General features: G+C 44.5%; 2 protein-coding genes across 2 annotated transcripts; both read left to right on the top strand.

The window, feature by feature from the left end:
* Positions 1–19243: 19243 nt before the first annotated feature.
* CASR (calcium sensing receptor) lies at positions 19244–61896 on the top strand (the record flags this gene model as incomplete). The annotated part of the gene is made up of 6 exons (XM_081996532.1): positions 19244–19443; positions 28314–28620; positions 31945–32826; positions 53701–53931; positions 57483–57606; positions 60446–61896. 6 exons carry the CDS (start codon positions 19244–19246, stop codon positions 61894–61896), a joined length of 3195 nt encoding a protein of 1064 aa, XP_081852658.1.
* Positions 61897–65360: 3464 nt separating this feature from the next.
* On the top strand, positions 65361–71285 carry LOC309413036 (cystatin-B-like; the record flags this gene model as incomplete). The annotated part of the gene is made up of 3 exons (XM_082010106.1): positions 65361–66044; positions 70316–70417; positions 71157–71285. Exons 1-3 carry the CDS (start codon positions 65979–65981, stop codon positions 71283–71285), a joined length of 297 nt encoding a protein of 98 aa, XP_081866232.1. The 5' UTR covers positions 65361–65978.
* Positions 71286–72089: the final 804 nt, after the last annotated feature.

Raw genomic sequence — 72089 nt, 5'->3', positions numbered from 1 at the left:
ACAAGCCTCTTCCAGTCATGCAGTGATTGCATGCCCCAAAGAAATACGTCTTATATTTTGAAGATGTTGTAAATCTATCAAATCTCTGGGTTTAAGTTTGTTATTTGCATCTCCCTGTGCAAGTCTAGGGAGATAAGAAGAGAAAACAGTGAATTAGCTGCACTTGGGATTCTCGCCAGTCTTCGTGGGATGGAAAATTCCTTCCTAATTCCATATCTGACTTTAAATTTGACCCTCAGCATGTGAGCAAGATAGACCAACACACGGACTTCAGAAAAAAAGTTCCTTTGTGTTCTAGCAGGACACTGGTGCAACTTTTCCAGGATCCCAGTCTAGCTGCTGCCAACCAGTGAAGTTTTGTCTTCCCTCAAGCATCCTAGAGCATGTGGGTAAATGGGGCATCAGAAGAAAACCCCTGTCCTCTTCCTCTTGCAGGCTATCAACAGAAGCCTTGAAACATGAGTTTTGGTTATAGAGTTCATCTCAGTGCAGAGCTGCCAGAAAGAGGAGCATGTTGAGCACAATACAGAAAAGCACTGGTCCGCAGGGGAGAGTTGTAGTTTTGTATATTCCAACATTGGTGATCATTTATACATTAAAACTATCTTCTTCACTGCTAGCTTTTGTATTCTTCTCAGTTTTTAACAAACACAGTTTCATTTTACTATCTAGAGGACTGATTAAAAAACATGGAATAGGTTCAGAATGAGATTGATCTCTGGGTGATATCTTTAGAAATTACTCCACTCGTTGATATAAACCCTTTAAGAAAACCTTTGAGATTTGTGCCTAAACTAGTTTTGAATCTCTCTATTAATTGCAATTTTAAAATTTATATGGTCATATGCCTTGGAGAAGTCCATGTTGTAGTCTATACAGTTGCTTTTATCAAGCCAGCTTCTCATAATAAGAACAGTGTTTCTTCTGACACGATGATTCACATTAATTGTATTTTATCCTTATTGATTTTTAGAAAATCTGCTGACTTAACTCAGTTCATTATTGTATCTAAATTGATATTGGGGTGCGGTGCCTGTAATTTCCTGGGCCTTCCTTCTTTAGTAGTTATTTAATACCTAGATACACTTGCAGTTCTCTGACCCTTTGGAATTTTCCCAGTTTTCCATGGGTTGTTCAGTATCAACACTAGTGGTTCGGAGAAGTCCTCATGGAGTTTATGTAAGACTCCAGGCCTGTTGATTTGAAAACATTTAATTTTAGCAGATCTCATCTCACATCTCCTTTTACTACCTACAGTGAATTTTGTTGTGCTGACGTAATATGGGATGATACATTCTCCAGCTTCATTCCAAGGACAAAACAATGTGCGAAGGACAAAATGTTTATTGGGTATTTCCGCCTTTTTTCAGTTGTCGTTTACAGTGTTATCACCCGCATCTAGCAATGGGCTCATGGCCAGTCTCAAGCTTTTTCTAATATTTATAAAAATATCTTTTTTGCCTCTTTAACTCTGTTAACTATTAGTGCTTCATTGATTTTATTAACTTTCCTCATAGGTTCCCTGCCTATTGTATCTTAGAAATCGTTATTCATTTTTACTTTCCCCTTTCTTCTATGCTGTGAATAGGTGATTTTTAGTATGGTTTATTGCCATCTTTTATCCCAGACAGTTTCTGGTTAGTATAAATATTTTTGTGCTTAGAAGTGCATTTTTGGCCTGTGATTGGATAGGCTTTACACTTTTTTTCACATTTCCCTTTCGATTTTATACTACCAGTCAATTGGGACTGACAGTTGTTCTGAACTTTCAAAGTTTGCCCTGTTTAGAACTCCAAAGGTTCCAAAAGGAACCTGTCCTCTGTTACTGATCGATGCCACGTTCTGCTTGCATATTGTAGCTGTAACCACGTCACCGCTGTTGGCACCTCGGCAAGTGCCAGCTCACGGCAAGCTCTTACAACTCCTGGTCCGTCAGAAACAAGCCGGTGGCTGAGCTGTTAGAGCTGCCACAGGGAAACTTCTACGTTACCACTAGAGCCCCAGGGAACTTAACCATCCCTGTGGTACTGGCCACTTGACAGGTACAGCACATACTCATCACAAGAGCACATCCCCCATGACGCAGTTTATTGCAAGTTAGGAAGGAAATTGTCATAAGAAGCAGGCAGGAAATGTGAGTAAAATGTCATTAGGAATGATTCCAGTGAGATTCCCAAAGGAAGCATGGGGGTTTGCCTGAAAATCCCTGGGTTTTTTTCCCTCCCGCTGGCTGCTCGTTCTTGCTCCATGCTGTTTGCCACCCCTGCTGTTGTGCTAGTAGAAATACTTACAGGGCTGTGTTGTAAATAAAAGCACCAAAAATCAATCAGATTTTTAAAATTCCACCAATGAAGATGTGCTCTGCTTTACAGCAGGGTTCTCTGGAAGTTGCATCAGCCAAATAACTATTCTTGGAAGTTGTAATACTAGACTGAATAAAGCACAGTACCAGTCCCCAGGGCAGAAGGGTAAAATGGATATAAGTTGTCCTTTACACAGTGGCAAGTATAGCTTTCAGGCTCGCTTGTGTTACTGCAGTGCTGTATGAGCAACCTTGGCTCCAGCTTAAGAAGGCTCCACTCTGAGATATTATAGGGCTTCCCAGGAGAAAAGTCAGTCTGTTAAATACCTGCTGGGGATGATGAAAGCCCATGAAAAAGGACCATCAGAAGGGGAGGCTGTCCTTTCCACTTTCCACTGTATAAAGTACACTTTGGGTTTATCTTTCGGTGAAGGGGAATCTGGTTCATCCACCAGTCTTGCAGTTGTGTCGTTGCTGGAGAACGGATCCCAAAATGAAGAGGCTCCTCACCTTTTGAAACTTAAAAATGGTCTGTCTTGACTCCCTCTGGCTTTTTTTCTGAGATTTCCCAAGAGCAGAGGTAGCATTTCCTTCTTTGGGGGCTTCACAGGCTGCCAGGAAAAATTACAGGAGTAGCTCAAGAGAGGGCAGGATGGTTTTCCTTTGGTAGGGAGCAAAATTCCTCCCAGGAGAGGGGAAAGTATATCTAAGAAATGGTGAATGAACATTTGGTTAATGGCACGAGCTGGCAAAGGGCTCCTTCCATTCCTGTGCCTGGAATAGTGACTCTTGTCACTCACCTTTCCTTGTTTCCCCTCCCACGTAGCCAAGGAAAGCACCCAGTAACTCTGCCCCTTGCCGAGAACCGTGTGGGGATGGAGTGAAGCCCTGTGTACGGGGTGCTGACTCCCATGGAAAACGTTACTGGAGGTGAAATGCGCATCCAAGTCTGGCCTTCTCCTGGCATTCATTTGCCACATGAATTCTGGCAGCAGCACAAGTCAGCATAATGCCCTGTTATAAAAAAAGATACACACGCAAATATCTAGTCAAGGTAGAAAATGTGGTGGGTTTGGGTTTTTTTCCTTTTCTATTCTTTTCTTTTCTTTTCTTTTTCCACTTGCTTAAATAAGCACAGCAGAGCTGTTTTTTATCACGCTCCTGCTCCTGCATTTTTCCAACCCAATTAGGCCATTACCAGGGCTAAATGAGGCATGGAGCCTCCAAAAGTCACACCGTCGTCCCGGAGATGAAGCGCGTATAGCTGCAGAATTGGCAGGCAGGCGAGGTGGCTGGGGCTCACCGGAGTGTGACCCTGGGTGTTTTTCTGTTCCAGAAAGATCACCTTCAGAAAGGGGGTGGGGGGAGAAATCAATTAAAAAATATTATTTAAATAAGCGCTGCGTTAACGAGGGGTTGCCACGTTGTGGTCAAATAACGCAGCTGTGTTTCTTTAGGGGTGCATGGAGGAGGTGGGTAGCCACAGTCTCTTCTGATTTCTGGACAGCTGGCAAAAAGGGCTGTGAAGACCATGAAAGCCTTCATGTATCTTCCAGTGGTTCTGACACTATTTTTTTGCTTGCTGGTCAAGAGCTCCCTGCTTGCCGCAGCCTACTCCAGGTCTCTAGTGCTCCTGGGTGATCCCGCTCCGCTGGAGGACAACTGGTGCTCCAGCAGCCAGGCTCCCTTTCCAGCTGAGGGCCTTCAAGTCATTCGTACCGTGCCAGCTTGTGCAATAAAGCAGGGCGCTCTTCAACTCTTTCCATGACACAAAACTCGTATTTGCTTCTGTTCCCAAGCTGCTGGGAACTCTTTGTGCTGGATATAGAAATGATGCAGAGGAAGGGGTCATCTGTCCTGCCCTGAAGCTCTGGTAGCCCTCACTCATGGTTCTTAAATTATGAACCGGAAAAAATTATGTTGTAAGTGTGCAAAACAAGGCGGGGGAAAGCTCCATTTAGAAAGACAAAGAATACAAAGCCTAGCAGCTAGACTCATCAAAGACGAGCCTGGGATCTACTGCTTTATCTCAGAGAGGAGCTCTACCAGAAAGGATGATAATTTTCTGTCATATACTGCTTTAAGCACATAAGTTTTGTATGCTGAAAGAAAATTAATATGGGCACTTTTGTGACTTCTATTTTGGTACAAAAATGAAAAGAATGGATGAAGTCCTTTACTCTGAATACAGATTATTTTAGAAGCTGAAATAGCTTTCCTTGTCCCTACCCTCACCTCAGTTCTGCTGCCTTTACTCACACTGAGCAATACCTTAGTTACCAGCTAAATCATATGAAACTTCTTGCAGAATATAGTAGTAGCCATACTGAATTCACCAGCTAAATACATCTGGAAGTGAGAAAGGTACGATTCCCAGCATTTTTCTGCTTTAAGAGAGTGATAATAGATCTGTTGAGATAAATGTAGTCAAAAGAAGCCCACACTTGAGCATTATTGGACATCTTCTGGATCTAGCTGCAGCAGTTTCAGGTGTTACTACATCTGCATGCTCTTCACCTGGGCAGTCTCCCCAGCAAGAACCGTGCTCCTGATCTGCTTCAGTGCCAAATCTAGCCAGTTTGGTTAATCTCATCTTCATAGCAGTTTGAGCTGACCTGTCAGAATTTGCAGGAGAAACCTAAGGTGAAGGCTCAAGATTTATTTTGATGACTCTGGATCTCCTGATGACCTCCAACAGTGGTGCAATAAAAAATCACAGGTGAGATTGGTATATCTTAGGTGGTTTTATCAACTGGGGAGAGTGACAAGGACTTTCCAGTAGGGGAGTATCAGTCAGGGATATATATTTTGTTCACAGGAATGTGTGTGTCTCAGTTGTGGAGAGAGATGAGCTTGAAAAAAAGTTAAGGTGTTGATTATTTTATTCTAGGGCTGACTTACAAGATTAGTGCTGTTTTTCACAAAACTATTTGCTTTGGACATTAACTGATTGCTAACTAGTGGAGCTAGAGATGTTCCTTGTAAGACACTAACGCTCTAAGTGTCTAGCACAACATTTTTGACACAGGTATCACTGTGTAGAGGCAGGCTCTTATACCATATGGACTGCTGATTTGAATCTGGATGGCAATTTCCATCATCCTCATACATTACGGGACAAAAAACCTGTCTCTGTGGGGTTCAAAATGAATCCTGTAAAGAATATATGTGGGACTATTGAAAAAAAGTTTACGTTTGTCCTCCCTGTTTTTACAAATAATTGTGGAAAGGTTGCTTCATACACACTTGTAAAGTATAGGGTGCATGCCTGAAGAGGGCAGGTGGAGCAACAGGAGAGAACTACACTGGGTCCTTGCACGTTGCTTGCTTTGATGCTGCTCCTTGCCAGTACCGGCCGTATGTGAGGGGTCTGCGGTACCATCTTACTGACATCCTCAGCAGGGGAGTGCAGCCCCACAGGCCCAGCCAGCATTTCTTAGGTGAAGAATATAAATAATCGTAACTGATAAACAAGTCCTTGCGTATCACATTGATCTACCAGTACGTTGCATAGGCAGATAAGGGTCACTGTTCCTATTCGGGGTCAGTGTATAGCGTACAGTATTGTATTGTGCTCCATCCCCCGTGAGAAGTCTGAGCACCAGCCAGCTCTGCAAGCAAGAGTCAGCAAAACCTGCTTTCTCTCCCCAAAGGACTAGAGTAGGACATATCCCTGCCCGTGCCAGTTACGCACCTCCCCTCACACCTGCATTTCTACCCTTGATTTTGTTCTCTGCCTTCCACTGGTCTATGCTTTGTGATGGTGTGGGTTCAGCAGAACTTCTGTCCCTGCTGGAGTCCAACATTTCTGACGAGCTTACTGAGACTTGCTTTATATTGAATCTATTTTCCTTTTCTGGGGACCCGATTCAGCCCTCCCTTCTTTAACAGGAGGAGGTTACCAATAGTAGACAGGCAAAAGAAATACAAAAATAGGAAAGAGTCTTCTGGTATTAGAATTAAAGGAGGAGAGAGAAGAAAGCTGGAGAAGGAACAATAAATATTCTGTTCAGAAAACTGTAAATAAGAGAACATAAGCAATGGAAAAATAAGGAAAAAAGACTTCCTGGGACAGCTGAGAACTAGAAATGTAAGAGAAAGGGTAGGAAAAAACACCACAAAAAATCTGTAAGGATATATTAATAAATCATGCTGGACTTAATGTAAAAATAAACCATCCAACACAAATAAAATATTTATTTGTTTTTAATAATAGTATAAATAAGGATGGAACAGCCAGCCAGGGGCTACTTTAGTCTCTGCTTCAGCAAACCACTGAAGTACATGCTAAGCTTTTAGAATCTACTAAATTTCATTAAAGTCCAGTCTCACTAAAGTTGAGCACATACTTAAGTGTTTTTTCTGAATTGAATTTATGTTGAAATTGGCTCGGAATTACAGTTGTCCTTATTGTTTGGTTCACTGAGGATTCTGCAGGGAAAAAATGGGAACAAATAGTGTTTTGCTTCAGACAGAGGTTTTTTTAAAAAGATCAAGTAAAATTAAAGGAAATTACTAAGCAAAATATGTTTTTCCCTTGTAAGCAACCTGACAATGTTGAATTGGAAAAAACGTTCAACTCTCAAATCTGTTTTTTGGGGGTTTTGGGTTTTGTTTTGGTTTTTTGCTAGAGAAAAGCCTGAATCAGCCTTGATTCAGATGATACTCAGTTTGACATCTGTTGACATGGATGAAGCATAGTTGTAATACATTTCTGGAATTATTTCTGGCCACTATTATGAGTTGGGAAGCCAAGTCCCAGACAAAGAAAGTGAGTGACACAAGGCTGCCCAGCCAGGCAGGAGAAAGAAGCAGGTATCCATCCCCACACCAGCTCTGAGAGAACATCACTTTCAACAAAACCATGCGAAGTTGTTATCAGAAATCTGTTATCCTAGTTTATTTAAAAGCTGCACTTCACAGACAGATTGGCTTTTCTAGTGGATTGTACCTAGTACCGATACATCACAGAAGGTCTTGGAAAGAAGCATTTTGCTGATGCAACCCAGATTATTCTTCTCCTGTTTGTTTACATGATCTGAGCTTATTTGCTCCTGCTATATTGTAAAAGAATGATGAAAAGCTGGTTGATTAGCTCAGAGAAATACAGAAAGATAATTATGCTTTTCCTTATTCTCGTGTTCTTTTTCTGTTATTTCATGTTCCCTGGCCTTTCGGCCTGCTAACCAGCAGATCTTACGCTGGCCAGAACGTGACATCTCTTTTGAATAACACTGCACTAAATTGTATAATTTTAACTACTTAAAAATGACTGACTATTTTGGCACCTCCCCCACCACTCCCCCGTCCTTTCCTGCCTCACAGTGTAGCACAAAGAAAACAGTTTAAAATGGCCTGATCCTGGTGACCAGTCCTTCTAACCTGTTATTTTCTAAACAGGAGAGAGACAAAAATTAAAGACAAATGTAGGGTACAGAGCAACCACGAGTTGATAACAAGGATAGTTCCTTCTTATTCATTCCACGACAGACTAGAGCAGCAATTTCATAAATTATGTTCTTGGATTGACATTTATTGGTATTCAAGAATTGAGCTGAAGCCTCTTTTCATTTGCTTGTAGCAAACTGCATCTTAAAAAAAAATGCCCTGATGCAAAGACCATATTGTTTTATGGGCATGCCTCGCAAGGAGGAAGGACTGTGTTAAGGGGATTGAGCCCTCTTGTCAGCCCCAGAGATGCTTCTTGTGAGAGAGGAAGAAGATAGACTAGGTGCTGGGAACGATGGAGAAACTTCCCAATTACCTATGCACTGTAGACCAGTGGTGGACTTGACTTCTGCAGGCTGTGAACACAGCACCCGTTGACACTTCTGTATCTTCTAAGGCCAGCCCCAGAAAAACTATTAATCCTGCAGATTAGGAACTAAGAGCAATTCAGTTGGGTGACACTTGCTGGCAAAGCCTCTGCATTAGATGTAGGAGGAAAGGCTTGCTTGAGATGCAGGAATGTATATATAATATGCAGGAATGTAAGGTACCTGAGAGGCACACAGGTTGAATGCCTGGCTGTTTCACCTGCAGGAAAGTCTGAACTAGTCAAATTTTGCAAGCAGCATCCCAGTGCCGTATGCACCATCCCACAAGGTTTTAGTGTCTTCATTCTGCAGAGCACCTCATGGGCTTTCTTTGTCCATCTGTGCAGGAGGGTCTAGTCACTTCCCAAAAATACAGGGTGGGGTAAAATAGCTGTCACTGGAATGCACGCTCGTTAGCATGGTTGGTGGGACTTTCTTTAGAAGCAAGGAAAGTTAGGGAAACCAATTTCATAAAAATTGCCTCCTATTTTATCGCAACTCTTAAGGGTCCTAATCCCCCCTGTACATGAAGATAAAAATCATTGAAACTACTGAGGAGCCTTAGGCTGTATTATATCTAAGGCATCTTCTCACCCACTTTAAACAACTTATAAGATGGTAGGCTTTTAACAGAAGGGATGGGAAACAACCAAGTTAGTAAACCATGACGCAGCAAGACAAGGTCAGAGTCTGGAACACAGAAAGGCAAAACAGGGTAGCTTTAAGATGTAAACCAGATAGATTCCCTGGTACCTACATTCTCTGAAGCTGAGAATGCTCGAGGGTCCAATGCAGCCCCCAACATAAATTAGGGTAGTCAATAACTGGTTGGTTCATGGCAACTTCCCAAAAGGCTGCAGATGGACTGCTGTGCTTCTGGAACTGCCTAGGACTTGGAAATCCCTCCAAGCCGTGCTGTTCTGCCATGGTTCCCATGTGGTGCTGTATCTCCTTAGCATTTCTTAGCAGTTCATTAAGCAATCTAATGAATTTGTCATATGTTGTTTCTTGCCTAGTCATTTCACAGTGAGTGCTGGAGAGGCAGCAGAATGCTTTGCTTGGTGAGATGCCTTGATAACCTCATGCTTTTCAGTACTCCTCTTTATGTATACCCACAGGCACTTTTGCTGCACTTGTACCGAAGAAGGCACAGGAGTAGAAAGACGAGAAGTTGCAGGATTGTCTTATTCCCTTCTGGCATTTGTTTCAGACATTTGTGATATGCCTTGTAGAAATGAGCTTTAGCTCTTATTGCAGAAAACTCTTACCCTTCAGAGGAATAAAACCAGTCATGCCTAAAAGGCCCCTAGAGCTTCTTCTCAGGCTAGCTTACAGCCATGGCTGTGTAGAAGTGGCTCCAAAGACATAGGTCACCCTCCACATAGATTTCTGCCAAGCACTCACTACTCAGAAACCACTTACAGCTCTGTGTCTGCTGACACATCCCGGGGTCTGCTAATGGTGTTCACTGAGTACGTTCAATGAGTCTCTAAGGTATTTTCTATTACCACTTCTGTTTCTGTTTGTTGCTTCCCACCATCAGCAAACACAGAATTACTTCCACAAAGGGATACCATTTCCCAAGACGCAGATCACACTGATGAGGGATTTTGAACATGATCGTGCTGCAAGTTACTTTAAAAGTGTTACGTGAATCCCAAAGCCAGGTACAGTCCTGATTGAAAGGTGGTTGCTATAAAGCCATGCGACCCCAGCTGCATGGCTTGGCATGTGATCGTGTGCCCTTTATGACCCAGTGCTGAAGTGGGAGGGAGATCAGAGGCCTCATAATCCCACATTAAATCCACACATAGTAAATGATGCCTCTGGGCAGGTTTGGATTTTTACCTGGTTGTGCAACAGCCAGGAGGTGATGCTCTTTTGAATGCTATTGCTACCACCAAATTTGTTTGAGATTCCTTGAAGCAAAGTGTTCTGGTTAATCCTGGCTCATTTGTCCATATCTGCCGTTCCCCAGAGGCTCAGACATCAGCATCTAACAGTTCAGGCTTGCTGTGTTGAGCAGAATATCAGTAGTGATACCCTAGGCATATTTCTGCCACTTGAGTATTTCGTCGTAGATAAACATGGATCAGGGTGTGACTCCATAGTCTTTCATAGTCAGCTCTTTATTATTTGGACATAAGTATATGATCTTAGGAATAATGAAAATTAGCTACATGAAAATAATGTTATAGGTACAAAAATTCTAGAAACTCAAATGGTAACTCACTGATGAACTTAACGTTGGGCATATCAGATGAAACAGAATTAAATGTGATACAATTGCCTGATTTACTATTTTTTTTTTTTTTATGTTTAGTTTATCATGGAGAATTGAGAATGTCGCTCTAAGACAAGTGCTTGGGTTTTTCATTGCAAACTTAAACACATTCTTAGGCCTACTTTTCCTTCGGTGGGCTGTTCCTCCCAGTGCTAAGAATGTGGCTTTCTTCATTTGAACTGGCTAGGTCTTGTTATTTACGAGCTTCAGCAGCTTCTTCAGTACCATGGCTGATTTGTATGGAGTATTTTTGGCCTCCTCTTAGCTTTTCCAATGCCAAGTGTGACTATAATGTATCTTTTTTTACCATACATTTTCTGTAGTGTCATAGGATATTAGCACCCAGATTCTTGCCAGCAAAATTCCATCTATAACAGATAACACCCCCTTAAGCTAATAGCACGGCATGGAAATACTGTCCTGGAGTTCCTGCGCTGATGGTCTTGATGATTTTGTAAAGCGTCATTCTCAGTAAAAGCTCTAGCATTCACGTTTTGTATTTAGTTCAAAAGCAAGTGTATGGATAGTGTTTTTAAAACAGTCTAGATTCTAGATCTGAATTGTCTAGAATCTGTCTCTGTACTCTCCAAACTTTTCTGAGGCTGAGATTCCATTTCCAAATCATGCTATTTGTCCAGACAAAAATCTCGCTATTTGGGGGACTGTGGTGTCTAAGAATTGTCTCTTTCCGCATTGGCAATAAGTGCTTTATAGTAACTTTCAGTTAACACTTGCCTTCTTTAAAGACGGAAGAGTTTAATTCCACCAAGTCCAAACACAGCTTTTCCATTTGAGCACGCTAGCAGTCTGGTTTTTATTGCATTCTTGATGCACTTGTCCCTCATTTTGACCAAAGAGGTGCAAGAAGACTGAGCTAATGCCTGCTCTGGTGACGTAAGTGAACAATTTACTTTTTTGCATATTGTCATGGTACCTCAGCAGTAGAAGTCTTGTCTCATCTCAGAGCTATGAAGACTTGTGTCCTGTGTCTATTGTCGACTTCACGGAAGTGCTCTTCTTTAGCTGTCTTGGGCAGTGAGGTTGGGCACAAAGTTGACCATATGTATCCTCTCTGGTTTCTGTTCTACCTGAACCTCTGCCTTGTCTGTTGAGGGCAAGTGTGTTGCTCATGGCTTCAACTTTACCATGATCTAACCGTATGCCTTGCATTAATAAGATAATTTCAAGGTACAGCAGGATACTTGCTGAGGAGTTTCTGTCACTTTAGCTAATTACAGCTATCTGTTAGAGTGAGGCTTAATGAATCCCAGGTTTAAAAGCCACAAAAACCCTAACGAAGTATTCTGGCACCTGCATTACACAAGGTATAGCTCTCCAGTCAGTAATTATTTTATCAGCTCCTGGCTGAGCTATGCTGGACCTTCTAGAAAGGTATAGAAACTTCGAAACTACAACAAGCAAAAGTTGAAGAGAGAGTGCTCGAGCATTTTCTGACAAAGCAGCATTTCATCAGAAAACAGTGATTTTTCAAAAGCAAGAAGCTCTGTGGAAGTCTCTTGATGAGGCAGTGGTTTGCTGAAATGCAACTGGAGTTCCCACAAGCTTTTGCATCATGCCTAACAGGCACCAAGGGGTGGATGAGCAGCTTGGCTCCTCCAAACCACCCAACATCACAGCTCCAGGGCAACCTCACCTGCAGACTGTGCTGGCCATGGGACATCCAGGCCTCCCAGAGGCAGGACAATCCTGCTGAATGAGCTGTGTGGGAGTCCGGGGTCTTTTGGGATCTGGGACAGCCGTGTTGCCATGGCCTGAATCAAGAATCTTCCTTGGCTCTCTGCTGTAAAAAGGTCCTGAAAGCCCGGGAGACTCAGCTGAGCTTGAGCATGCCAGTTCATTATTGGTATCCAGGCGGATCACATGAAGTTTAGCAGGTTCTACCTTTGGGCTGAATGCGAGGGAAAAGCTTTTGGAAGATGAGAATTTTCTGTGAGGTTTCATGGCCTTGAGGCTATAAACATGCTCAATTTTGCCTTCTGTTCAGCTGATGATCTACCATACGTTAATTATATCGTGCTGTTCCAAAAAAAGACAAGTGCCACGCTGAGAGGTATAAACAGGGCTGTAGCCTGCAAGACATACGAAGTGATCCTACCACTCTGCTCAGCACTGGTAAGGGCCCGACAAGGACTCTGTGTCCTGGGCACCGGTCTGCACTAAATGTGGTGACATGCTGGAGAGAGGCCAGGGGAATGAAACAAGAATAATCTGAGCTCGGGAAAGCATCTTTATGAAAAAAAGATTAACCTAATTTAGTTTGTTTGGTCTAAAAGAAGAGAGGAAGGGGAGGTGAACTCCAGTCCCAGTAAGGCAGTTAGGAGGAGGGAGGCACTGTACTGCATGCGATAGAGGGGAGGAGGCGACAGGCTTAAGTTGCCACAAAAAAAGGTCCAAGTTAGATGTGAGAAAACATTTGCCTCGGTAAGAGCAGAGAAGCATTGGAGTAGGCTGCCCTGGGCATTTGACATCTGACAGAGGACCTCTGACCTGAGGTCCTCCTCAAAAGGTTTTAGAGGAAATATGCTGGGAGCAGCACTACTGTAGCTGAGCCCTTCCTGGGCTAAGGGACAGGCTGCACGACCCCTTGAGATCCTTTCCACCCAGCTGCTATATGAACTTGAGCAGCTGCTGTTTAAAGTTGTGGTTAGTTAGCGTTTGATTAAGAAGCGCTTCATAAGTAGTATATGTCATGAGTGTGCCATTCAGCTTCTTTTCACCCAAAGAACAAAGATTTATTGGACATTTCTGGCTTTTCTGCATGATTTAATCTGACAACTAAAACATTCATTCAACTAGCAAAATGGTACTGATTGCTGCAGGCCATTCAAATACCCATGACTGTTCCCCAGGCACCTTCTGTCCCTCCTCAGGTACTGTTTCTGCCGTGACAATAGAGACCTGATGCCTCCCCATGTTCCTGGAACTACCTTAAGTTCCTCCACTGAAGTTTAGGTGAGATAGCTGCTACCTTACTTCCACTTCCAAGAGAGTTCAAAATCAAAATGTCTGATAGTTACAAAACGGAGTGGAAAAAAATATTAAAGAGTATTTTAAAAAAGGAGAGGAGGATTAAAAATAGGGCTGTGTCAAAAAAATGGAAATGAAAATTTTTTTATATTTTTCTGGCAAAAGAAGTCTTATGGAATTGTATTTGCTGAATATATGCACAGGGAATTGGTGTTCTGCATTGAAGAGCTTATAATGAAAGAATTTATCTTCTAATACTAAATAATGTTTTAAATTTAAAAATATTTGCAAAGAAAAAAAAAGCAATGGATTCCAAGCTTCCTTCTTAATTCAGTTGCTTATTAATTTAATCTTCTCCATTTATTAGCTGAAAACTGCAGGACCACAGTAATTTGCTATATTAATAGTACAATTTCCACCTATATTTTGCTAAGTTCTATGTCTTCAGGCACGTGTTGGCCGGTAATTCAATCTTTGGCTGCATAATGCTTTTCTTTAATAAGGAAGAGGTTCATAATCTTAACCCAATTAAAGAAAAGAGAACTGAAGGAAGATTTGCCACAACAGAAGATGATACTAGAGGATATTAGCTTGGGGTACTGGCAGCAAGCTAATAACTGCTCATCAGGAAATCAGTATCTTCAAATATTTTCAACTTCAGGCGTGGAGACCACTCGAAAGCAGCTGGGAGACCTATGTCGCCTATTAAATGAATTTGAGACGCTTGGTTTCCCAAGTATCAAGCTGTAGTTGATATTTAAGTATGGGGAGTTGTAAATTTTGACACTGAGATTTACAAGGAGCTGGGCATACACTTATTTTTGCTTTTTCTGGATATGATTTCATGTCAGTGCATCTTTGGACATCTATCCCTCAGTTTGCTTCCTCAGGGATGTGTTTTTTATATATCTCTCTCTCTCTCTCTTATTTACAGACAGTACCTCTGATATTATTCCATTTCTCTGTCCTGTCCCTGAGAACAGCTTGTTCCAAATTATTTAGGAGGATACCAAGTAGTACCCTATCCCATGAATGAGTAACTTTGTTTTCATTGTCTCATCCCTTGTCATGCTCTTGAATGACATCTTGGAGTACTGAGTGCTGTAAATGCTGTTTTAAAATGAACCTTATTTTACCAGTTTATATCTTCCAACTTTGCTGACTGTGAGGAAAGAGAAATAAGAATGTGAATTTACTTTTTTCTACATTTAATACTCCAGCCACATACTGTCTGGTGGCAAAGAGTGGTTCCTAAATATTCAGTAGCATCAGTTCAAACCCCTCCGTAGTATCCCAGCAAACTAAATTACATTGTCTATCTCTTCCTGATGAAAACGGTTTCCTTTTTCATAAGCAAAGAACCCTGAAGGTAAAAGAAAGCCTTATTAGAGGAAAAGCAGGAAAACAGTAATAAATCAGCAGGCTGTGGTCTCGAGCTCGCCCTCTCCCCACAGCAGATGGGGAAGTCACTGATCCCATCCTACCTTGTCTAAGTCCTACACACAGCTCCTTGCCCAGGCTCAGGGGACCCCGTTGCTGGGGTCCCCCCTCCACCTCTGCCCCTGAAGGAGCATGTAGTCCTCCAGGTCTCTGCCAGCGGGGAGCAAGGCAGGGGAGGGGATGCCCTGGGCTAAATAGCAGTAGTCAGATCATCCCATCTCTTTTGCGGACGCTCTTCAGAAATCACTGCTCCCTGCTTCAAACGTCTGCAAGTCATCTCAGTACACTGTATCAGCTTTTTCCCTTCTTTTTTTTTTTTTTACTACTGAAGAAATGAAAATTCAGACCCCTCTTCCTCTTGTTTCCCTCTCCTAGGACTCCCCCCTGTTCTCCTGGAAGGCTACATTGCTGGTTGGGGTGGTGACTCAGCCCCGCGGTGACCCCCCAGCTCTTGGTCTGGGCACAGCATGTTTTGTCCATGCCTTACCAGATGTCATTAGCAGCATTTTATTCTTACTACCCTCAAACCTGGCAGTATCTGAACAAGAATGTTCCGCCCTAGCACGAGTGCTGTGCCAGTGACGCCAGCTCTGATGGACACCCTCACTCTAGCAGATGCGGGCAGGGGGCTCCCCACAGAAAGTGGCCACTGGCCAAAGCTCCAGGTTGCTCTTCTTTCCCTTTGCCTACAAGCCTCAGCCATGGCCTCTTGCCTGTCACATCAGGCTCCATGTACCATTTATCATTTCAGATCTTTTCTTCTCTTTCTTCTCCTTTGTATCCTTTCTTAAATTAAACAGTGCCAACCTTTATAACCGTGAAATCTCTCCTGGACACAACTTTTTTCGCTGGCTTTCTGAGCTGCTTTCATATGTGCTACATGCTACGCTGGAACAGGGGTATCTAAGCAAACACTATCTGCAAGCATATTTAAATTCAGTTTAATAATACTGCTGCATTACTTCCCATTTTTAAACTCAGTTTGCAACGCAGGAGAGCATTTTACTTACTTTTTGGTTGTGATTTCTTACAGAACAAAGGTCCCTATTGAATTGTCCAAAAGAGGACCCAATTTTGGCTTGTTGTTACTGATTTTCTTGTGACTGCTCATTCTGGAACATGCACAAAAGCTAATCAAAATCAGTGTAAAAATATTTTCTTCAACTCATAGTTGCTTCTAAGAACAGAAGCTCCCAACATATCTTTCCATGCCTGTGCCACACCGAAGTGATGCTTAAGCAGGAGGTGTATCTACAGATAGATAAATGAAGTAGGCAAGGAGGAAAGTGCAATCAGCTGCACCAAAGGCACCCAGCTCCACTGGGATGTGTCGCTCACACTGGGACTGGCTGGACCAGAGCTCATGTGATGGACCTCACTTGTCAGCCTCAGTGTCCCACAGACCACCTGCAGGCTGCAGAGCATTCATGAGGGCCCTACCCACTCTTGGAGGTGGTTGAAGAGCAGACTGCAAAACAGGTGAAGTGGCTCAGCTGGGGAGAAGACCACTCTTTTTCTCAGGGACCCCATGCTATCAACTCACCCAGTGTCGGGAGGGTGCCCTTGGAAAGATGGCAGCAAGGGACAGGCTGACGATAGTAGGGCAGTTTGACTACGTGTCTCTTTGCTGCCTGATCTGAGCAGTTCTTGGGAAGAAGGGCAGGCAGAGTAGCAGCAAGGATGCTCTGGCCACGGTTCTCCATGTAGGTGGAAACTTCCCTAAGCAGCCCTCTCACTTGGGCAGGGAGTGGGCTGTGAGCAGATGTAGAGAGCGTGCATGCTATGCTTGACCTCCCTATCTGCAATAAACTTGATGCACTCCTGGAGCACTGAGCTTGCTGCACATTCACCAGCTGTCTGGCTGTATGCGCAGGAAGGCGTGCTACGTGTCAAGGCAATGGGTCCTGGTGTAAAGTCCTCTTCTGCAGCAGGCAGACCACATGTCTTTCTTCCTGCCACAAGACCAGACACATACTCTGTAGATGATTCTAGATATTTCCATGGGTCATCAGATAGCAGGAGGGCTTTGTGAACCAGGATGGAATGGAAAGAGTCTGCAGCTGAGTGCAATGATTGTTTGCCTTTCAGTAGTTCATCCCATAACACCTGGCAGACTAGCCTCAGCCAGGAAGAGAGAACATCAGCCTAGAAAATGTCTGATACGCTTTTTCATATCTTTTCTGAATCCATAAGTGGTGGGAGGAAGATGACCTTTCCTGCCCTGAAACGTGGCAAACTGTTTCCTTCCTTGTTGGGCACCAAAGAAGCAGCAGCCACTGTCCATCTGCCAGGGGAAATGCAAACCCAAAAGCTCAGGGACAGTTTTCCAGACACTCATTTGTTGCACTGCTCTGTCACCTGCTAGTCCTGGCTCTGATTAAAGTTCTGGCATCCTGCTGTCAAAGGGCCACATGCCAATACCAGAGGCTTGTCAGTAAAAGGTACCAGTCAGATGTTAAGACAACCCTCTCGCAAGCAATAGCCGATATCGTATCCTGGCTCGAGCAGTGTGACATAACTCCACTTGCTTGCCAGAGGAACGTCCCAAAGTGTTTTCTGACTGCCAGCATCAGCAGCAGCTGGACATTTCATGTCCATGTTTCAGATTTTGAGGATAGTGTTGAAATCCCCAGTCAGCAGTAGGGATCTAGCAGGCAAGTTTGTCAAAATGGGAGTTTCTGACTTTGGATTGAGTCATTTGGACACTGTGAACATGAAATACCTATTTTTTCATATGAAAACCAGTATGTTACTACGAAATCTTTCAGTGTGATTTTGCATTTCCTGGTACAGAATTGTTTGCCTAGACATATTTTGATCTCTAGCCAAAGATTTGATTGCCCTTGCCAATAAAAATGTGCTTTTGTTCAATCCAGGACCAAAGAATAGTTTAGAGCAGACCCACCACAGAGAAGTGCAGCGTATGCCCAGCTGTCTAAGTGTATTGAGCGCAGAGGCATGAGAATGATGTGAGATTTGTCTCTCTCCTCCCATTGACTGCTGTGTCTGGACCTTCATTTTAACAAAAATGTGTGAAATATTTCCAAATGATTGGTGGTCATACAGCATGCATAATTATTAGGGCTGGCTATTAGAAGAAACCCCAGGATCACAGTGTTTCCCTGCAGTAGCTCCTTTTTTGACCTAATCTGTCTAGGTACATTTACTTCATAATAAGTCATCCTCAAAAAAGGGTTCTCAGCACTTGAAAACTCTTGATGACTTCAGAAATTAACTGTCCTCAGGATTAGCAATGTATGCCTAGCTTCTGTTCTGAATTTTACTAACTTCAGATTTTTACTACTAGCTTTTACACCTATTCCAAATAGGCTTAAAGAGACATTTATTACAATGTTTTTGTGCTACCTCCTCCCCCACAGCCATAGCCATTTTCATATGCCATAATTAAGTTAGTTCTTCATTTGGCAGGCCTGTAGACATGCTGCAGGGAAAGTATATTGAGCACAAAGAAGCTGCAATATTTCTCAACCCCAGGATGCAGGCTTCAAAGCTCGACAGCTAAGCTTGCAATGACATGATCACTGAACCTTTCAAGCCATCATGATTCATTATGGAGAACTTTTTTGGTTTCAAATGCTTCCCTGGAAGTCATCCTCACTTTGAATGTCAAAGTCTTTCTTGTGACCTTGTTTCATTTTTAGCAAGGGTAATTTCAAGCTCGTAGAGAGTTACGAACAATCAATGGAAAGGAGGGGATGGACCAACACCAAAAGATTGTCATAGTTCTGTTCTCAAGAGAAAGGTTTGATTCTTACTGCATTTGATGCTTCCTTACTCCCCACTTGCCCATCCAAGTCTCTCACTGTATGCTCTGTTCATGGAGGTCTGATCACAAGTTTTACAGGATCTCCTGTGGCCAGAGTCATGTAGAACCATAGGAAGATGGTGGGAAGACACCCACCTCACACGTGTGATAGAGAATATAGGCATCCAATAGAATCCAAGACACTTGTTTGAGGAGGTGTGGCTGGCATCACTGGGGTGTCTGACTTACTCCATCAAAGTTGATGTGTGTCCTGCATGTGTTGTTGAGTGGGGGTGGCCATGGGGGCATACTAAGAAGTTGATGGGACAATGCAGAACCACTGTAGCAGCATGGGGTCCTGGTGTGTAGCTGGGGTCACTTTTCATGTCTGTCTTTTGCAGTTCTCAGAGATGGGCTCTCCATAATGCTTTGGTTATGAAGAAAGAAGGACTGCTGAATTGTTCTTTTGCAATGGAGAAGACAGAGGGTGAAACACCAGCACTGTGGCTCCCACCCTGTTGCTTATCTCCCTGCAGACATGTGTCCCAAATCCTCTCTGTGCTGTATTAAGGAAAGGAAAATCTTAGCTATTGCAACGTCTGCTTTCTTACATCACCTTTTCCAATTTTGCATCCTATAACCACCTGATGAAAAGAGGAACAATGACTTTATATAGCTGCTGCTTGATTCTTTTGCTATTTACCTGGAACACAGCTGCCTATGGGCCAAACCAGCGGGCACAGAAGAAAGGAGACATTATTCTCGGAGGATTGTTCCCCATTCATTTTGGAGTGGCTGCTAAAGACCAGGATCTAAAATCAAGACCAGAATCAGTGGAGTGTATAAGGTAAGCCACAAAGAGAGAAATAAGAAGTTTTGGTGAGGGAGCCTTGCCCTTCCTCGTCTACAGGTGACATGCTATACACTGTGTAAGTACAGTCTGTAATCTGATGCCTGTAGAGGCAATGGGAAAGTATGGTGTAAATAACAGAATAAAACAGGCGTGTAAAACCAGGAAGTGCATATGTTATACAGTAACATAAATAATATTTGGACAGTGAAAGAGGGCAACCCTTGTATTACCCAAAGCTGCCAAAACATGAACCTATCTGGCCATTCACAGTGGACATTTGAATAGTATCTGAAAATTAGCTTTCCTAGCAGAAGTATGGAAACTATCCCATAGTGCCCTTAAGCTCATTACAGTCATGCATAGCAAAATAGCTTAGAAATTAAATTTGGGGTTTTTTTATTCAGTTCTGCCTCTCATCTTCTACGAGTTTACAAACTGTTTAGTTGTCTAAGCAAGTGAATAGGTGAAAGTGAGATAGGTCACTGCTTTTGAAAAATCCCACTGAACACATAGATGTCTCTTTGGGACCATAACAGACCTTTACAAAGTCACAGACTTGAACTCCTTACCCAGGCTTTCCTCACCCAATGTCTTTTTCTTCTGTGTAAACAGTGCATATAGGTTTTGTCTTAAATCTTTGGCAGTTAACCCTGGAGGGAGAAATGCACATGAAAGATGAGGAATTTTTAACCTTCCAACCCTGCACATAATACACATAAAGCGTGACAGAAACTGATTGCATCTGAAATGTCATATAAACAAAACATAAGAAATTGATGTGGAATTTTGTCCTGACCATGCCTGGGAAAACGCTTCAGTGTTATAGGACCTCTTCTGTAATCATATGTGAAAAAATGTGTATCTGGAATTATTTGGACCTCTCATCCTAGACTGGGGATCTAGTACAGTTTTGTTGCAGATGGTAATGAAGAATGGCTGACAGCATTCCTGGTATGCTTACATGTTCCAGGTGCGGTGTCCCGCTGAAACACTGAGCAGGACACATCCGTCTAGGTTATGAGATCATCCCCAGACAGTCTCATAGTGAGCACACAGAAAGAAGTGTAATTAAGCTGGGTTTCTTTTGGCTGCTTCTCTGCATGCACAGGAAAGTCATGAACTAAATGTATGTGAAATGTCCTCTTCATGGAGCAAGAGGCTCTGCCAGATTTCCAGCATATTTTTCTCTCCCAGATGTGGCATTTTAAAAGTGGAACACTGAAAAGCGATGAATGTTTTCAGATCTGTGGTCGTCTTCACCTGCTCCAGGTGGCAGGCAGGACAGTGCAGATATTGGCAAACTGAATGTAGCTTTAATTTCTGCCAGTGCTGGGTCAGCATTGGTGACTCCCTTGACATGGTCACATTATTAGAACAGGTCACAGGAGAACGTTCCCCTAGTACCACAAGTGTGTGGCTGACCGAAGGGTTGTTAATGAGTTAGCACTGCCAACAACAGGCAAATCCTGAAAAGCCAGACCAGCCATTTTAAGGACACAATGGGAGATCCTTTTTGGGTGCCATTTGATCTGCTAAAAGGTTTCCTCCACTTGAAATTTGCCTGGGTGAAATCTGTGTTCCTCTTACCCCTGCACCAAGAAGTTGCAGGTGGAAAACAGAGGAGCTCACTGAAGAGGCATTTGTGCCACTTTGCCTCACTCCTTCAAGGAGCTGGATAAATTGTGAGTTGATAGTATAGTGCAAATGGGGAGAGAATACTTAATGAAAGGCAGAGATCTAGCTGCAGAGGTAGTAGCAACTACAATAGGAGGAACAAGGGGGTGCTTGGACCTAAGATGACTGGAAGCTCCTTCACTGCACGGCTTTACCAGAAAATGTCCAATTCCAGGAAAAGTTTAATTCAAAAGGGATTTGGTTGGGAAGACTTTTTGAGACTGATCATGGGATTTTCTTGATGAAGATAATTAATCCATGGGACAGTTTCTGTGCTATGGTGGTTTCCTCATTATTGGTACATATTAAATTGAGAGCAGATATTTTTACTGAAATTATTTCTCTATTTTAAGCATAATTTAAGTCAGAAAATTCCTCTGACTGGAGTTGTACAGAGATCTCACAGCACAACCATAGTGGTCCTTTTTGGTTTTGGACTCCATGATTAGGTAGTAGGTTGGGGCAGGGTTGTGCATGCTGACTAAGAGCCCAATATCTTCTTCAAGTCATGAGACAAAGTCTTTCATATCACATTTGAATTTCCTCAGTTCTGGGCAGGTGGCTAGTCTGGTATGAGTGAACTCTGGGGAGTATTTTCTGGGAAGAAGATTAAAATAGAAAAAGATAGGCTCTAGTTTCCGAAGTATGATCTTTCCAAAGTAAAATCTTTACAAATTAAAATCTCCCCAATCTTGTAGTGTCAAAAACTTTTATAGAGTGGGAAATCCACTAGAGGATCATAAGCATGGCTGTACCTGGTCAAACCAAAGGTGCTAAATCTGTTCCATGCCTTTGCCCCTGTTGACTTTTTCTGAGACTTGTCAGTGCTGCTGTATCTTTTCAAAGCTGAGGCAAATCAGTTTTATACCCTTGTTAGATGGCTGCATACAGCTTTTAATCTCTTTATTACATAGGAAAATGTGTGTCATATCACATAAGAAAATTAGACCCAGGTTACTCTAGGAGTATGTGGGCATCCTCTCTTTTTCCTCATACTTCTCCATTAGGTGGCAACAGCAACAAATCATCAGACGATGGGAAAAGCTCTTTGCTTTGGGGCCAAGAAAAGGCCTAAGGGTCCCACTGAAACCCTGTGGGTGGTTTGCCCCTGTATCTTCTGGAGTTCAGTATTAAACCATTTAAGATAACGTGGCTTTCCTTTCTTTTGAGGACTGTTGAACCCGATCTGTGCTGTTTGGACGTCTTCCCACACAGTTTAGCTTTGTTCCATGCCGTACCTATGGTCCCAAACAAGGTTTCTCAAAATGGATAGGACAGTTTTCTCTCCACTTTTTCAGCTTTCACACTCTTCATACTCCTGTGGCACAGCACCTTTCTCCCCAGCTCAGCATACGTGCTGGCCTGAACCTACTGTGCATACCTTGCATACGATTATTTGGAAAACTATATACATGACTCAGCAGCGAAAGGTAAAGGGAGCAGTAACAATCTGTTCTCCATTCGCTTTGGGCCAATTCTACTGAAAATTCATCTTCATGCTTTAAGCACTGAGTTTTAGAGTCCAAAGTGAAAACTTACTCATGATTTTGCCACATCAAATGTCAGCTAGGAGCACGGAAAGTGAGAGCGATTTTGTTTCCTGTGTTTCGGAAATACTTACATGGCTTATTGGTTAAGCAATCAAGTATCCCGCATTTGATATAAATAGTCCTTCTGTCTTTGTAAGCCTCAGGTGCTGTTGCAGCAACTTTCCTTGTAGCATTTGCTGATGCATATCGGATGCGTGCAGTGGAGGCAGAGGCTGAGCACGGCACAAGCAGTCCCTGACCCCCATTCCCTGTCAGCACCCACAGAGGCCTATTCATAACCTGATTTCACCGTCCTTTCTTGATTTCAGGTAGATTAGCAGTAGTGATGGTGGTGGCATCGTTAGTACTATTGCTAGCATGATTGCACAGATGGGTGGTACCCATGGATTCCTCTCACCATAATGAACTGTTTGCAGTGAGGACATACCTCTACTGAGCTGCGATACAGTGTTGTCAATATGGTGTCACTAGGTCATAATTTTTAATGCATGTTCCCTGTATTCTGATCAGTAATCTAGCCAAGGCCCCACGCTCTGACACATAGCTTCCAGGCTGTGAAACTGGTGAGACATCGTCCCCATGTCATAGTGCAGGACTTCACAGAGCCCGGCTCAGGGACACTTAGCTCACCAAGTCTGTCTGTCTGTCTGAGAGAGCAGAGAATTTTAATTCTTCCCCTTGTGGCTGTATTTGCTAACCCTACTGCAGGACTGAATGCATAATGTGGTATTTAGAACTTCCTCCCTGAGACCAAATTGGTTTTTTTTCCTCTTTCTCTTCCACTCATCTTCTGATTTTTTTTTTTTATTTTCTTTGATCTGCATAATTCCCCGTACCCATAGCCCTAACTTCTGAGGGTAGCAAGCAACTTGTTATACCCACTGACTACAGGAACCCAACAAATGACTGAAGATCTCCCCGTTGCATAGCTTAGTAATAGCAGTGGTAGCAGGAGCAATAACATGTAATTAATGTACTGGAAATCTAGAGAGGACAGAGAAATTAGTATGTGCATACAACAACTAGAGAAAGAGGAGTACTGGTGTGAGCCGAGAGGCATGCTTTGCCACCATTCTGGAACAAAATACCTGTTCGATATGGGAGGGTAAATGACAGCTGCATTTCCAGCTTTCACATTACTTTCTCCTCCTTTTCCTTAATATTCTATTCATATACTAAACTTTTAGTTTAGTACCTTGCAAGTTTTGATAAATGAAGGTCATGGATTCATATGAGGCTGTGAATTACTACTTTATGGAGACCAACAGGGATCAGGACTAATTTCCCTGCTGGATCACAATGAGGGTGGTGAAACCCTGACACAGGTTGCCCAGAGAGGTGGTAAATGCCCCATCCCTGGAAACATTCCAGGTCAGGTTGGACGGGGCTCTGAGCAACCTGGTCTAGTTGAAGATGTCCCTGCTCACTGCAGTGGAGTTGGTCTAGATGGCCTTTAAAGACCACTTCCAACCCAAACTGTTCTATGATTCTATGATCCAGACAGTATGAGCTCTTCAAACCAAACCAGACAAACAATCAAACAGAGGATGGAGCCATGGGAAGCTAAAACTATGCAGTGAGCTCATGTCCCTTAATTTACATACCCTTGCTTTGTAACATTGACTGAGACATTTAAGCCAACCTGGGCACCCCTTGACAGACACATTTATACCAACTAGAAAGAAACCTGTGGGATTCAGAGAGATGTTTTTAGTTTTCTCCCTAGCAAACTGGGCAGCTGCAAAGATAATATGTCCCCTGCAGATGTGACAATTAAGGTGAGGGTTTGTGGAGGACTTGTTTCTGATTTCTCTTTCCCTGTTTGTGTTCCTGCCTGGGAACTGAAGGATCAGTGGGTTGCACACTCTTGACAGTTGGAAGGACAGGCATCAGAGGAGAAACAGCTAAAGGACTGAGTGTAAATAAAAATTCCTATCTACACCTTTGGGTGCTGAATTACTTACATTAGCTCTCGTTTAGAGCTTACTGACCACTTGTCATAGCACCACATCTCAGAAATGTTAAAATACAAGACTCTGCCAATGTACCTGTAAAGTAACATGGCAGAAAACAAGTTTTGGGGGCTGCTTATTTTCCACCAAGAAAATATCAGTGGCTATTTAAACCTTCTGGAAATCTAATGAGAAGTTTGCTTCTGTCAACAAATCCTTTGCAGTTTCTTCCTGGAAATTACTGGTCAAACTTCTGCATGGTTGACAGAACATTACAGTAACTAGTCATGTTAGTCACAGCAGCAGCATAGCACAGGAGGTCAGCTGGATCGGTGTAACCTGCTGCCAGGTGCAAAGGCTGCTCTTACCCATCACTTCTGTACACACCAAGCCAAGAGGAACCTATCTGCAGCCCCTTGCTGGGGTCTTACAGAACAGTGGGAGAGAATTTATCCACACAATTTCCATTCACCAGGACTGCAGGAATCATGAAATCTTGCTTTAGTGGCACTGCCTTCATCTGAGCATGTCTGTGTTACAGTACTGGTACAACACAGTGTCAGTTAACAAAATGAGACCTTTTCTGAAGCTCTATCAGGTATTAGAGGAGACAGAGCAAGGTGTGTTTGTCTCCATCCCATCTGGTCCTCTTCTCCTGATCTGATGATGCTGCTATCAGCAGAGGTGCAACTGAAGAGAACTGCAGGTCTCCCGCACAGACTAGTTTGAGGTAAATTATCAAAAACATTTCAAAGACATTTTGGAGTCTATCTCCCAGAAAACACCCCCTGCCTTCCTTTCCCCTTTAGACTAGATATTAGGAAAAATTTCTTTACGGAGAGAGTGGTCAAGCATTGGAACAGGCTGCCCCGGGAGGTGGTGCAGTCACCATCACTGGAAGTGTTCAAAAAACGTGTAGACGTGGCACTTCGGGACATGGTTTAGTGGGCATGGTGGTGTTGGGTTGACGGTTGGACTTGATGATCTTAAAGGTCTTTTCCAACCTTAATGATCCTGTGATTCTGTGAAAACAAAACCAATCCAAACTCAATTACCTGAACTACAGGCCTTATGCTGTAAATAAACATTCATCCGGAGCATATGTCAGAATGGGAAATAAAAGCAATTGTACATCATGGGCCTTCGTTTGCATCTACTGAATGAAATGGCAAACACTTTCTCTGAAGTCAAGAGGGAGACAGGCCAGTTCTCACTGCTTTTGAAGATACCACCTTGCTGCATTTAAAAAAAATGTAGCCAAATTGCTGTCAAGCAGGCAAAATCATTCCGTGTCATACTCCACATGCATTATTTAAGCAGGCTTAAATTTACTTTTACACATACTTGAATGTGTGAAGCTTTCCAAAGTGGTATAGTGGTACCTTTAAACTTCCCAGCTTCTCAGCAGTCTTCCCTTTAAATATAGAAGATGCTTTCAGATTTTTCTCTTTTACGTGAGGAGCCTGAATATAGCTTCTTGCTTCAAATCCTATTTTCATTTTAATTAAAAATATCTGTAAATACATTTAGCTTTTTAAAAAGAAGTGTCACAAAACCCCTCCGTGCTGCCGTTCATCCCAGTGAGCATTACTGACCACGTGAAGCAACGTGGTGTGCCCGGCACATCTTTTTTCTGTACACAACACTCACTGCCTATTTCACTCTGAGACTTGTCCTTTCATTTCAGTGCTCTCCCATTGCATCTCGCTCCTTAATGGTTTGGAACTAGAGCAAAAAATATTCTAAATGAGCAAATTACTTCTAACTGTAACACATGCTCACTTGTTCTAAAGGGTGTCCATTTTCTTAAGGGTGATCTTAAAATAGCTAGCTATCCCTTTGGTCATAAATTATAGCTAAGAATTTTAATTGGCCTCAAACTTTTTGACTTGAAGAGATTTGTACGGAAACTATACTGTCTGGTCTTTGAGGTACAACCTCAGAGCAGAACTTCATTTAGAAATCAGCCAAAGATGTCTGGAGCAGGTGAAATGAAGTTGAATAAATGAAGTTTTTAAGACTTGAAGATAAACCCTAGATGTCATACCTTTAGAACTTCTGATCCCAGATAAATCATATAAAACTCGTAGAATGGAAGTAACGTGGCTATGTTCATTCAGCTTTAAATAAGTCAGACATAGCTAACATCAACTTTGGAAGCAATTTATCTCAGAGATTGGAAGTTCATGATTTCATGAAGCTTATCTTTAGAAATCTTCACCTTGGTAATGGAAACTTCTCTCAAAGCATTTCAAAATGGCACTCATGTGAAACCTAAAATTTACCATTCTGTATAGAATCTGTTCTTGGTCAGGCTATTTCCACAGGCTCTTCCAGTTCTGGGGCCTGTCAGTTTTCCCAGTGGATCTCAAGCATAACAGCTTTGACACTTTCCTGTTTCCAGCAGCAACTCAACACAAAACTGCAAACTAAGTGCTATCCTGACCCATAGTGCATTACAAGGCAGGGCAGATTTCAGTTCATGAAAGGTTCTGCCATTTCAGCTGAATTACCCTAACACACGGCAGCTTCACAGGCGTAGAGCCAGTTGCTTTTGCAGCTTTACAGGAGAAAACACAGTAGTAAAACCTGAGAATAACACGTATCGAAGCAACTTTCTCCCTTCTGCTTTCCATGAAAAAGCGTCTCTTTTTTTCGATAAGTAGTCGCTCACCCTGCATCAACTTCTTTCACTGCCAGCCCATGCGATGGTCTAAACAGGGACTCCCAGGTCCTGCAGCACACCCCTGCCACCGCGCCCCAGCTGCGGGTCAGCCGGTGCACAGGTAGCAGATAGCCAGGAAACTCAGCTGCTCCATTTTAGAGAACGGAGGCGGCTTCGAAAAACAGAGTTTCAGTGTCACAGGCCAGCTATGATGGCATCTTCTGAGCTCATGCCTGAAGCAAATGTATGAGGGCACTACAATAAAGAGAAAAGTGATTCCTTTAATGAAAACACTGAAGTATCTCAATAACAAGTTAGGAAGCTAGGATTTACATTTATGGCACGTCTCTCTTCTTGGGTATAAACAGGTTGACTGTGCCCTCTCTCGCGGCGTCAAGCGTGGGATGCGAGGCCAGCTCTCCCTGCGCGGGGCTACCAGGCACCGTGGCGTCCGGGGCCGCGGCAGCGCAGTGCCTCAGCGCACCCCGCCTGCCCGGCGCCGCCAGAAGCTGACGCGCTGGGTATCCCCGAGCCCAAGTCCCTGGCAGCATCGCGCGCGGCGCAGGCTTTGCAGACACTGCCATCTGCATTCAGAAACGTGTCAGAGGAGCCTGGAAGGAAACCTGGTGGGTGTAGCTTTGTGTCAGGGCATTTGCTCAGGAATCACCAGGTTTAGGGTACTGAGCAGAAGGGACAGGCCACAGCCAACACCCCGGGCATGCTCTCTTCCAACTTTTTCCAACTTTAGAGGACTTAGAAAAGTTCACCTCATCCTCCTGACCTCTGAAGTGGGCTCCCAAACCGAAGAGCTGAAAACCAGAACAAAACCTTGTAGCATATGCCCGCCTCTTTGTAACCACTGAACACAAAAGCGAAACTTCCCAAATTTAGTAGGAGGCAAGAAATTGCATAAGTTGCTTTTGCTTTTTGTATCTGGAACTCTTCACTCTGTCTCAGTCCTCCTCTCCTCTCCTCTGTTTCCCTCCTTCTCACTCTGTTTTATTTTTATTTTTGCTCCCCCAGGTATAATTTCCGAGGCTTCCGCTGGCTTCAGGCTATGATCTTTGCCATAGAAGAAATAAACAGTAGCCCAACCCTCCTTCCCAACATGACCCTAGGATACAGGATATTTGATACTTGCAATACGGTCTCTAAAGCCCTTGAGGCCACACTGAGTTTTGTGGCCCAAAACAAGATAGACTCCTTGAACCTGGATGAATTCTGCAACTGCTCGGAACATATCCCTTCCACCATTGCAGTCGTGGGCGCAACCGGCTCTGGCATCTCTACTGCTGTGGCCAATCTGCTGGGACTCTTTTATATACCTCAGGTATGCTTCCACTTCTCTTGTTTACGTGCAGCTGGGGGTATTGGTGTTTGGAGGGGATCTTTTAGTACATTCGAGAACTAGGACAGGGAACTGCACTGCTGCTTTACATGCTCCATCTCTGTTTCAAACAAAGAAGGGCTGAGAAGTGCAACGGCCCAGCTGTGTGAATACATCTTTGGAGGGCTGAGGGCAGCACAATGATGAGAAGTGCTGGCTTTTGAAGAGGGACAACAGTTTATGTAAAAGCAAGCAGTCTACTTCCCTCCAAACTTATTATGACAAATCAAACCAAATATTTTTTTTTTAGTCAGTAATACAACTCTTCAGGATCACATTTGCCAGAAATGTATTTGGACCAGTACAGGTATGTGCAGTGGCTGTGCCAGCTTCTCCATCCCCCTCTCTGCCAATGTGTCCTAAGTGCACACCAGAAGGTCTCAGAGGGAGCTCAGCCTCCATGGCTTATTTCATCTTTGCCATTTCCAATAGAATCTCAAGGAGAGAAACAATACAAAATGTGGGGGTCTTCTTACGGTACAAATATGTCTTGCTAGCAGTTTGCAATCCCCAAACACAAAGGTTACCAAGCAGCCAGTAACAACAGTGAGCCAACAGCAGCTTAGTCTAGCAGGTCTAGAGTCCTCTAGAGTGGTTTAATCTGTGAACACGGGTAATTTAGGTCAGTCATTGGCAGTTGCCAGCCTTGACAGGTTACTTGTGATGTTATTTCACTATGGTCACTGCCTCGTCATGCCCAACTCCCATAGAGCCCACTTAAGGCAAAGTTCAGTCATTGCCAGCTACTCTTAGGTCTCTCAGCATCTCTGATCATTCAAGTAGGTGATGTTTAAAGTTGTTGCTTCTACTGATCAGGTGCTACAACGGTTTTTTCTGGGCTGACCTGTCTGTCTTTTGCCCTAGGGCCTCCAAACCAGGGTTTGTGAGAGCATGTGGATATGCCCCACCTTGCCCTGAGGCCATCTGTGTGGTGATGTAGTTGTGCCAGCTCCTGTGTTGCAGGATCCTTCTTGCTGTCTGCTGACTCTACCAGAGCCAGTGCCAGCAACCATGGTCCCATCCTTTTGTTTAACAAACTTACTGCTCTTCCAAGACCCTAAGAAAAATAAGAAGCTGGCATATCATAGCTTAATGTTGTTGCTCTTGATTTTAGATTTCCACACTGAAGACAACTTTGGAAAAAGTGCTTGGCCTAATCCATTTATGTGTTGCCTTGTATAGCCTAACATATCCATTCCTCTTCTAAAATGAATACAAGTGCTCACAGGAGCCCTTGTAACAAGACTGTGTCACACTGCACTCTCAGTCTGTCCTCAGAGGATATATCTTTATTTCAGCGAGGGCTCCAATTGCCATCTGCACCACAAATGAAGAAGGAAGGATCCTTGTCTGCCTGGTGCACAGTAATATATCTTTTCTATTTAATGTTATCAGTCTGACTCTCTCACAGGAGTCTGAAAAAATGGACGTTTGGTCTCTGAGCAGGGCAGGAACAGTTTAAGCTAAGATATATGTTATCTAGGTATTGCCCAGGGTAGCACTGGAACGCGGTGTGTAATAAACACCATGATGGCATTTGAAGGCATACTGTTAATTTACACATCGCTAATATTCACATTACCAGTTGAACAACGGCAGCTGACAAGGGTTGGTGGGTTGAGACTGAACGTAAGAGATGCTTGCAGTTCTCAGACTTTCCCTTTGAACAGGGAACGGCATTTGTGCTACGAGGCGGTAGTCTTCCTCAGAAGTTGCTGCAATGGGTAGACGTCAAGAGGTTCAGTTCTGGAACAAAATCTCAGCTAGGTGATTGAAGTATGGCAACTGAAAGCAGGCTTTTAAACTGGGAGTTGTTGGGCAGCATTAGAATACGCATTATCGCTGCCATTTGTAGTAAGGCCATTAGAAAATCCATGCTTAATAGACCCTGCATGTCAGTACAAGTTGGAAGTGTATTTTACAATTAATGTAAGGTTCATTACTCATTCCGTTGACATAGAAACGGAAAACGTTACGACTCCGGTTCTGTTTCTCAGTATCTCACCTAGCTGTACCCTTACAGTACATGCAGGAGTGGGGTACCATGCCTTGTACCCCATAGCACTAGGTTTTAGGAGATGAGAGTAGCACTGGGCAGGAGCCTGTCCAGGCGAAAGTATAGCTCTATGAAAGGAGGATTTGCTCCTGTGGCCCTTGAAACTGCACTAGGAGACCGCTTTTTCTTTCTTCTTGCAGAAACATTAAATGCCAGAGTTTAAGGACGAGTTAAGGTTTTCTGTAAATTTCCACTTTGGACAAAATGAGCTGTTTATAGAAGGTTTTTTCAAAGTGAGAGTCAGTCTGAAAGAGTTCAGATACCAATCTCAAAATGTAAAGATAAGTGAGTTTTTAAAGTTCTCCAGATCTTTAAACTATTCTCTTCTGGGTTTTATGGTTTTCTTCTTACTTGTAGAAAATCCAAATTACATCTGAAGAGCATATGGCACTTGTTCTGATTAGGAAAAAAAGAATTTCTTGATAGCTTTAGAAAAAGAGATAAAATCCCATTTTAACTGTAAAACACAGTGGCTCATACCTACTGGCTGCTTTGCTCATTCTGGCCAGCAGTCAGGAAATACTGCTAAGGTAGTATTGACCAGCATTACCTTAATGCTCTGCAGGGTCAAGGCGACTGATATACATCACATTATTCTTACTTCAGCCAGCAGAGATTGTATATAACATGCATACGGTGCCTGATCGAGCCTGTTTAAGAATGGGGACGGAGGTGAGAGGCAAGGGGAGACAGACAGTGCTCTTCAGAGTAGGTCTGGGATGGCAATATCAGCCTGCTGTTTCATGTCTGGTTCAGGACAGAGGAAGCCTGCATTTTGTCTGAATTACATGCATTGCCCTCGTTTATCTAAAAGATACATTCCTCTTGTTTCTGGATTTGGCAGGAAGTGCAGTGAGGTGCATGTAGGCTACCCGTGGCTCACCTCTTTTCCATTCCTCCAAGCTAGTGTCGGTGTCTCTCTCTCTCAGATCCTTGACCTTACAGGTGGACACGAGCTTGCTCCAGTCTCTCAGGTCCGAGCAGCTGCTCCTGTATGTGAGATAGTCACAGCTACAAGAGCACACAGACTCTCAGAGTGGATCATGTGCAGCCACAGGCTAAGAGTACGTGGTTGCCAGTGGGGTGCTCAGCTCCCTCTTCATCCCATCTGAGGTTACACAGGTTGACAGTGATGCTAGATAAATGTAGGCAATTTATTCCCAGGCAGTTCTCTTCAGGGTGTGTTTTGCTTGTTCACTGTGCTCTCACAGGTCAGCTATGCCTCATCCAGTCGTCTCTTGAGCAACAAGAATCAGTTCAAGTCCTTCCTCCGCACAATCCCCAATGATGAGCATCAGGCTACGGCGATGGCAGACATCATCGAGTACTTTCGCTGGAACTGGGTGGGAACAATTGCAGCCGACGATGACTATGGCCGGCCAGGGATTGAAAAGTTTCGGGAGGAGGCAGAGGAAAGAGACATCTGCATTGATTTTAGCGAGCTCATCTCCCAGTACTCAGACGAAGAGGAAATCCAGCAGGTGGTGGAGGTCATCCAGAACTCCACAGCAAGGGTGATCGTTGTTTTCTCCAGTGGCCCGGATCTGGAGCCCCTCATCAAAGAGATTGTCAGGCGAAACATCACGGGCAAGATCTGGCTGGCAAGCGAGGCCTGGGCCAGCTCTTCCCTGATAGCCATGCCGGAGTTCTTCCGTGTCATCGGCAGCACCATTGGGTTTGCACTGAAGGCAGGACAGATCCCAGGCTTTCGTGAGTTCCTGCAGAAGGTGCATCCCAAGAAGTCTACCAACAATGGCTTTGCCAAGGAGTTTTGGGAGGAGACATTTAACTGCTATCTCCCCGATGGGTCCAAAAATTCTCCAGCTTCAACTTCCTTCCACAAGGGCCATGAAGACGGACTGGGAGCTGGAAATGGAACGGCTGCCTTCCGTCCTCCGTGCACCGGGGATGAGAACATCACCAGTGTGGAGACACCGTACATGGACTACACGCACTTGCGGATATCCTATAATGTGTATTTGGCAGTATATTCTATTGCCCATGCCTTGCAGGATATATATACCTGTACCCCTGGGAAAGGACTCTTCACTAATGGATCCTGTGCAGACATTAAGAAGGTTGAGGCATGGCAGGTAAGTGTGCTGTGTGCCTGTGCAATGTACTTGCAGAAAAAAGGCAAGCTCTCCCGGAGCTTTTAGGGTGCTTTCCATGATCCTGGGTCTCAGACACAGCATAAGGTTCCTGGGACCTAGCATATCACTGCGTGCAAGTTCAGTGCACGCTCCCACCCCACAGGGAATGTAAGGTAAGTTGTGTTAGGTTTGCCTGCAGTGAAAGGGGCTTAAACCAAGTTACATTTTCTTGCATTTGCTACGGGCCAAAAGTGCACACACAGACAATTACCACAGCCTGGCTGACGCAAGGTAACTTGATCATATATCGAGCCCTTACATAAACAAGAGGGCCTGGAGAGAGCACATGAACAAGGAAAACAGTTTTTAGAGTTCATTTTCTTTGGCAAAGCTCTATGTCTTTTGCAATCCCACAGCAATTTTCCATACAGGCCATATTTTCTTTCCACAGTTTTAAGCTTATATAGAATCACACTAAAGCAGGTTGAGTAATGAAGGAAAATAACGTGTGGGTGTTGGGCAAGTAGTAGATAGCTGCTTTGATTTGGCAGTGATATTTGTGAACTGATAAAATTATACTACTAACTTAGTCATGTTTACCCATTCATTTGGGTAAATGTGCCCACAGGCGTATGGATGGTATTCTGGCATTTTGTCTTCCGATGCTTTATGAATACTCTATACCTTACCATATGTTTGATTGTGCTAGCTGATGTGATATTCAGTGTGTGTTCTTAATATCTACTGCATTCTTAAATAACAGAATTAGCTTGTAAGGCTATCAAATGAAGATATGCCAAATAGGAAGATATGCAAATTCTGTCTGCCCCGTTCTGCTCATCACAGAAAACTTGGGCCCAAACATGCCTGCAATCAGAACCACACAGATGAATATAAGGAGGATCACATTCCCGTTTGCATGTGTAATTTCCTCTATTCAGGATAGTCTAACCAAAATAAAAGCTACCCATGACACAAGCTTTGCAGATGTTGGGCCAGCATTCGCATGTTCCTGTCTAGTCTCAGTCAACTCAAAAGCCTTGGCGCTATCAAAGTAAAAGGCTTTGTCTTGGCATTTGTGGGAAACCTGCATTGCTCTAGGTACCTGATTTGGGTTTATCAAAACCACTTTTTGCAGAGTTGATGAGTGCAGGGTTTGACCCTGGTTTAGGGGTATCCTGCGATTGCTGGCTGTCTCTGAGGTTTCTGTCTTTCAAAGCTTTTCTGCTTTTCAGGAGCACACTGGCAGAAGTGGGCAAGTCACAGACAGATTTAACTTTCACTGTCTCAGTAAAAATGACCCAGAATAAATATATTTTTAAGTCATTCCCTTATGCCTTGTCAACTTGGAAAGTAAAGTAGGATATTCATACCATAGCTAAATAAAATAATGTGGTGTTTGTTGAGGATTCCACAATCAGGAAAAATGTTCTCTCTCTTCTGTGTTGCTTGTCTGGTGCTGGAGGATGTCTATCAAAATGTAAAGCATCCTGCTGATCTAGGCTTATGGGTATCAGCATCAAGAAAGAGGGATAGCAGGACTGGGTAGGAATTGGGGCACTACAGAGGAGCAGGTTATATTTGAAATTATCACCATTATGTGGTGTTAGTTGTCAAGCATATTTGATATTTGTGCATTTTTTCACTTCATTTAAAAATCAAACACATGAATAGCAGGTTAATGCCAAATTTGTGTGCACACCTACTTCACATCAGGCATTGCGGCTCATTACCCTTGGGAAGCTTTCCTCAGCCCCAAGGGTAATGAGTTCACCTCAGAATCACAGAATCATTAAGGTTGGAAAAAACCTTCAAGATCATCAAGTCCAACCGTCAACCCAACACCACCATGCCCCCTAAACGATGTCCCGAAGTGCCATGTCTACGAGTTTTTAGAACGCTTCCAGTGATGGTGACTCCACCACCTCCCTGGGCAGCCTGTTCCAATGTTTGACCACTCGCTCCGTAAATAAATTTTTCCTAATATCTAGTCTAAACCTCTCCTGGCGCAACTTGAGGCCATTTCCTCTCCCTCTCATCCTATCACTAGTTACTTGGGAGAAGAGACCAACACCTTCGTCACCACAACCCCCTTTCAGGTAGTTGTAGGGAGCGATAAGGTCTCCCCTCAGCCTCCTCTTCTCCAGACTGAACATCCCCAGTTCCCTCAGCCACTCCTCATAAGACTTGTGCTCCAGACCCCTCACCAGCTTCGTTGCCCTTCTCTGGACACGCTCAAGCACGTCAACATCCTTTTTGTAGTGAGGGGCCCAAAAACATGGGCCAAAACCTCACAAACATACATCCTCCAGCATCTCCAGAGAGTGGTTTTCCGACAACCAGACAGAAGACGACCTTTCTACTGAAATCAATCATTTCATTTGCAGCAGTACTTCTGCTGGTGGTCAGTGCCTGCTCCCTCTTCCCACAACTGACTCAAGGGTTTCTTGATAGGAAGCAACTTGAGAGAGCGAGGACGGTGTCGGGAAGCCTCCATGGCTGAGACAGGAGGCAGCAGCCTCTAACGGTGTCTGCAATCGCTGACCAGGTGGTGTGTGGGACAGATAAGGCAAACCTGGGGAACTCGTAGCTCCGTTAGCCTGAGCTCCTGTCCAGAGCAGTCCTTGCCAGTGGGGTCGGTGGATGGGGAGGATATATGGTGTGTTCCATAATTTAATGATGTACTATTTAATTTTGCTGCCTTTCAATGGTGTTATCCCATTAACACGTATTATTTATGTGTTGTCTGCTAATTGTTAACTTCATGTACTCAAAATATAAACAAACCTTTTTGGAGGAACTGGTTTATATAATTTGTGGAGGGTGCTTGTGTGGGTCTGTGTATAAAAATAACATTTTACCTCAGTGATCAGTTTGTTTGAACTGGACAGCAGGAAGCCTAGCACAGAATTACTGTGAGTTGGTTAAATTGGGTGCAGTTCTCCTATTAAGAATTTACCACCTGCTGTTTAAGAAAGCTCTTAAGTATGTTTCAGCATGGCGAGTGCAAGATTTTTCTGTGTCTCCCAAGCTGAAATATCAAACACTAACAACTTTCTTCTCTACTCATTTATAGCTACTTGCTTAAGAAGCTGCTTGCTTATTTTCACCACCTGGGTCGATGGTCTGTGACAGGCGCTATCCATAAACCCCTTCTCGCTTCCTTGCTTCTTTCCTTCCAATGCCTCTGATGCTGGCAGTGGGCACCTCCGCCGGAGACGGGGCTGGTCAGCCCGAGCTGGCAGGCTGCCGCGGCGCTCGCGGAGACGCGGGTGCAGGCAGAGCTGGCAGCTCCCAGGCAGGGGCTGTGCCGCTCACTCCACAGGCGGAGCTGCCGGCAGGGTTCGGAGTCCTCTCTCTGAAAATGGGAAAACTTGCACTTCTGTACTCTACAGAAAATGGCAGACTTCGACAGGAAATCTGTGGTGCCTTTACTGCAGGGCAGAAGATAATCCAGGTGCACACCTTTGCAAGATGCCTGCAAAGAGCAGATGGTATTCTCTGCATGAGCCGTTGTTGTGTCCTGCACAATAGTGGTGAAGATCAGATAATTACTTCTTTTTCCAGTGTTTTGTTCAGGTAACAAAAAGGTGCAGAGCAATCCAGAACAAAATGTATAAGCAGTTGCTGTTACTTTTGGAAAAGGCAAAATTTTACACAAAGCACTAAGGATTAAAGTGCATGACTGCAAATAGTACCACAGAAAGAATCCTCTTAAAGGACTCCGTCACTTCTGATTATCGGATGCCCATTCTCCTTCACTGGTGGGCTGTGATCTTTTTAGGAGACTCTACTGAGTAGGTCTAATTCTGTGTGTTGCTCTGGTTCATGGACTGGCCTCCCCCAGTAAGGAGGCTTTCCTATACGGTTCTCCTATAGGCTCTCCTATAAGCTGTAAAACAGCAGTGGGAAGGTATGGCAAGAGGTGGGATATGGGCTCAGGACTCCTGTACTGATGCGCTGCTATGTCAAAATTCCCCGCATCTTTGTCCTGTTTCTCCATAGCAGCTCAAACAGTCCCTTGAAGCCCTTTTTTCTTAATATCTTCCTTGATAAGATTTCCCAGGCCTCTCAAGTTCCTTCATTTTCTTGGTCTCTGCTTTTGTGGCTATTCCCATGGTCAATTCTAACAGCAAGTCCATCTGTTCTTTTTTCAACTCCCTTCTGAGCAAAGATTTATAACCCTTTTTGGCATCTACAGGAGCCTCTCTGGTGTCTCTCTCATTTCAAACACTGGGTGGTCCTGCAAAAAAATAAGATGAAAACCAGTGAGGGATCCTAATCTGTCCTTCAGAGCAAATATTTATTATTTCATATTCTTTCTGGGTGAGGAGCACCCTGTCTTTTCCTTAGATATAGTTCACTATGTGTTTTTGCCCATTCATCTGGCTTCTTAATGACTGCCAACAAGGAGCTGATGGGCCTCTCTGTCTTACAGCAAAAGCATTGCAGTTAAAGGGGGAAGATAGGCTCCTGTGGATTTCAGAAGGCAAAGGAGTGTGGTCACAGCGTCATGGAGCAGAGCATCCTTAGGTGGACTCCCAGACAGTCTTCAGGTTGTGGTTACACTGGAGGCTGTGAACTTTGGCAGGTTCCTGAGTGAAAGATGAGATAGCGCTTTTAGACATCAAGGCAAAGCATGCTGCACAGGCTGAAAAATGTGCTGTCCTAAAGATTAGCAGGTTAAGGATGCGCTCATGTAAATTATTCTATGCCTAGAAATCTGATTGACTTCAGACTTAGTGAAAAGCTGCCATATGCTGTTCCACAAAATAAAAGCAAATACAAATTGGCTTCACCTAGCAACGTGTGAAGTCTTTTATTACACCTGTGCACCTCCCAGACAACAGTTCCTTCCTCTGGGCTGGTGATACACATTATGAAGAGGTAAAAATGGATTGGTGCCTTCTCCAACTTTACATTTAGGTATGGCTGGCTGACTGGAAATTGATTCTACAAGGCTCTGAAGAAGTGAATTATGCCTTAGATGGCATATGTCTCTCCAGACCTTTGAGCCTAAGGGCTTATCTAATCAGTTTTGTGTCTGTTAAACTATATAGGCCTGTCTGAACAATTAAAATGGTGTATGGAAAACAGCTGCTTTGTGGTACAGAGAATGAAACAGTATCAGAACAGGTATTAACCAAAGCTGGTGTGAAAATTAAGTCATCCAGGAAGAATTGCAAAGAAGACAGAGGAAGGTGCTGAATATCAGGCAACATCAAAACCTCACCTAGTCAGCATTACAGATGCACTGGAGATACATCTGTTGTGAACAGAAAGCAAGCATTTCACCAGTGGGCCTTTGTTAAGGGAGACTGAATTGAGAGGCAGACAGTCCGAGCCACACATTGGAACTGTGTGGGTCAATAGAGCAAACACAGCTACTTCCCCACATGGGCAATAACAGATGGTTGCTTATTCATCAGTTTGGAGATAACAGCTTGCCATCAGCTGAGAACATCGCGTGTCAGCTCTTGAACTAAGCAGACAATCAACTGACTATTATTTAGATGTCTCTGCAACTAAAAGGAGAAAGACTTAACTGGACCTTACTAAAGGCGAGGGGGGTCAGGCCTGTAATGTCACCAGTAGAAAATGCACAGGGAAGTCATCATCCCGACCGGGTTGGTAGAAGAAGGGTGAATGAACTGCATGCAGCAAATACACAACCTATATGTTGTAAAGTACGGAGTTGTGGTTATTAATTACTTGGTAGAGAATGGCTGATACTCTTCTGAATCAGCGTAGTACACACTGCCTGATGACAAAAAACACAGTATCCCTGCCCACCCGCAAATGCGTTACAACAAAAGCTATATTTGAAGAGAAGTGTTTTCTAATATTTATGAAGCCCATTTGTACCTTTGTCACTTGGGGAAGTCATTTTTTCAGCCTGTATTGGACCTGGGACTTTTAGGAAAGGCTCCATGGGATGGTGAATGACATACAATGTGTTTGTAGCTACTTCAGATAATAATTACCCCTTGAATGTCCTTTTACTAGGACACAGCATGTCTTTGTTACACAAAGCCATGTAGGGCTGACCTTTCCTGACGCTACTCGCAAATGGAGCTGGTGGCAAAGGGCACCTTGAGAACCCCCTAAAGGCACTCAGAAAGTGAGGTGAGGGAACAAGTGGACTTACCAAAAATTCAGTTTCATGTTATAATCATCCTCTGACTTGGGTGATTTCCATTTATCCCAAGGTACGGTTGAAGCTAACTTCAAAGGCATGATAATCATAGCATAGTTTATTATTTCTTTTCTTTCTGGGTGGTCAGCCATCTTCACAGATGCTTTACTAACCAGCCACCTAGTTTTATCCCCAAAGTGAACTTTCATGCACTGTGAAGGATTGGTGTTGCTCCACACGGTGGGTGAGGTTTGGAGGAAGGAGAAGAAATTACCTTTTATGACATATAAAGGGCCCTTTTGCCTTGTAGAATTGAAAGCGTGATTTCCCCACTAGAGCAGAAGCGATACTTTGCTCAGAAAGGACTTTTACTTGTGTTTCTGGAAGGAATTAACGTGAAGGTTATTTAGGAACTGTAGAAATCAAAGTCTTGTCAAGAGATTTCTTTGTTGGCTGAGACTTATATTGGTAAAGGAAATGGAAAAAACAGTTTTAGGCTAGTAACCAAGTGGAACACGTGCCCAAACACAGTTACAGTGAATCAGCTGGGACTTTAGTTGGCTGTTGATGGGACCTGTGACCGTGCTTGCAACAGATGCCCATTCTAAAATGTCAGAAATGTTTATGTGAGTTCAGTCAACTCAGTGTGACTACCAGAAATGTTAGGACTATTTTTTTTTCTTTGTTTTAAATGGACAGTAGTTCTTGAATAGATTATAAATAACCATAGAACTCAAGTCTGATGAATGACCATTATTTTGTTAAAAGAAATGACACCAAGTGTGCACTATCAGTTGGCTGTCATTCTAACAGAGAGAGGTGACTTACTCAAACATTGAAGTAATTAATCCTATAGTTCCAAGTAAGAAAGAATTTACAGTGGAAAGCCATGAATTTCTCCTGGCCTAGAGACAGGCACGGTTCTTCAAATCAATATCATCAGTGTTCTGTGCAGGATGCAGTTTCAGACCTTGTTGGAACTTTGAAGAGACTGATCCATAAACGTCTGTTACAAGAAAGTGACAGCAAATGGGAGAGTCACATAGACAGACTTGTTCTCTGCACAGCTGGGTAGAAACAGAGGTAAACACCTCCCAGAAAAGACATTTCAATCAGATTTTGATTATGCTAGTGTGTGAAATACACTACTTGAAAACACTGAGCTTGTAGGATAACCATTGGCTCTATTATTCACTTTAATAATTGGACAATTTGTTATATATTATTTAGTATTAAATTTAGACTTAAATTAATAAAAAGAACCCTATCTTAGGCTTTTAGATACTTGACCATATCAGTTACTGTGCAGTGCGATGCCATTCCAAGAACACGAAAACAGGACTCAGTCAGGACTTCTGCCAATAGATTCTTCACTGTTAGTATGCACAGCACCCTGGGCCATTGTACCCAATGGATTTCTTCATATTGTATTTGTTACAAGTGAAAAAAAAAAGCAACTATGGCATCAAGTCTAGACTAGGTGGCCATGATGGCTCGTTCATATCATGGCTCTAGGTAAAGACAGCAGCATACAGAGTACAGTACAAAATGCCAACTAACAGTACTGACAGTTAGCTCTCACTGTACCTGTACTGTTACCTCTGTCTGTCCAGAGACCACCTCTCTCCACAAAGCCTTAACTGGAACCTCAGAAGTGTTCAAATGGAGTCACTTTCCAAAGGATCATGCAGTTTGATATCCTTTGCATAATAAACTATGTAGATATGCGCCATGGTCAGGAAAGTAATCTTGAGCCATCTAAGGGATGCTTCACACTGGGTGTAAAGCCTAGGTATTTCACTTCTGAGTGGCTGTGTTTGCCAGTCAACCTTGTGTTTAGCAAGATTTATTTTCCCCAAAGACATGCTGACTAGCAGACCTTTTTTTTATTAGTATGATCCATGGAAGGTCACATCTCTTGTCACAGATCATGTCTTATTTCTAGTTGGGATTTAACTGACCTTTAGTTTAATTGGTCCTTACTTGGCCTTGCTCTATTAGATTTAAAAATCCAGATGAAGTACTCATCATTTTTCTCAATATGGTATTTATGCACATTGATCAGATTATTCCTTGGTCTTATCTTGATAATTTGAACAGAGTGGTGTTTATTCATAAGATTTGTTTTCTACTTTATTTCTGTATCTTGTCCATTTACTCATCCTTCTTTTTGGCATATATTCAGTATTGCGCTAACAGCCTCAGCACAGCCAGACAGTGAAAAAAATCCCACATTTACATACTTTTATTACCTCCCCATTTATATGTGCACAAGTTACATTAGCTGCCCTTGCCACAACATGTAATGGAAAGGTCGCATTAAGTTGCCAGTAATACTTTGCAGGATGTGGTACCCTTTCTGTGCCTGTGGTTGGAATTTGTTATGCCTTGATGCATAAGTCTGAATTTCACTGTATTAAACACAGATGTGAGAGCACTATCTGGTGGAATGCTTTGTCATGATTATTATTTACCATTACATCAATCCATGCATTTTCTGTAAATTTTCCCAGCAGCACTGTTGTATTTGCTGCCAGAGTATTGCTGAACATATTGGGTAACAGTGAGTTGTTTGCTGAGGCTGGAGGAATTCCCCATGAACCAATGATCTGTCTCTGTTGATATCTGTTTTTACAAATATGTTGGGCAATTCTTGATCCATGAGTGGATGCTTTACATTAAATGTAAAGCTCAGCTATTTCACTTCTAAAGAGGTGCGTTTGTCAACCAAACTTGGATTTAAGAAGATCTGTATTCCTCAAAGCCTTATTGGCTGGCAGCAATTATGTTTCTGTCCTATAATTTTGTATTAATTGATCCCTGACCCAAAACTTCTGTTTTCCCATTGTTTTTCCTGTGATTGATGTCAGGCTAACCAGCCTTTCATTACAGAAGACATTCCTCTGCCTCTGACGATACTGTCTTTGCTTGGCAGCTTATTGCAGCCCATCAAAGGCTGACTCTGGAGCAGCCCACTGAGCAAAAATACAAGCCCCTGTAAGAGGGGTTATCTCTGATTCATGCCCTGCACAGACTGACACGTAGGGAAACTTCAGGGACGCTGTGGGGAGTGCATTACACGTGTATGTGTACCAGAAAGGTGGATTGGGATTGCTGTGGAATAATATTAGATAGTATATTGACTTCTTTGTCATTCAAAGCCAGTGGCATTTTTATGCGTATATCATAAACTTACTGTATTAGCACTCTTTTTATTGCTTGTGGAGTGCCGTGATGAACTGTCTGGTTCTGCCAACCTTTTAGATCCAATTTAAATTGTTCAGGCTGTTCTCTAATCTCTTTTTAAGGACCTCCTACCTCCATTAATGTCACATTGTGGCTCCAAAACTAGTGCCCTTGCAATAAGAATGTCCAGGGTTTTTTTCTGATAGCAAGGGCAATAACATAGCATGCATTTATTTTCCTGCTCCCCCTTAGCTGTCTCTTCAGCTTCCCATCCTCTTTAGCTGTCTCTTACAGCCTTATGTCATGAAGATCTGGCATATACAACACCTTTCAATTTTAATATGTTCAAGAAATTTCTTACTATGTTGCCTGGTGATTTTTTCCTCTTTGTTCTCCAGGTTTTTTTATGTTCTACTTTCTGTTAATATAATACTTGTGTTTCACAGCCTTGTTTGGGTAGTCTGTGTTGGATTAGTACTTTTAGAGCACACCATAATAAATACTGTTGTTTGAGCTTTATTTGTATGATGAGGATGGCAACATATCATTACCCCTTAATTAATGAGCTTTTATTTTAATGAACACAGCCAAAAATTCTGAACTATTTGATAATGAGTTTATCATGCATGAGGTACAGTCATTCAATCCTTTGCTCTAGCTTGTCCATGGATTTTCCTCATTCTGTTGGGTACAGAGACCTCCGTCATCAGTGGCCTATGCTTGTACATCACTGGGGCAGAGACTAGTCAGAAGCCTGCTTCGTTTTGTATAGCATTATATTCCACGTCTAAGGATTCTCCACAGACATTATTTTTCATTTCACAACCATGATTTCTGTCCTGATTACTAGGAACCGCATTAATGCTCACAGTATTTGTAAGGAGGGCAGAGATGCTGTCATTCCAGGCATTTTTCTCCAGAAGGAATCTACTGCAGTCAGTGGATCAGATTAAGTCTGTATGGGATAGCACTGAACTGGGACGAAGGCCATTCCAGATGCCTTAACTCCTGAAGTTAACTTGTAGGAAGGATTCTTTTGGGCTCTAGGGAACTAACAGTACAATATTATGCTTTGAGCTATACAAATATATTGGGGTACCATCATACAGCTAGATCTTAATTTAAAACAGAAAAAGGAGAAAACATTAGAGGAAAAAGCTCTTTTGTTGTCTCTCTTCTGCCCTGGAGTTAGTTAAACTCACTGATTGCAGTTAATTGAAACAACACTGTCCAAGCAAGCACTTTGACAGACTCAAAATTGTTTCCCCTTTTTCCCATTAAAAAAGTATTTACAATTAAAAATGGAACTGTGACTCAAAGGTCACATCTTTAAGTTTGACTTTAAAAAACATATTTGCACTGAATTTCAGTTGACTGGATTTCACATGATGTTTTCCTATGTAAATCTTTGTTTTCAGAAAATCCTGTAGTCAAAGTATATGCAGACGATGTTCCCACTCTGTTTATTTCCTCATGTATCATGTGAATCCAGTCAAGGCCACACACATGAAAACTTTCTTGCTATATTTTCCAGTCATGTCACACTTAGCAAAATTATTATCCTTTATCATAGCATGCTTAAGCAATGTGGTGTTAGCAGTACGAGCTCAGGACTTGCATTCTATAGACAGCAGTGTGCACATGGCCAGCATGAGTTTTGAAGGATCTTCAGGAAACAAAATATCCTGATCCCATCCTTACTGTGTCCTGTGACCTCCTAACTGATAGTTAAATCAATCTGCAAAACCAGCTATGCGATGCCAAAATACTGTAAGGTCATTTCTTGATTCCATTGGGAACCTCTGTGACTCAGCACACAGGTCTTTCTGAAGCATTTTAGACCCAGTTTTGTGATGGCATTCGGCCATCTGCAGATACCAGTAAATACCTAATGGGATTTTCTAAAGTATCTCCGTTAGACCTGACTTGTGCAGCCTCTGTTGTGAAATCCACTGGGCTTGTGTTTTTGAGTTTTTTCTGGACATCCTTGTAAATATAGTACTGTAGTAAATATGACCCTAAATCAGATGAGTCCCATTTTACACCAAAAGTCCCATTTTGAAATGCATGCCTTTGACATTTTTGGTTTAAGTGACTTGCTCCTACTGTTGTAGCTGCTATTAATGTTACTTCTGTCAAGAAAGCACCTAAGCTGCTGCAGTTTTGAATCAGTAAAGCAGCGTCCCTTGATTGCTGGCTAGAAAACCACACAAGCTAACCCATCAAGCCCAATTACAGGCGGTCCAACCGGTCCTTGTTGTAGGATGCTCTAGGCTTCATCAGTTTCCAAGCAGACTGAGCACTCACAGCATAACATGAGACAAAGGAAGCACCAAGCACCTTCCACTGAGCAGCAAGTGAGGTGTTTCCAACACAGTCCATCTGAGTTCCTCCCTCTCCCAAATTCTGCAAGTTTCTGTTGGAGGATCTGCTTCTCTCTCACGAAGAAAAACCAAAATGTATGCACGGGTGCCCATGTCAGCACCACTGGTGCCCCTCCTCGAGCAGAGGGCACGAGTCAATAGAAGAGCAGGAGAGATCCATCTCTCAGCTGCCTAGGGATCTCATATCCATGATGGAAGCAGAACCAAACCAATTATCAGTTAAAATATGCCAGTCAGCACATCTGTCATGGCAGCTTGATGTCCTGTACTTCTCTGGAGATGTGAATAAAGTCAGTCAGCTTTCCTGGGGTCTCTGCTTCTGTGACAATATGTTACCTCTTTTCCACAAATCACTACATGTGTCATAAACAATTAAATAATCCCTCACTTTCATTTCTGTTCACATGGAAGTCAGACTGGCTGTCTGAGAGCTGTCATCACCACCTCTGGGCCTCTCTAATCTTCCTTTAATTTTATTCTTGTTTTCTGATCAAGTGACTAGAACTAACTGCATTTTCCAGGGGAAACTGTACTATTGATGTGCATATTGGCACCATATTTTCAGTGTCATTTTCTTTCTTACTTTCATATCCTAATATTTTGCTTGCTCTTTCATCTGCATAATGCAGAATGTCTTTACTGACCTGCCTACAATAATGAATGTGTCTTTCTCTTGAATGGTTAGTTAATTTAGTTTCCAATAAAGATTAGGAATAGCTTAAATTACTACTTCTAACATATGGCACATGGTATTTGTCATACACATTTAGCCTTCAGTCATGCTGTCCATTGACCTACCTAGCTTTACAAGGATGTCATTCAATTCTTATCCAAGCAAAACAACTTTGAATGTTCTTCAGTCTTGAATTGAACTCTTTCATCCTGTTTTTCAAGCCACTGGCAGATGTAGCATTTCACCAGAGCTGGGATGTCCACCCCATCTTGCCAGAATTCCTTAGCAGTATTGTCAGTGAATCTCTGGCTGACTATCAATGTTCTCTCTCTTCAACTCTTTCAGACCAGCCCTTCTTCCAGAGTTTATCTCCCTTTGTTCATCTGCACTGTTACCAACCTGACAGTTTCAATCCTGGAGTACAGCCCAGTCCTTGTAGAGTAGGTGATGATACGTCTTCATTATTTTAGCATGAAGCACCCAGTGTCCCAACTGCAGACCAGGCACTCCTTGTTCATGTGGCTGGACACATGTAACAGAAAGACATCCCATTTCGTTGTGAGCTGTTTACAGTGAGAATCCCAGCTCTGTTCCTGGGTCCTCTCCATTTGGATTACCCTTACACAGATAAACAGTATTAACAGTCACTTCTTAGAGCAGAAAACCAATGGAAACCAGCTTAGGTGGAACGTTGCATGTGGTGCACAGTAATGAATCACATCCTCCACTGTCTGAAGAACTGTCATCTTCTGAATGGCCCTCAGAAAAAGAGGTGGTGTTGGCATATCCTGGCACCTTGGTTAAAAAAAAAACCCAAACACACACATCAGCACTACATGTTGTCTCCATCAGTGTACAATGGGCAGTAGGGAGAGGAGGAGACATTATAGGGTAGAAGGAGAGTTCAGCTCCTGCTGGCAAGAAGAATGCTTTGGGCAGAAAAGCTGGGTGGAATTTATCTTTCCCAGCCTCAGGCTTCTGGAAACGGGCATTACTGTCTCAAGCGGTTAGGGCCAGCACCTTCCTGCCTGCTAGGTCCTTTAGCAGAACTGGTTGATATTGTGATGACAGCACTGCCTTTGGGAGACCCCAAGAGTCAGTCCTTACTGTCTGTAAAAAAACAGTAAGAAGAAAATAATCCAAAGTAGAGAATGCAGCGGGAATTAAACATTGATGTAGACAGCAAACATTAGATCTTTGCTAGCATGTAAATAAAGACCGATACATGGATACATGGAAACGAAAGGAGGAAAGAAAAAAAAAAAACCTACTGCTTCAGGGAACAATTTTATAAGTATTTTACAAGTGGCTCTTTCAGAAGTAGCATGGGCATATTTCCTCCTGATACTTGACCACTGGCAGAAACCAAATCCTGTATGCCATGACCACTGGACTGGTGTGATAGCTGAGCTCTCAAGTCCTTAAGCCTATTACAGGATTATGAAAATATCTTCTCCAGGTGCTTGACTAGGAATCTGAAACAATAGGGGAAAATGGATCCTCGGCAATTCAGAGTGAAAGCGAGAACTTGCCATCTTCAGTACAGTCACCAGCTTTTCATCTTCACATTGAGCCATAAAGTGGAATTGTTTGCCGCCCTCAGGATGGGCACCCTACCAAAGCAAAGAGAAAAACATTTGATACCCCTTGGTGCAGAACTGTTTTACAGGCCTGGATATAGCTAGGTAGACAGAAATTAAAACTCACTGTGAGAAAATGTATGTTAACTGTCAAGACAGGATTCCTTGCAACTTGCATGTTAGGAGGGAGAACCGTTTGTCCTTTGTGGGACAGGCACTTGTAACATGCCCAGGTTCAGCTCCCTTGCAGGACCATTTGACCTAATGAGGAAAGTGTTAGAAAGAAAGTGCAGAAGGAAGCCAAGGATATTATATCCTTGCTGGTATATGGAGACTAGTTAAGGACCTGTCACAGTTGAGAGAGAGTAAAGGACAACCCATAGAAGATCTGGATACTGATGTTTGTTTAAGAATTAACAAGACTAGAGCTTTTAACCTGCTTAGAATCTTGCTCGCTTTCCCCACTTTGGTTTAGTTCAGCTACTATCAAAATGTACAACCAGTACATACTGCTTGCAGCTAGCAAGTAGCAGGCTCATGCTCCAGAATGCAAAAGTTCAGTTTTGGACATTCATGCACATACACAATTATCTGCTGCCTGACAGCATTCACCATTTAAGTGGGTTTTCTTGCTTGCCACCAGCTCTACTAGTGACACAAAGTAAGCATCTACTGCAGATCAAGAAAAGGTGGGAAAGGGTAAGGAAGCTGGGAAGGCAAAACAAAGGTATTAAATAGTATTTATTAAAAACAAGACAGCATCCTTCAAATAGCTGAGTTAGTTATATACAATGAGAAAAATGGAAGGATCATAAACCCTGGCAGGTTAAATGCAAAAATAAAATACAGGCAGGCCAAAATCAGAATGAGGAACAGGCTGTAAATGGGGTAAAAGCTCATAAACCCTTTTTTAAACACTTCAGCCATAGGAGTGTCTGTTGAGCCACAGATTATCACTTCAAAAGACAAGGTAAGGCAATGTCAGAAGAAAAGTGTGCTCTTTATGGACAAACTTGAGAAGGTTCCTGACTTTATTTATTTATGAGGGACTTGCAGCAGATCTGTCTGATATGGAAGTGACTGTAGAAGAAACTATGGGACACAAGAGTGAAACAAACCTTAATACTTTGGTGGGAGTGAATGATGTCCACAGATGAAGTAGCTAAAGTGCTGGCTACAGTTACCAGCCCCTCACTTAAAATAGTCTTGGGCCCTGATGCCTAGAAAGTTGAGAGATACAATATCAATTTTCTAAAAGGGTTCTAGAGGAGATCCAAGGAACTAGCTAGGCCTGACAGAGCCCATTATTAGAAACTGTAGTGAAAAAAAAATAAAGAGGGAAAACCAGAATATACTGAGGAGGAGACACCATGACTTCTGTAAAGAGAAGCCCTACCTCAAAAACCTTCTGAAGTTTTTTGAAGGCATTGGGATGTATGTGGATAAGGGAGCTCCTATTCATAGACAGACCATTTCCTCTCGTCCTATCACTAGTTACTTGGGACAAGAGACCAACACCCTCGTTGCCACAACCCCCTTTCAGGTAGTTGTAGAGAGCGATGAGGTCTCCCCTCAGCCTCCTCTTCTCCAGACTAAACAACCCCAGTTCCCTCAGCCACTCCTCATAAGACTTGTGCTCCAGACCCCTCACCAGCTACTTTGCCCTTCTTTGGACACGCTCAAGCACCTCCATGTCCTTCTTCTAGTGAGGGGCCCAAAAGTGAGCACAGTATTTGAGGTGCAGCCTCACCAGTGCCGAGTACAGGGGCACAATCACTTCCCTGGTCCTGCTGGCCACACTATTGCTGATACAGACCAGGATGCTATTGGCCTTCTTGGCCACCTGGGCACACTGCTGGCTCATGTTCAGCTGGCGGTTGACCAGCACCCCCAGGTCCCTTTCCTCCGGGCAGCTCTCCAGCCACTCTTCCCCAAGCCTGTAGTGTTGCATGGGGTTGTTGTGACCCAAGTGCAGGACCCGGCACTTGGCCTTATTAAACCTCATACAGTTGACCTCTGCCCATCGATCCAGCCTGTCCAGATCCCTCTGCAGAGCCCTCCTACCCTCCAGCAGATCAATACTCCTGCCCAACTTGCTGTCGTCTGCAAACTTACTGAGGGAGCACTTGATCCCCTCATCCAGATCATCAATAAAGATATTGAACAAGACTGGCCCCAGAACCGAGTCCTGGGGAACACCGCTTGTGACCGGCTGCCAGCCGGATTTAACGCCGTTCACCACAACTCTCTGAGCTCGGCCATCCAGCCAGTTCTTCACCCAGTGAAGAGTAAACTTGTCTAAGGCACGAGCCGCCAGTTTCTCCAGGAGAATGCTGTGGGAGATGCTGTCAAAGGCTTTACTAAAGTCCAGGTAGACAACATCCACAGCCTTTCCCTCATTCACTAGGCAGGTCACCTGGTCATAGAAGGAGATCAGGTTGGTCAAGCAGGACCTGCCCTTCATGAAACCATGCTGGCTGTGCCTCATCCCTTGGTTGTCCTGCACATGGCCTGTGAGCACCCTCAAGATGAACCTCTCCATAATCTTTCCTGGTTCTGGTAGTCTGTCACCAAATTCAGTCCTTGCATGGATGAACAGTTGGTTTAAAGATAGTCAGCAGAGGATAAAAATAAATGGTCAGTCCTGACTAATCACAGATGAAATCTTCAAGCCTGAACAGGTCCTCAGGTGGATCCATCAGCTGTGGCTGATTCGTAGTCAAAGAAGCAAATGCACCGTTAGGAATAGCCACACTGGAGAAAGGGACAGAGAGGGAAACAGAGTGCCCTGGGGGCACTTCATTTAACCCTCGGAGCAACCCTTGGTGCATCTCACTTCAGTATCACGTGCCAGTCTCAGAACTGAGGAAGAAGACTGGGAAAGTTTGTGGAAGGGTCAATGGAACAGCTTGTGTACAAGAAGCAGCAAAGCCAAATAGACTGATCAGCCTGGGAAAGAGGTAGCTGAAGAGAGATCTGACAAAGGTTTTTAAAATCCTGAGAGGCATGGAAAAGGTGACTAGCAAATGACAGTTTACCACTTCCAACATAAGCACAAATAGCGTAAAAAGAGATTAGTAGCTGCTCTGTTCCAACAGGCAAGAAGAGGTGCTTTTCTCATAAAATGTAGATCTCCTTGCTGTAGGAGACTGTGGATGTGAAAAGTCTGCAACGTCATGGAAGAAAAATCCACTGCAGGTTATCAAGTACAAAGACCTTTGGCCCAGGAAGTCACTGAGCTGCAAAATGTGTGAAAGTATTCTGGGAAAGTATCACATCCCCTTCTACTCCTGTGTAAACTGTTAACCACGGTCAGAAACAGGTCCTGGGGAGATGGGCTGCTGGTCTGATCTAATACAACTGTATTAATGTTATGTTTTTGTGATCCTTCCTTAAGTGTGGAAACCACATTGCCCGGAATATCTAGCCTGGATAAAGCATGAGATGCTATGTGGCTGGGAATGGCCTTACCAGGAATAATGGGAGGGTGAAGTAGAGGGCAGCTTGCAAGTCCTTTCTGATAATACATGTTTTAATTAAAAGGCATTGTGATTCAATGTGGAGCCTATGACAGAGGAAAAGTAACAGAAAGAAATACCCGAAGACAGCTTGCACAATGCCCTCCCCACAGGCTTCCACCAGCTGCTGATGGTATATTCAAGCCATGAGGTCAACGCTTCTTTCATAAACTCTTCGTGCCAGGATATCATACACGCACCCCTGACACATGCTTTTGCCCTCACAGAAGCAGGGTCTTTTAGGTCTTTGTGGATTGAGTCCTGAGTATTTATGTTTCTATCTTTAGTTACAAAACATAGTGACACATTTTTAACTGTACAGCTTTTAGGTAATCATTGATAGACCGGTGCCTGTAAAAGAGTGCTGTAGTTCTTCAGAGTCTACAACTTCCTCTTTTAAAGTTTAATGCTTATATAGTCCTTGTCTGTTTAAACTGTATTTTCATCCTATAGAGCGCAAAACTTGTTGTGTGCTATACAGATACCATACTGGGATTTTCTTACCATCTACACAGGAACATGTCCTCACAGTCATTCAGTTACCATTTCACAAAGCTGCTCCTCAGAAATTTAGACTTGAAGGCAAATTTTGGTATCTGCTGGAAAGAGAAAACAGGTGTTGTTACTCCTGTTGTTCCTGTTTCCACTCGATTTGGGATTTTAAATAGGGCATGTGTCTTTCCTGCTCGAATTGATACACCTGAGCTCTCCTGCTCCCCAGCTATGGCTGCATAGCTGAAGCTGCTATTCTGTGCTTGGGGAAAGACAACATTAAGCGCGGCTCAGTGGTTTTATATGAATATTTACCTGCCAGACAGAGATATTGGCTCACACACAAAATGGTTTATAACCTGAATCTGCAGGTGTGTCATGTGTGTGACAAAGAGAAACAGCTGCTAAACTAATCCTACAAAAACCCACCAGTAGCCAGGTGTATGTATTACTTTTTAAGAAGCCTAATGTCAAGAGGTAAGGCAAAGGAATAGACTAATTGAGATGAAAGTTATGAAGTTAAACAAAAAAAATTGCATCCAGGGTATCCAGAGGTTTCTCCACCATTCATCTCGCTGACTCTAAGGCCAGCCAGCCTCCTGCAGCTGCAGCTGGCCAGGAGAGGCAGGACTTGAACTGAAGAATCTTCAATATGTCTCTTGAAAGATTGTCTCCTAATGTGTGTAGTAACTGTAATCAAAAGAAGTGCAAGGTTGGCACCTCCTGTCTATACAGATAACGGTCAACCCGGCAGTGATACCCAGTCAGGACATCCTACTGTTCTTCAACGGAGTGCTGCAGTGCTGCACGAGAGTGCGATATTGAGTTGGAGCGAGGAGAAACATGGCATTCAGCTCAACGACTCAAATCTGATCTGGACATCAAAGCTGCAGGTGTCACCCTGTGGTAGGTGCTAGAGCCTGCAGAAGAACATGGGTTCCCTGCATGGGACCTACACTGCTGCTGGAGAAGGTTCCTGTTAACACGTCCAAGATTGCAGCCCCACTGCAGACAAGGCCTAATTGATTAGATGCAGTACAGACACCACTGGATCTGCAGACCCTGTGTCACCCGTTCTCACCTCAGAGCTGCCTTTGCCCTGTTCTCACTCTGCTCCCTGCTGGAGCCGGGCAAGTAGCATCTTCTTGGGTGTCCCTCAGGGATGAAGGGGAGAAGGGAGCAGTCTCCTCTTTTCTTCCACAGAGCAGGCAATGCCCCAGCTCTCCACAGCAAAGTGCCAGAGCAGAGCACCTTCTTTTGCCATGTCTGTCAGAAGGCGAGGTCTTCTAGGGACCAGGTCCTGGTTCTTTAGTGAGATCATTGCAGCTGCACAACTTATGCGGGAGCTGGTCTACAGAGGAGGGCAGTCGGGGATGAGAAAGACTGAAAAAAATCCTGCCTCCGCCATCTCACCCATTATTCAAAGACTGAATACTGTGGCAATATTTTGACGTACTTCCATCAACATCACCCAGCCACATCTTATGTAGTACTACTATGATTCTTTCAGACTCTCTCAGGCTGGCATTGATATAGGCAGTGAGAGGAGGGTATCTCTGTAGCTCTGGGAATTTTTAGCTTGAGATAGGAGCATCCCAAAGGGAAACAGAAAAATGAGACAATTTTGAGAAACTGATGGGAATTAATGAAGTGATTCTGTTTCCCTATCCCTGTGTTTCCAGGTAAAAAGGCTTTATCAAAACAATATTGTCTGATCTATGTCTATGGGGTGAGGAGGACTCCGCCTGCCCAGACAAATTGATTTAATTTTGGTTTTTCTTACATTTTGCCATCCAGGGCTGTGTGTTTGGGCACTTGCAGGTGAGAGAGAGAGGACTGGGCTTACAAGCTGTCGCTGGCACTAGAACCACAGCAGCAATGATACCGCAGTGGTCCCGGGGCAGCTGACAGCCAGGTGCCCTCAGAGACACCTCAGCTTTCCGTAGATGAGCTCTACAGAGAAAGAAACTGAGAGCATCCATTAAATGGGAGGGGGGGGAGGAAGTCCATAAATCCATAAACCAGCAACTAACTTTTGAAGAAAAATATAATGTGGATTAATTGTATCACAGCTGCAGTATCATCTTTCTTTCATGCTGCAGTTTCTTTGGTCTACCTGTCAGGCCATCCAGATTGTAAATTTTGCAGCTGCAGTTGTCCCTGGGATTAACTGGTCTTGCCCGCAGCACATGACAGTTTAAGGCATGAAGCAAAAATTACAGGAGTCAACACACCGGGACAGGCAGAATGTGATTACTTGAAACCATGCAACCAGGAGACAGGAGCCAAAAACAAGTGGTATGAATTCTGCAAGCCTGTCATGTGGTGAATGAGCTTGATTTGTTGTTTTTTACAGAATTGCATTGGGCTTAGGGTTTTTCAATCAAAAGTCAAATTTGAATTGTTTCTCAAGCATTCCTGTTTCTGAGTGATTGATCATTCAGAGATGAGCGATGCCAACTCAGAGCATCTATGCAGAGTGGTTGCAAGAGCAGGGCGAGAGGGATGCATGGGTGACTGAGACACTCCAGCGGCTGCTGCCAATTCTCTGCCCCTGGAGGAGAGCTGTGGGCTTGCAGAGGTGGCTGCAAGGGACTGAAAAGGAATGCTAAAAGGCTGATGGGGTAGCAGCTGGTAAGCAAAGTGTTCCAGATGGGTGCTGCCCACCCTGAGGGCCATGACACCTTGTGCTGTCTTCCAGGTTTATACAGGCTTTGTGTGTGTGCGTGTGATGTCTATGAGAGAAAGCCTGCTACTACTGTGATTAAGTGATTTTTGAGAGATTAAGGACTGTAGTAAAGTGATTATTTCCAGTTTTGTCACCACAGCAGATGTGTGCTGCGCTAGGGTTGTGACACACAGGCATTCATGTGATATCTCTCCCTCTCTCTCGCTCTCTCTCTAGGTTCTCAAGCATCTGCGCCACTTAAATTTCACCAATAACATGGGGGAGCAAGTGGATTTTGATGAGTTTGGGGACCTGGTAGGGAATTACTCGATAATCAACTGGCATCTCTCTCCGGAGGATGGCTCAGTTGTCTTTGAGGAGGTTGGGCACTACAACGTTTATGCCAAGAAGGGGGAGAGGCTCTTTATCAATGAAAACAAGATCCTGTGGAGTGGATTCTCTAAGGAGGTAAGTACTTAAATCCTCACAGCAGTGTTTCCCAAGTTTACACAAGCTGAAATTTGAACCAGCCCTGCGCAATCCCGTATTACGGCTCCATGTGTCATTAAAAGACACATTCATCTTACTGTATACACGGTCTCCACCGTAGTCTTTCACACCCTCATTACACACTTCTGGAAATAACAGGCAGCTGCTTCTCCCCTCCTCTATGTTTGATGAGTCTTGGGTATTAATGGTTTAAATAATGCCTTTTTTCTGGGCTAAGTAGATAGCTTGGAATTTTGCAATGCTGTTTCCACAAGGATGATAAATTTACTACCCAAGTCTGTTTGTTGACTAAGTCAAGTTTCCCTGAGCTCAGTAGTTTCACTGCTGAAAACAGCCGTCTCTTCCCAGTATCTCTGTATCAAGAAGTGTCTCTTCCTGCTCCTAGTTAAATTCACAGCTGTTTTTGCTGGCTTTACCCTGCAAGCCCCAGAGCCTTCCACACACCCTTCCCTTGCAAACCAAACAGAACAAGCCCTGTCAATCTTCCCAGGTTAACCTGGACATGGTGCTCGAAGAGTGGGAGATGCCAGTATCTGCTACCTTTTTTTAACCTACCAGAAGGTGCTTGTGCCATCTTAAAAGTACACGATGTACTTGACTTCAGTCAGGCCTAAGTCCTTCTCCACTTTCTGGCATATGTTCGATCTTTGCAGTATAACTGTATCGTCACGAGCAGCCAGGGCTGTGTCTGCCCCGCGCCATGGGAACACGGTGCAGAGATCTCCAGACAAGAGCCTGGCGAGCTGCCATCGTAGCCGGCAGCAGCCCACTCCAGCCCAGACAGCAACCCCGGCTCCCAGAGGGGGTACGTCTGGCTTGTGGCCTGCGAGGTGACACAGGGAACGTTAGCTTAGAAATGTTGCTGCCAGGCCCTGCTGCAATGTTTAGACGTGTTAAATCACCACCCGATTAATGAACAAGGCAATTCACTTCCAGGTGATTATTCACATTGGCTGACAGACCGGATAACTGCTTCTGCAGTAGCTACACTTGCCTAAAACACTTACACCATGCGTTAGGCCTTACCTTTACTCCGGATACCCCAGCCTCACTTATGGTTTAAATCCAGAGCTCTCTGCAGCAGGCGTGCGTCAGGCAGAGCACGCTGCAGCAGAAATCCTGAGATCAGGCTTTTCTAAGCCTGGCTGAAGACTCTGAGCCCAAACTACAAGTAGAATAAAAAACCCTGATATTCTAACTCCTTCTTCTGATCCTCGCAAATGCCACTGACACCTCTGCCAACAGGCAGGATTATTTTTTAACATAAACTGAGTAATTACGTTCTCTTGGTCTAGATTCCTCCACCAGTGGAATATTTACATTCATTCTCTGTCCTAAACTGTTAAAAATGTGACTGGATGTTGCAGAGTGTCGTGCCAGGGCATGTAAATTGTGTGCCAGTGGAGGGGTTTGTAATTTCTATGTCTGTAGCAGCTTTTTTTCCAGCTTATAGAGTTTTAATTTCTTCCAGATAAAAGGTACTGCTCGAAGAGAATAGCCAGTACTTCGCTCATTGAAGCCTTCTATGCTTCTGTCATCCTCAAAAAAGATTAAATGTAGTTAATTTTAACACAGGAACTTCAGCACTGGCCAGACTTGCAAAAGAACAAGTTAAAGAGTAGGTAAGATAGATGGATTCGTTTTAGCAGAACTTGATGAAATTCTCCACAGAATACTTAAGAAGGCAGCCAAAGCAATCTCAAAAGTACTAGCAATTCATCTTTGAGAAATGTGGAGGATGGGTGATGTCTCAAAGGATTAGAGGAGGGCAATTGTAATACCTGTTTTTAAAAGCAGATACAGGAGAGCCAAAGGAATTACACACAACTGATAAAAAAAATTATTAAACAGTTTATAAACACTTAGAGGATAATAAACTGATAAGAAAAAGCCAACATGGATTTGTCAAGATGAAATCATGCCAAACCAATTTAATTTTCCTCCTTGGAAGCTCAATCAGTTTAGTAGGTAATAGCAGTGCATGACTACAGTCGGGCCTTTGATTCAGCCTGTTCAAAACTATCAGTGACAGCCTAGGGAAGGACAGTCTAGACTGATGAAGTCCTCTTGGTGGATGCACAACCTGCTGAAAGACTGTCCTGAGGAATAGGTATTAACAGCACACTGTATTAATAGCAATAGGTATTAACACCAGAGAGTGCTTCAAGTGGGGAGCTGCAGGGGTTTGCCCTGGATATGTGCTTGTCCAATTAATTATGCAATCCTGATTAACAGCTTAGAAACAGGGTTCCCAAACTGTGCTGCAGCGGTACTTCAGAGTGGTAGGCAACAGCAGCTGCTCTCAGCTGCAGGTGAATACCGGAGCTAGAGAACGGGCATCTCCACATAGGAGTTGCCACTACCGAGGGCTTGCTTACCTCGTGGCTGAGGTCAGTGGCTGCACACAGGCAATTTCCAAACCGTACCCTGGACTCACTGCCTACCTGCATCCACACAGGAGCTTCCTGGAGATCAGTAGGTTAGCAGCACTTGGGCAAACTAGCAGCAAGCTTCCAAAAAGGTGAATGAAGGCTTCCAGCCAGAGCAGCCCTTAAGTATGTACAGATCATGATACTTTGCTGGCAGTGGAAATTGTGGGTTTAACTCCCCTGAGCTGAGAATGCCATGTTCTGTGCCAGCTTGCTTTCCTTAATTTAGCTGGGAAAAGGTGAACTCAACCTCAGATTGTGCTTCTGCATAAAAAAGGCCCAGGCTTCCACTTCTTATGCTGAACTCCTTGTTGTCAGTGTGCATTAGGGATGCGGTGAGCATGCCCATGCCACCACTTGCTGCCAGGATATGACTATGGCTCACACACAGCATAAACGCACAGCCAGCAGGTGACACACCTTGTCATTTGCAGCAGCAGAAGTCTGCAAACCTTTGGGTCTGCATATAGCTGCTGATTTCCATCTTTAGATGCTCAGTGTTCTAAAAACAGGGCCTTTCTTTCACATGAAAACTCCTCCTGTTTAGTTAATTTACCTTTTTTGTTTCTGTGTTGGAGAGGGTCTTCAGGAGAACAGGAGGAAGTAGGTTTCAAGAAACTGTTTTAATTCGCGTAAATCATTAGCAGTCAATATGCAGTATATGGGATTGGGGATCACTAGTCGGAGCCCGTCATCTCCAAGGCTGACTCAGATTCCTGCCAGTAGGGATTCATTGTCTTTTCTTTCAACCATTTAATGACTGATCTCTGGTATGTGTATCATGGGTCACATACCAGTTCGCAGTGCCCACAACACAATAGAGATTACAAAGACCTGCTGATCTCCCCTGCCATCTCTTGTTGTGTTATTTCAAACAAATATCACTACAGTGGGTTGGGGAACAACTATTGTTCAAAAATGTGTCTGTTCTGTGGAGGGAGGAGGTGGGCCTCTGAGGCTCTCCATCCAGCATGCTAATCAAGCAATAACACCCTTGGAGTAAGCCCAGAGGTCCTGCTGTAGGAAGGCTGTATGTGGGGCACTGCCACCGTTAACCCTTCTCGGCCTCTTTTCTTGCAGGTGCCTTTCTCTAACTGCAGCAGGGACTGCCTCCCAGGCACCAGGAAGGGCATCATTGAAGGAGAGCCCACCTGCTGCTTCGAGTGCGTGGACTGCCCCGACGGGGAGTACAGTGATGAAACAGGTAACACCCACAGAGCTGTTCTGGGCTTGCAGAGGACTGTGCCAGCCCTCTGGGCATCACCTGCAGTTGTGCTGGAGTCGCTTCCCTGCAGTGCTGAGCTGGAGGCTGCCTTGCCAGGGGCTTCACAAAAAGGCTGGAGGGACTTCCGAAAAGCTTACAGGAATTGCGTCCTGTGGTCCTCAGGTCCTGTCTTCTGCTAAGCCTGCTTGTCCCTTCTGCTCTGAGTTAGTAACATTAAGGCAGGGAATCTGAAAAAGGACTTGCATATAGGAAGCCTCTCAGGCAGCCCAAGAAGAATCCATTGCACTGTAGCAGTAGCTTTTGGTCCTCCAAAAACCTGGAGGAGGGAGATACTCTCTACCCTAGTCCTAAATGTTGTAGTTATCTGTCTGCCTCCATCTTTTCCTCATGTTGTCAGGGTTTTATTTCATGCTTTACAAAGAAATAAAGCCCATTGCATCCCTGACTTCACAAGCAGAGAGGAATATTACCATTCATGCAGTCACCAACCACAGCTTCTGTTGGGCGGTGGCAGTGCAAGAGGCCAGAATCTCTGGGTCCTATCAAACACCCATGGACATCTTTTTTTGTTGGTTTCAGTGGGCGCTTGGATCAAGCCACCCAGGTTCTGCAGTGGAGGGAAAAGGTAACCTCAGTTTTAGAACTGGTTGAAAAATTCTGAATTTCCAACACCATTAGTGCTCCCTTGGTGTTGGGTATCTCCAGGGTAACAAAGGCAAGTAAATGCTTTCAGAACAGCTGTCCCCTCCACTCTGCAGAGCACTCAGGATCTCCTCACACCCTCTCCAGCAGCACTGGTCCCAGCACACGCTGCAGACCTTGCCCGAGACAAAAACTTCAGTAAGCTGCTTGCAAATGTTCTCCTCTGGGAGAATTTAATTTGCGTCCTATCAGACAGGAATGATAATTTTTTTGCATGAACATATAGCACTATGGGTTGCTTGGGAGTAGGATTTTCAAATTAAATCGAAGCAATTCTGGTCATGTGTAATAGGGGTCTTTTGGTGTTTTTCACATGATTTTGGGAGCTAGCACTGGTGTGCTGGTGAAATTTGTGGGGCTAAGAGGGTGACTGCCTTCTGACTGCACGGTTTCCTGCTGCAGTTTCAGCTGACAGTAATGCTTTTTATTTCCTGTACTTGTCAGTTTTATAGGCATAGAGAGCAGTTTTACAACCAGTCTCATCCAGCTAAGACAGTGATGCTACCGGAGGAGACAATCTGTGTGTCCTCTCACAGCTGTTGCTTCCCACCCTTTGTCTGGCAGCAGTGCTGGTATTCATGCGACGAGAGAGTGAGTTGGTTCAGGTCCCTGGTCTTCCTGAAAACAAACTCTTGGCAGGCTGAGTTTCCAGCTAGAACAAGAAGCCGTATGACCTGTAGGGCTAACACAAAGGGGGCAGGAATGAGCAGCCTTGCGAGAGGAAAGAGATCTGGTTTAGTCCCTTCAGTGGCAGCATGGTCTCTAAGTCAGCTCAAGACAACAGTGAAAGCATTAGGATGCAGTGCTAAATAGTTGCCCCGTCTCTGGTAGAGGTGGTTGAGTTCCCTGCTGTATGAAGTTAGCTCTGCCTTGCCTGCAGTTTGCAATATGCCTCCAGGTAAAAGGCACAAGAAAAATAAAAATGATTGGTTGAATGGATGTAAATGAAATGACATGTGGTGATGGGAGCTCCTGACTGAGCTTTTGCATCAAGTGCAAGTTTTTCACATGAACAGCTTAGGTGATGCAAGCAGTGCTTAGGAAAGCAGTACCATATCAGGTCACCATCCCTCCAGAGCTTGAAATCCTCTGCCCTTGTTAGCTGGGCATTCCTGGCTTTCTCATTAGCATCAAGCTCTGCTCTGGGAGCTATGCTCTGAGTCTCTGTCCATGCTCAGGTGCAAAGATCAGAGAGAGGTTGCTGCTAAAGGAGGTTTCCGAATGTTTGTTCCCAGAACTCACTGCAGCCCGTTGCTATGCCACTGGGATCCCGAAGGCTGTGACTTCCAACTCACTGCTCTCAACCCCTTTCCACTGCCATCAAGGGAGTCATGACCCTCCCCACTGGTGCACAAGACCCGAAGTAGCGGGTCCTTGCCTTTTGATCCTAGCAGCCATTGGAGACATAGGTTGCCATCCCAGCAGGCACAACTGGTTTCATGTAGAGATGGAGGCATCAATTTCTCCTTTGCAAGTACCAGTGGGATGCTTTGCTGGGTGTGGGGAGAGTGATATCATTAAGACACATCTTGCTCTGAACGTTCAAACGTGAAATGAGAGTGTGATGGGAGTCAAGGGCATTGCCTGCCTTCAGGGAACAGCAATTTAAACACTTGTGAGACTCACCTCCATGGAATATGAAATAGGCTCTCAAAGCACTTAAGGAGGCAGGCACGTTTTTCATTTTCTCTGTAATAGAGGCAGGCAGCATGTTTCAAATAATGATAAAAGTGTGAGAGGTACGAAGACAGACAGAAGCAGATGATAAAAATGGAAGGAAAAAGGAGGGAGGGACAGAGCCTGTGTAACAGCCAATAGCAATCAAAGTTTGCAAAGTTTTGCCAAGAAATGGATTCCAAAAACACAAGTGCACGGGCAGGACTTTTTTTTAAGCTGGAACTAAGCTTTGTGTTTTGCTATATAGCCCATCGGAGGCTGGTTGTTTCAGTGTAAAATACTCTGAGACACCAACATACTGTGGCAACCTGCAGACACCGGAAGGGAACACCCCATGTATTTAAGGTGAAGGCTAGTGCATAGCTGCCATGTATGTCATCCCACATTTCAGCCTCTCATTCCTCTCAAACCTTCCCTCTCCCTGTCACTTATTTTTTAGATGCAAGTGCCTGTGACAAGTGCCCTGAGGATTACTGGTCCAATGAGAACCACACGTCCTGCATCCCCAAGCAGATAGAGTTCCTGTCCTGGACAGAGCCCTTTGGGATAGCTCTGACTCTCTTTGCTGTGCTGGGAATTTTCCTGACTTCTTTTGTCCTGGGAGTCTTCACCAAATTTCGCAACACACCCATCGTCAAGGCCACAAACCGGGAGCTGTCCTACCTCCTCCTCTTCTCCTTGCTCTGCTGCTTCTCCAGCTCGTTGTTCTTCATTGGTGAGCCCCAGAACTGGACTTGCCGTCTGCGGCAGCCAGCTTTCGGTATCAGCTTTGTCCTCTGCATCTCCTGCATCCTGGTGAAAACCAACCGTGTCCTGCTTGTCTTTGAGGCAAAGATCCCCACAAGCCTCCACCGAAAGTGGTGGGGCCTCAACCTCCAGTTCCTCCTGGTCTTCTTGTGTACATTCGTGCAGATTGTCATCTGTGTGATTTGGCTTTACACAGCCCCGCCATCCAGTTACCGAAACCATGAACTGGAGGATGAGATTATCTTCATCACCTGCCATGAAGGCTCCCTCATGGCCCTCGGCTTCCTCATTGGCTACACCTGCCTCCTGGCAGCTATCTGCTTCTTCTTCGCCTTCAAGTCTCGAAAGCTGCCTGAGAACTTTAATGAGGCCAAGTTCATCACCTTTAGCATGCTGATCTTCTTCATCGTCTGGATCTCCTTCATCCCTGCTTATGCCAGCACATATGGCAAGTTTGTCTCTGCCGTGGAGGTGATTGCAATACTGGCTGCCAGCTTTGGGCTCCTGGCCTGCATCTTCTTCAACAAAGTCTACATCATCCTCTTCAAGCCCTCCCGCAACACAATCGAGGAGGTGCGCTGCAGCACAGCCGCACATGCTTTCAAGGTGGCTGCCAGGGCCACGCTGAGACGGAGCAATGTGTCACGCAAGCGCTCCAACAGCCTGGGGGGCTCTACCGGCTCCACCCCTTCCTCCTCCATCAGCAGCAAGAGCAACCACGAAGACCCCTTCCCTCTACCCGCCTCTGCCGAGCGGCAGCGGCAGCAGCAGCGTGGGTGCAAGCAAAAAGTCAGCTTTGGGAGCGGCACGGTCACCCTGTCACTGAGCTTCGAGGAGCCGCAGAAGAACGCCATGGCCAACAGGAACACCAAGCGCAGGAACTCCCTGGAGGCTCAGAACAGCGACGACAGCCTGATGCGCCACCGGGCCCTGCTTCCCCTGCAGAACAGTGAGCCCCTCAGTGCTGAGCCCGCCTTCCAAGCAACTTCCAGCCCGGAGACCAGCTCACAGGAGTCGGTGGTGGGAGACACCAAAGAAGAGGTACCAAGCCCTGAGGCGGAGCCTTCCCTGCCATCGGCTAACTCCCGAAATTTTATAGGCGCTGGAAGTGGCTCTGTCACAGAGAACACAGTACATTCTTAACAAAAGAAGATCATGAAAAGCACACCAGCCCCCAAGAGGAACTGGCTCACCTCTTGCTTATGAATGGGAAAGACACCAAAGACATGCTCCTGTGGCACAGCCCCCCCACACCTTACTGTTAGTGCTGGCAGGGTAACAGACGTGCCTCCAGAGAAAGGACTGTGTCTGGGGAGCCTTGGGCTGAATTTGCATTCACTTTATCGAAACCAGGACATCTCAGAAGGACAAGTGAAGATCACCTCTGGTGGGGCTTAAGCAGAAGTCTGCATGCTGCCTTGCCTCTGTAAGCTTTTCCTGCCAGACTGCAACTCAGCTGACTATGGGAGGCACTAGGCAATTCCATTATACTCTGCTTTTACATTTATGTATAATATTCCTCTTTCCCACTATGTATAATATTCCCTCTTTATCCAGTATATGTGATCTGTAACCATGTGCATCAGGACTCTCAGGCTCTATAAAAGCAAGGTACACGGTTTCACTTGGGGAGAGCACGGTCATGGGGAAAATAAAAAAGGCCCCAACATCCTGCATGCTGTGTACAGCCAAGGGTGTGAACATGTAAAGTATTTAATGTGACAGAGCGCCCTGCTATTTATATTTAGTAATGTCCCAATCTCTCTTTTCTGCCCAGCAGGAAATACAGGACAATACTCTTCATAGACTCCATTGCACTAGACAAGCTACTAGGTTCCTACTGGTTTCCTCCAGCTGACATAGCTTTAATTCCAGCCTGCCTCCTTTGGTGGAGGGGGAGAAGAGCTTGCAAATCCCCTCCCCAGAGAACGTTGCGAGAGCACAATGAGATGTATTCATGATTGATTATGTCACTAGTAGTTGTATGCTTAACAAAGTGCTGCTGCTGTAATACTCCACATGGCATACATGGCTAACCCTTTCACACCATAGTCAGTGTTGTGCTTTGCCATATTAATCTGCCTCACAGCTACACAGAGCATTGCGCTAGTCGTGACGATACTGGTGGGCCTGATATACACAGCGAATGAAACAAGGTGAAATGGAGGAGTTAGGGATGGAGAAACAGTCCCCAGATGTGGTAATACGATTGCAGGAGCGTGTGAACATTTGAAGTGTGCGTGCTGGTAGAGGACTGGATGAGGAAGACATACAGGCCTGGGCTCTGAGACAGGCAGAAAGACAAATGGGTAAATTGGATACGTTTTGGCTCCTATAGGCCACCTACTAGGTTATTTCCCTCCTGGCCTATCTTGAAGAGAGGGCGTCTAGCACAAGAAGGGTGGACTGTACCTAATGATAAACAATAAGGACTTCAGCAGAAAGTGTAGCAGAACTTCATTACTTTTGACACTTTTCTCACTCCCCCAAAAGCAGATGTAAATTCTCCTGGTTTTGCAAGGTATGCCTGTTTCTTCTCCATCCATGCTGGAAAGGTTGGAAGTGAGAGAGTCATTAGAAGAGAGATCTGTTGCAGCCTGATGAGAGAAAAAGCGCCCCTCAACAGCATGGCAGGAGGAGGTAGGGTTACTTTGCAGAATCTGAATCCCAGATCCCATGTGCAAGAAGAAGCGTCTGACATGAAGATGTCAGTACCCCCTCCGTCATCAAACAAGAAGGTAGTCTAGACCACTGTGGAAAGGTATACAGCCTGCAGCTTAGTGTCAGCAGAGACGAAAGGACTGTGTGAATGTGTTGGGGAAAATACCACAATTCTCTTGTTACTGTTTTTGTTTGGTTATTCTTTTGCCAGGGCAGGCAAATAAAACTTACAGGTGACATTACTGCATAAAAACTTTGTTTTGCCGCATCCACTTGTTGCTGACGAGGGAGAGGAATTTTGTCTCAGAAGAGCAGAAGTCCAGAAATCCAGAACCCCAAGGAGCATGCTATTAAGAAAAGTTATTTTAACCCTTTTGTTGATCTGTTACATTAATCTCAGAGTGGGCTCAAATTTTAATTTCACATGTAAGAACCAATACAACTTTAACTGTAAGGCCTCCAAATTACAGTATTTGATTAAAGCTATGGCACAGCTGGTTAAAAAAAAAGAGAGTTTGAAAACACAAATCCTTGTGGCCACAATTTTGGAAACAACATTCCACCTCTGGACCCAGTGGGAGTTGCTCACTGCTTGTGAAAAACCAGGTCCCCTCCCCAGGCTGCTGACTGTGGCCTCTAGGCTTAATTCAGGGTACGGAATTGAGACCTGGGGTCTCCTGAGTCTAAATGCACAAAAGGAGATGGGCACTAGATGGCAGAAAGGGCTAAAAAAAAATTATGTTACGGACCACCCTCCCAAAAATTTCACTATATTTTTAGTGCTAGTGAATCATTCCTACAGGCCAAAACCAGTACAGTAGCCCCTGAACTGAAGCTGATAGCATTGAAAGCATGGAAGTGCTTAACGAATGAAATGAAAACACAGGATACAAACTGAAGACTGTGCATGAACACACACAACATGAGAAACAGAAAGTCATCACTGACTGCTTTGTTTGGAGAAGAATATTCACTGTCTATGCACACAGTAGAGAATGTCGACATTGGGTGTTTTTCATTCTTTGGCTGGTTTTCATTCTTTAGGTGTTTTTTCTTCTTTAGATCTACTTAAAAGGAATTTGTACCCTGGCACATGGTGAGGCTCCAACAGCTGCCATAATTTTATAGTGAGAGACCAACCGTGCTCAATACCATACGTGTACCCCGAGCTCTAAGCCTCAAGGTGTGTGAGAGCTGCTGCTGCAGCCTATTCTAGTGACGTACACACTAGATGCAAGGGAACTTCAGTAAAAAAGGACACACACCCCCTTTGAAACCAACCCTGGTGTATGTTCTCATCCTGCCAAGTCCAGGAGAAGAGGAAAATTTGCTCAGACACCTATCCAAAGGCCTCTGTGTGTCACACAAGACAATACTGATGTTGGAAAACATCCTTCTGTTGAAAGCTGAAACCTGAAAACCTCCACTGGCATGTCCCACCAGAGGTTGCCCATGGGGAAGCCTGCTCCCATACCCCCCCATGGCTCAAAAACCTACAAAGCATGTGCCAGTGTGGCGTTTCCTGAACCATCTGGTAGAGAAGCAACAACAGAGCCTATTGGCTCTGTGGTGGGATTCCCATTGGCAAACTTGACTGATGGGCAGGGAACTGTCCCAGTGAAGAGCCCAATCCTTCATCCCCACTCTGCTCACAAACTGGGCAGACCTCTACCTGCCCAAAGCCCCCGCAGAGCATTCATTTGCTCTCCACAGAGGAGAGAGATGACACCAGGGGAAAGAAACCCTTCCTCTCCATTCTGTTTCATGCTTCTCACCATGTCCTCCCTGCCAGCACAGGCGGTCCATTCAGTTAAACTTAGGGTTATGTACCACATGTACCAAGGGATGCTGGGAGGTGGGGGGAGGAAGGTAGGCTTTTGTTGTTTTTCCAAGGAATATGGATGTTTAAACTGGGGGGAAATTTAGCTAAAGACCTGAACATTCAGTCTGAAGGCTCACTGGGAGATTTCTCAAAGGCCGGATAGCTCACCACAGCCTTCGGTTTGCTGGCTGAGGAATGGTGAACACAGTGAACGAGGGAGTCCTGTAGAGGGAAACTTTCCACACTGCTAAAGCGAACACGTCACGTAGGTGATGGCTGCTGGAAAACATGACACACTGAAAAAAAGAAAAAAAAGCTGCAGCTCAGAACAGCCCTGTCCTCACGCAGGCCTCCCACAGAGGCGTCACCCGCCGAGGACAGGCTGCAGACCTTCTGTGGATCGTTCTGCTTTGACTGCAACTCTTCCGTTTAGCTTTTTTCTTCCGTCAGCTAGCAGGCTACGGCACGGGAAGCTCTCGGCCGAGCCCGGAGCGCTGCTCCCACTGTGTTGTACTGAACAGTGAATCTCCCCGGCCTAGCCGGCACCTGCTGCGAGCGCTGCCCCCCGCTCCCGCCCGCAGCCACACAGCTCGGCTGACCCGAACGCAGCCTTCACCCCCGCGCTGGGCCCAGGCCCGGTCCCGGCCCCGGCCCCGGCCCCGATCCCGCCCCGCCGGCAGGCCTGGCCCCGCCTGAGGGGGAGGACCGGAGCGGCGCGGCGGGGCGCGGAGCGGCTGCCACCATGTTGTGCGGGGGCACCTCGGCGGCCCGGCCCGCCACCGACGAGACACAGCAGATCGCGGACGAGGTGAGGGGGCCGCGTTGCGCCGGGGCGAGCCCTCCCCGGGCCCGCGAAGGGCCTGGCAGCGGGCGCTGGCCGCTCCCGGGGCGGGGCGGCGGCGCTCCCGAGGCTTCTCCCGCCGGGCCTGTTGGCGGTCTGAGCCTACCGGCTTAGGCTGGGAGATGCCGACCGCGCCTGCGGGCCTGCCAGCCGTGGGGGGGACGCACCCAGGGGCGGTGGGTTTGAGCGCAGCGCTCGGGCCGCCCCCCGGTGCAGGGGACGGCTGGGGCCCTGGCTGTGTTTGGCACAGCAGCTCCGCACAGCTGAAGACGGAGATGCCGCTCCAGCCCCTCAGCCGACAAGCAGTAAGACTGAGTGTGGAAACGTTCTCGGGAGCCCTCCCTGTGCCTGCTTGGACTTCCGTCGTTTTATTGCCTCCGGGGAGAGCAGGTTGAGGATTTTACGAGGACATTTTAGGAGGGATTTGGAGAGGAACCGCGGACAGCGCTGCGTGCTCGGGGACAGCCACAGTGCTGCTTCCGGCTCCCTCCCCGGCTGTGCGGGCGGCGTGCTGCCTGCCAGCGCAGAGCCGTCGGGCAGCCGGTGCGCCACCCGGCTCTGAAAGATACATTTTCTTGAGCTTGAGGAAGGAGTTTGCAGGTTCTTGCAAAGTCTAAATCTCGTAGCCGCCTTTTTTTTTTTTTTTGGAGGGGGGGAGCATAAGTCAGAAAAATTCTCTGCTGCTTCTGCTGTTCCCCAAGCAGGATTTAGCCCTACCCACTGCCAACTCCAAATCCTGATACTACTTGCAGTAACTTAAATTACTGCCCATGTTAACGGAGCACATACTTTTGCTCTAAAAATGCCAATGTGCAACTAAGTTCTTTCAAAGCATGCGGTCTTGTTTCAGTAATGGGAACTCAAGTTCCTTCTGCTTTTTGGTTTTATCAGCTACGGTGTGTCAAGCCTGTGAAGAAAGATGAAGGACAAGCTCCAGCTTCTTATGCTCTTTGTCCAGATTTGTGCCCCAGGCTGCAGCAGTTTCTAAACACATACAGAGCACCCAAAGGCATAGCAGTCATTGAAATTAAACTTCAGCTTGTAGAATCTTATGATATTGCGCTTAAAAAAAAGAGACATGTGCATGTCCTGCACACCAACCTGAGTTTGCAGTAATTAGTATGTTACTGAGAATTGCAATTACTGTTTTGACCTGAAAAGGCCTACATGTTGTGTTAAAGATAATGCAAATATGCAATTAACACTGCACATGGACTGAAAACGAATATGTTTAAAATCTTGAATTTCCATTCTGTGGCAGACTGCAGTGGTTTGGTAGTCGACATATAAGATGAAGAGTGTGAAGGAAAGTTTAGTTTTCTTAAAGCAAGGTAGACTTCTAAAATTACTTTGTTTGCTTAAAAATCAAGTCTTTGTGGAGATCTGTTAAGAGCCTGCCAGTTCGCTTGCTGTAAATACATTTCCTGTTCCTGCTTTTCCAGTTCTTATGTCCATTGCATTGTTTTGCAAGAATTGTTCTGATTCGTGGCCCTGCAAGTACTGCTGCTCGCCCAGAGCAGGTTCGGTGTGAGACAGAGATGGTCGGCTTCGTTCCAGCTGTGTCTCTGGCTTAAGAGTCCCATAGGAACTGCCTCTCCATGGCAAGGATTTCCACCCAGGCCTGTTCAGTCCTTGGCTTAACACTGGCAGCTGTGGCAGAAGTTAGGGTGATTTTGAACCATGTGCTTTTTAGTAACTGCTCTGAGAGTAAGCAAACAGGCCATGGAGAACAGCGAAGAGCCTTCAGCACATGGTAATTTTCAGCCCTGTGGCTGAATCACAGATTGTTTGAATAGGAAGGGACTGCAGCTCCCACCGAGCACAGGGTCGGCAGCCCCAGTCTGCTCGGGGCTTTGTCCAGCCAGGTCTTGAAAACCGCTGAGGATGGAAACTGCACAATTTCTCTGGGCAGTGACGGGAAAAGCGTTTCCTTATATTCAGTCTGAACCTCCAATTTCAATTTATGACCATTGGGTCTCCTTCTTCCACCCCTCTGTAAAGAGCCTGGCTTCTTGCAAGTACTGGAAAGCTTTACTCAAAGCCTTCTCTTCTCCAGGCTGAGCAAGTTCTTTTTCTTCCTCTCCTCACAGCATGAGTGCTCCACCCATATGACCTCATGGTGGCTCTCCGCTGAGGTGACTACAATTTATTGAGATCTTTCTTGTATTGGGGGCCCAAAACACAGTATTCCAAATGTACTTTAACAAGTGCCAAGTAAAGGGCAATAATCGCTTGCTTCTCTCTTTTGGCTAGGCTCCTGCTGATGCAGCCCAGTATGCTGTTATCTTTGTTACTACCAGGGCACAGTGTTGGCTCATGTTTGGTGCCAAGGACCCCCAGATCTAGACTGAGATCCTGAACTAGCAGGGTGGGCTGATACCAGGTCTTTCAGAGAGTGTTTCTCTCTGGGTTCTCCCTCTCCATACTGAATCAGGATGCCTGTTTATCACATGCCCTGGTGAGTCATTGCCACGATGATACCCTGATGAGCTTGCAGCTGTATACGAGACTGAGCTGTCTGCAGTCACGGAGCCCAGTGTTCAGCTTTCCAGTAGAAACACAAAATGTGCTGAGCCGGGGTGATTTTGAGACCTAAGAAACCCACCTTGCACAGCACCTAGGATTGCTAAAGGAGCATAGGACAGGATAGGGTCAGTGGGATGCTCGTGTCTGCCTTCCCCCCTGCTTCTTAAAATTTGTAATAGTAGCTCTAGTGTTGGAAACTGAAACCACTTGCTCCATCCACTGGCTGAGGGGATGGGGAGGAGGGAGGACTGAATCACTGTGCTTTCTGGGGCTATGCCCTTCCTTGCATCTTAAAATCCAAATTTGTGGTTTGTGCTTTGATTTCCATACGGCAAAAGACATATATACAAAAGCATCCAAACAACTTTATCTTACTTTTGACATACTGTTCACAGCCTGGGAGAAGCATAAGGTATGACCTCTGAGAGAAGACGTACAGTATGGTCACAGCTCCCAGGGACAGGATGGTCACTGATCAACTGTCTTGGAAAGGCACCAGAGCTTGGTCCTGCACCTTCTCAGTGCTGGAGAGGTGGGAGAACATACCCTGTTGCAGGAATTGTTTCTGTTCCTACTTCACCTAGAGCATCTGAGCAGTGGCAAACCGGCACTTGTTTTCCCTCAAGGAAGCAGATGGGATTCAGGCAGGAAAGCAAACATATTCATTCCCCTTGAATTTAGGAAGAAGGGGAAGTACACCATATAGCTGGAAAGAGAAAATCTACTCACTGCTGATGCTGTTCCACTGGTAGTGGAGGGAGGGCTACATAATGATGCAGTGCAGGAGGTAAGGCCTAGGTAGAACTGTGCTTGCAGCAAGGACTCCCAAGACTAATTCATATTGCCCTTGTAAACAAAGCCGGAAATCTTTGCTTTCCTGACCAAGAATTTTACCCTATAGCCATGGTGTTCTAGAGAGCTAAGTGTGGGAGAGAAGAGCTGCAACTCATAATGCCTCCCTCTGGGGTACTGGGCAAGTTATTCTGACTTCCTGAGCACTGGTTTGACACTCTGGAAACTGGGATGATAACTCAGAGGCCTTTACGGTTCAATTATTTTTTGGAAAATATTTGCAGTTTGAAAGTGATTCCAGCAAACATGCTGGAAGAACTGTCAAGTAAGTGTTCCACAACCTCAGACTTGGGTAGTTTGCTTTCAAAGCTTGATTTCTGGATATCTCTTTTGTGATGCTGCATCTGTAATAACTTGTTCTGAATTTGAAAAGGGAGGCAATGCTGAAGACAGCCCTTTTTCTTGTTGTAAGAATGATGTATATTAAAAACTTCTCTTTAAAAAGACCTATAGTCTTGTGCATGTAGATACTGAACCACTTCACATTTGCTGTTAAATGTACAGGACAGAAAGGGAAGCTGAGACATCAACAGAGGAAATCATTTGTCAAAATAAATCTTCTAGAATACCCACACAGGTATTGTGGGTTGTTGGAGGCTCCAGACTTGGTGTCAGTCTGTGGCGACTGAATCACATTGCTGTCTTGGCTTTGCTGCCTGTCTAGATTTCTGGTCTTGCTTTAACACAAAACTTAATATTATTCGTATTGACCTTTTCGTAACTTGGAAAAGCAGGAGCTCTGTGTCTGGGAATTCAGCAGCAGTGACCTGGAGGGTACTGAGGCACACTGATAGTGTGGGCCTTAAGTCCTAAATACTTAAATCTTGCATCAATCTTAAATAATCTATTGTTTCCTTAAGGTGAAACCTCAGCTAGAAGAAAAAGAAGGGAAAAAGTTTGACGTCTTCACTGCAGTGGAGTTTAAAACTCAGGTGGTTGCTGGAACAAACTACTTCATCAAGGTAGAGGACACTGGGCAATGGGATTTTTTTTTTTTTTAATTAAAATGTATAATATTTGGAATGGTGGGATTTTTTCTTTACTTACAGTGGGATCTTTATGATTTGGCCTTAATAAGAAAAAAAATCTGTACATTTAAAAAAAAACAAACACCAAAACAAATCCACCCCCCACCTCCCAGCCTGTCTCCCTGCCAGTATTAAATGGATGTAAGAGTACTTCCCTGTTTTTGTAATGATTTTTACTTTTCAGTTATTTTGTGAAACTTGGTTTTGGGGATAATTACACATTTGTGATGCTGAGCACTAACATTGCATTAAATGAATTCCAGACGTGTAAAGATACAGTGAAGTATCAAACCTGCTCTGAATCTGCCTATAGTGATGCCACACACAAAAACAAGCAACTGTGGTCAAAGCATTTAAGTGCTGCTTTTGCCAGATAAGATTACAGCATTTTGCATGTATTTAACGTATTAATCACTTCTGTGCAACTCCGATTCCCTACCTGTATATTCCCTGTCTTGGGCACAGAGAGAATTAATAGGCATGGAAGGATTGGGTGGTATTTCCACAAAGTCCTGACTCCCACTCTGGTTTAAAACACGACCACACCTCTGAGATGATGGGTTTTCTTACCGCCTCTCTGTTGCTCCATCCTCAAAACACACAAATCTACACCATCCCTCCTGCTGAAGACTGCTGTTACTCCATGGAACTCACTGGTTTTCATGCTTTGCAGGTCCATGTTGGCAATGATGAGTTCATGCACCTGCGGGTGTTCAGAAGCCTTCCTCATGAGAATAAGCCGCTGAATCTCCACAGTTACCAGAGCAGCAAGACTAAGCATGATGAACTGGCTTTTTTCTAGCAAGCTAAAGATGTGCGTTTTCCTAATAGTTTCTTACGTGCATTTTCTATAGGCTGCAAATTGTTGATTCCTGTGCCAACAAAAGAGAAAAGAAAGTGTCTTTTTTAAAACTTAATGCTGGGAAAAATCAATTGCTTTTATGCCATTCCCGTCCTGTACAATATCTAGATTTTATAGTGTCACGGCTCTCCTTTCACCTACACTAATGGAAACCCAAGTCACTGCACTGACTTCAGTGCAGCTTACCCCGAATACTGTGGCTGAGTCCTGTTTGTGGACTTCCTTGGTCTGGAAATTGAAAGGGGAGTGACACTTGTGTAATTTAGAGCAAAGAGCAAGAGGAAAACCAGAATCTTCTCTGTGCTGTTTTGCAACTGTGACTATATCTGTAGATTTAAACAGTACTCTGTATTTTAGTGTCAAAGACCTGAAGAGAGACTTGAGCTGAAGTGATTTTGAACGCAAGAGAAAGAGGAGGATTATAGTCTTTTGAAACAAACATTCCCTTGGTAGTCATGTTTATCCTCTTGCAGCAGTAGGATATAATGTCCAGTAGAGGGTGTACGAGTTTTAAAAAAAAAAGGCAACTTGCTTATTTTCTCAGTCCTAAGGAAAAGTCCTGGAAGGGAACTTAAGCTGGACAAGCATTTCTGCATTAATAACAATAAATATTTCTCTTGAATTGAGATAGCATATTTGGCTGGTGTTTCACTGTTCTCTTTACTCATTTTCAATATGGTTATGTTGCTCACGAGTTTTTTTCAGCGAGTGTTTTTCATATTCCAGACACCCATATGTTCATTC

This window comes from Phaethon aethereus (genome assembly GCF_964289735.1).
Source record: "Phaethon aethereus genome assembly, chromosome: 1".
Classification (NCBI taxonomy): Eukaryota; Metazoa; Chordata; class Aves; order Phaethontiformes; family Phaethontidae; genus Phaethon; species Phaethon aethereus.
The sequence above is the reverse complement of the archived record's forward strand: the minus strand, read 5'-3'. Positions and strand labels throughout refer to the sequence as shown.